At 32.6% G+C, this 72089-nt stretch overlaps 1 protein-coding gene across 1 annotated transcript; it reads right to left on the bottom strand.

Moving 5' to 3' along the window:
• Positions 1 to 14393: 14393 nt before the first annotated feature.
• LOC142317645 (calaxin-like) lies at positions 14394 to 71143 on the bottom strand. Its single transcript, XM_075354201.1, has 4 exons — positions 70857 to 71143; positions 40561 to 40684; positions 28304 to 28557; positions 14394 to 14613 (listed from the first exon to the last, which is right to left on the bottom strand). Exons 1-4 carry the CDS (start codon positions 71141 to 71143, stop codon positions 14394 to 14396), a joined length of 885 nt encoding a protein of 294 aa, XP_075210316.1.
• Between the last annotated feature and the right edge of the window lie 946 nt (positions 71144 to 72089).

Below are 72089 nucleotides of genomic sequence, written 5' to 3'. Positions count from 1 at the left end.
AAAAGTTAAAAGCAACAAATAAAATATACAATCATACATAAAATTTAAAAAAAATGATGAAATTAACTGCACATTAATTATTAATTAAAGTAGTAAATGAATGATAGAACTGTCCCAATACTTGCCTGGATGTATCAAGGGAAACCATTGTTAAAAACTTTAAAGCTCCAAATAAAATATACAAACATAAAATTTTAAAAAATAAGGTAATTAAGCGTACATTAATAATTAAATTAGTAAATGAGTGACAGGACTGTCCCAATATTTGCCTGGATGGATCAAGGGAAACCATTGTTAAAAACTTAAAAGCACTAAATAAAATATACAATTAAAGATAAAATTAAAAAAATAAATAATGTAATTAAGTGCACAAATAGTATAAACTTCTTCTACACATACAGAGTGTTCGAAAATGCTGAGCTGGCAATACTTTTTCGGATTCTACTTGTAAAACTAAACAAAAAAAAAATACTTAAGAAAAATAGCAAATCTCCTTCGTTCTCCCCTGTCCGCCAATTTTGTTATTTTTATATAAAAATTTATATCTCGGTAAGAGTTCGCAGATATTTCTTCCGCTCAAAAAACAAGTATTTTTGTAATATAATTAAAACTGCTTTTATCAAATTGATACTGATATCAAAATGGTAAGATACTACATTTCTATTATCAAAATCTGTTATTTAGAATTTTCTTTAGAAAAAAGATACATGTTTAATATATGCAATAGACTATAGATATACAATAACAGATAATAAACTATGTTTAAGCGTTCCATATAATAAGAAAAAATTGTTACCGGCCCGATTTCATTTATATGTAATACATATCACATTTACAGAAATAATACAATTCTTATGATTATTCGGTGTTTAATAAAGAAATCAGGCCGGTAACAATTTTTTCTATTTTTTTCTTATTATATGGAACGCTTAAACATTGTTTATTATTTATTATTGCATATCTATTGTCTATTATACATATTTAAGTTTTTTAAAAATAAAATTCTAAATTAAAAACAGGTTTTGATAATAGAAATGTAATGTCTTAAATTTTTTTGATATCATAATCGTTTTTAACAGATTTATTTATATTACAGAAATTTTTGTTTTTTGAGGGGAAGAAATGATATCGAGATCTACTGTACGGTTTACAACTTCATTGTAATTTTTTGGGATTAAATTATTACCAATTTATTAATGTCATAACATTAAAAAAAAAAGGATTTAGGACAGTTATAATTATTAGAACGCTCGTAGTAGTATTTATAACATGTTTTCTTCTTGTCTGCTTTATTCAAAACATGTACTATAATGTAAATAAATTTTGAATGAATATTTTTTATGAAATTTAAAATCATTTTTTTAATCTTATTAATGTTTGTTAAAGTAATAATACAGAAGTATTATTTTATAAATTATCTATATAGTTATTAAAAAATAAATTTAATTTCAAAATAATTTTTTTTTTTTGTAAATTGACTGGTTTCATGCAGCTCTCCAAAATTCCCTATCTGGTATCAGTCGTTTCATTTCAGTATACCCCATACATCCTACATCCTTAAAAATTTGTTTTAGATATTCCAAACGTTGCCTGCCTGCACAATTTTTTCCTTCTACCTGTCACTCTAATGTCAAAGCGCCTATTTCAGGATGCATTAATATGTGGCCTATAAGTCTTGTCTCTTCTTTTAATTATATTTTTCCAAACGCTTCTTTCTTCATCAATTTGCCGTAACACCACTTTGCTTGTCATTTTATCCACCCATCTGATTTTTAACATTTTACTATAGCACCGCATTTCAAAAGCTTCTAATCTTTTCTTCTCAGGTACTCCGATCGTCCAAGTTTCACTTCCATATAAAGCGACGCTCCAAACATATACTTTCAAAAATGTTGTCCTGAACTTTAAAATAATTTTTGATAAAAACAAATAATATTTCTGACTGAAGGCTTGTTTCGCCCGTACTATTCGGAATTTTATATCGCTCCTGCTTCGTCCATCCTCAGTAATTCTACTTCTTAAATAACAAAATTCTTCTACCTCCGTAATCTTTTCTCTTCCTATTTTTAAATTCAGTGGTCCACATTCGTTATTTCTACTACATTTCATTACTTTCGTTTTGTTCTTGTTTATTTTCATGCGGTAGTTCTTGCGTAGGACTTCATCTATGCCATTCATTGTTTCTTCTAAATCTTTTTCACTCTCAGCTAGATTTACTATATGATCAGCAAATCGTAGCATCTTTATCTTTTCACCTTGTACTGTTACTCCGGATCTAAGTTGTTCTTTAACATCATTAATTGCTAGTTCTATGTAAATCAAAATAATTAATACATTTAAAAAGAAGCGAATTAATTTTTTTTTAATTTTGAAAAAGGTTCAATAATAATTAAAGTAAATAGAATTAAAAGAGAGTTTACAAAACATGATGTTGTAAGTCGTGGTATAATATAATAAAATAACATTTTTTACTTTTTATTTTTTATGTTAGAATATAGATTGCTGTTGTGAAACAAACAACGTATAATTTCTGATATGAAAAAACGATTTGAATTTGTAGAATTCACGTAATTTTACGGGGTAATGGTGATGTAATTTTATACAGGTAAATCCTTTTATTATATATACTTACAGCGTATTATCCTGCAATAAAATCTAATCATTAAAAAGATAATTTTAATGCTGGCAATTTTCTTCTATTCTTTTTGTTTGCAAGCCTTTTTGATTGCAGCATACTTACGTTCATTTTTTTTCTTGTTTTCTTAACGAGATTTTTTAATGTTAATTATTTAAAAGAATATAATATTTTCAGTTTCTTCTTATTTTTTTACTTATTTCTTAAAATAAAAAAGATATTTAACATTTTCAATATTGGAGAGATACAATTAAAGAAACGCAAAACATTTTTATGATCAAAAATAAAAAAGTAAATGTAAAAATATAAAAAAAGAACACATTACGCTCCACATGCATCCCTAGACTTTACTTAACCTTTATTGTTTGTAAAATTTGATTTTACGTAATCAAAATTATGTTTATATATATATATATATATATATATATATATATATATATATATATATATATATACAGTCAAAAGTTTGTCTGTTTGTTCCGGCATCACAAGAGAATCAACCAAACGATTGTTTTCAAATTTTCAGGATACATTGATGTTACCCCAGAGAACATTTTAAACCATAAATCGAGACTCTAGCCTTCATTAGGGCAGGGGCAAATCTAAAAAATTGAATTTGGGGGTGCCATTGGGAACAAGGTGTCATATTTCCGTACTCCCTTTTAATTAGGTTGGGTATATAATATTTCATACACTTTTATTGGATACATACTAATTCTGATTGATTTTTAATTAGGATCATTAGTTTAACCGATCATTTCTGTTGCTGTAAAAGTTATCGATTTTAGCATACCGATCGATAACGCGATCTATATCAGTTTTCATGTCATTATGTAACTATATTAGAGCAAGTGACGTCAGCCTCTCTTAATTACCTATTAAGATAATTTGATGTGGAAACCACATGACTAGTTGTACGCCTATTAAATTACATATACACATTTTTAAAAGTACATAAAATTTTATTTCATTAATAACTTCAGATGTTTTTTCATATTTTTTTTATTGTTATTATTTATTGTAGAATTTTTTCCAATCAGATATTAATCTATATAAATAAAAATGTAAATGTTCGTTTGTTCAAAATCTTAAATCTCCGAAAGTTCTTCACCGATTGCTTTGAAATTTTGACAAAAAGTTTCATTCGTGTTTTTATATACCTACTATTTATATACCTAAGATGTCCACTTTTGACAGGTAAAAACATGCTTTATTTAAAAAAAAAAAAAACAGCGCTATCTGTTGGATGTAAAAGCAACACATGCTATACAAAATATTTTACAATTCCATTTCATTGTTTTCGATATGTGTGTCCGCTATAAACTAAAAAACGACTGGACCGATTTACACGTGGGGAAAAATCGGGAAAGGTATAAGGGAAGAAGGGTAAAATGGTAAAACAAGGAATTACGGGGAAAAGGAAATCAAAAGGGGAAAGGAGAAAAAATAAAAGGGGGAAGGAATGGGAAAGGAATGGGAAAGGAGGGTGAAAGGAGGATAATGGAGAAAAAGGAAGTGGTAGGGAAAGGAGAAAGGGGAAAGGGAATATGCAAAAATGAAAGTGGAAAAAGGAAAATTGGAAACGGAATACGGTGGAAAGGGGGAAATGTGAGGGGAAAAGGGAGAAAGGGGAAAAGAGAGGAATGGAAAAAGGGAAAGATTAAATTTTGTGAAGTTCCGTTATGTTCATTTTGTTAATGTTTTATCAAACTTTCAATTGTGTTCATTTAATCTATATATATATATATATATTCATACCTAGCAATAGCAAAGTATTTCCGGGCCTGCTAGTTATTAAACAATCAATATATTTAAATTTAAAAAAAGGAAATGAAGTCGAATTTGAACCGATGTGCTTCCCCTTCTAAGATCCAAATATTTCATTAATTAACATTTTATTTGGCTATAACTCTGGAACAAATGAAAATTATATATCGCTGAAAAGCTCTCAATGAGGGCTTATTGCTGCAGTTAAGAAAAAGTCCAAAATCCTTATGTTTTGGATTTTGGGCTTTTTTGGATACTTTTGGTCCTGTCGATTCCAATCAAAAGGTGAGGTGCAAAACTAGATGTTACAACAGTCCTAAATCCAAGAGTTCAATATCCTACAGCTAATCGTTTTTGAGATATGAGAGATAAGTATGTAGATACGTACGTATAGACGTCACGCCGAGACTAATCAGGTATGGTTAAAATGGGTATTTCCGTTGAAATCTGAAAACAGAAATTTTTCGCGATCACTTCCTTTACTTTGAACAACGAATTAAAAAAATATATATTCACGTTAATTACAGGATTGCATCTTTCAGCTGGTTATTTTGACAATACAACATTAGTAAAATGTTTCAATTCTTTTCAACAGGGTTTTCAAAATACAAGGCCTTCGGGTCTTTGGGGAACCCTGGCCACCCTGGATCCATCCCAGCTTGGGGGTTAGGTTGTTAATTAAAGAAAAAAAATTAATCCTTTAACTTCATTATTATATTTCTTTCACCATGGCGACAGAAATAAATATGAATCTTTGTCATCAAAGGTGTATGTACTTTAGTTACCATAATTACTATTATTCCATCTTTTGTAATTTAGTTCCTTTTTCAGGTTTCTAGTTATTTATCATTATTATTCTCACAACCATGAGGGTAATCGGCCTCCGTGACGCGAATAGTAGCGTCTAGGCTTTTCATACGGAAGTCCCGGGTTCGAATCCCAGTCAGGCATGGCATTTTCACACACGCTGCAAATAATTCATCTTAATCCTCTGAAGAATGCCTAACGGTGGATCCGGAGGTTAAATAAAAAAAAAAAAAAAACCATGAGGGTAATTAACACTGGGGATGACCAGGGGCTGGAGCCCTATGGCTAGACAAGAAGGGCGATCGAAGCGAGATCTGCGGGCCGTGGGGTAGGTCCTGTGTCCCTTGGTGAGCGAAGCAAGTCCTGACCGGGTATTACAGTCATAAAATTATTATTTATGTAAGATACCAGGATCATTTAATAACAAAAGACATGAGTTTTTTTTGCAGAAAAAACGGTTTAACTAATCAATGTCACAATCTTTCACTTTTTAACTTAATCATCACAAAAATTAATATACATGGGTATGTCAATTATTATCGGCAGTGTGGTTATAAATTTTATTACAATACAAATAGGAAACTTACATGTACATCATTTTTCAACATAGTCCCCTTGCATATCAACGCACTTCGTCCATCGTTGCACAAGCTTCCTGATGCACTCATAAAATAAGGTTTTCGGTTGAGCTGCGAGCCAGGAATGCACAGCTTCTTTCATGTTTCATCCGAGGTAAATTGACGGTCCCTTAATGCCTCTTTGAGTGAACCAAACAAGTGGTAGTCAGAAGGAGCAAGATCAGGACTATACGGAGGATGAGCCGGTTCTTCAAAGTCGAGTTTCTGGAGCGTTTCAGCAGTATGTGGCCGGGCACTGTCGTGCAACAACACAACACCTTTCGACAGCAGTCCTCGGCGTTTGCTTCGAATTGGAGGCTTCAACTTGGCAGTAAGCATTTCACTGTAACGCGCACTGTTTATTGTCGTGCCCCTTTCCTCATAATGTTCCAGTACTGGGCCTTGTGAGTCCCAAAACCCATAAGCATCAGTTTTCCTGCGGACGGTTGGGTCTTGAACCTTTTTTTGCAGGGCTAATTTGAATGTTTCCATTCCATACTCTGCTGTTTACTCTCGTTTACGGCTTGTAATGATGGATCTATGTTTCTTATTATCTTACAAGTGAAAGGTCGGTAGGTGGGTGGAATAAATTGAAAAATAAATGAATTATATTGACGGAGGAAATGAATTAGAAAATGGTGTTGTAGAGGAAGAAGAGGAAGTCGAATAGGATAAAAGTGGAGATAAAATACTGAGTTTTGAATTTAAGAGAGCATTAAAGATTTGAATGGCAGAAAGGCTCCTGGAATAGATGGAATACCTGAAGAATTTCTGCGCAGTGCAGATGAGGAAGCGATTGATAGATTATACAAACAGGTGTGTAATATTTACGAAAAAGGGGAAGTTCCGTCAGACTTCAGAAAGAGTGTTGTAGTCATGATACCAAAGAAAGCAGGAGTAAATAAATGTGAAGAATACATGACAATTAGCTTAACTAGCCATGCATAAAAAATATTAACTAGAATTCTGTACAGAAGAATTGAGAGGAGAGTGCAAGAAGTGTTAGGAGAAGACCAATTTGGTTTCAGGAAAAGTAGAGGTACAAGGGAAGAAATTTTAGGGCTCAGATTAATAGTTGAAGGAAGATTAAAGAAAAACAAACATACTTGTCATTTATAGACCTAAAAAAGGCATTCGATAACGAAGTCTGGAAAAATGTTAAGTATTTTAAAAAATTAGGGTTCAACTAGAGATAGAAAAACAATTTCTAACATTCACAGGAACCAAACAGTAACAGTAATAATTGAAGAACATAACTAAGAAGCCGTAATAAAAAAGGGAGTCCGACAAGGATATTTCCTACCCCTCGTTACTTTTTAATCTTTACATAAAGCTAGCAGTTAATGACGTTAAAGAACAATTTAGATCCCTAGTAACAGTACAAGGTGAAAAGATAAAGAAGCTACAATTTGCTGATGATATAGTAATTCTAGCCGAGAGTAAAAAAGATTTAGAAGGACCAATGAACGGTATGGATGATCTCCTACGCAATAACTACCGCATGAAAATAAACAAGAACAAAACGTAAGTAATGAAATATACTAGAAATAACGAAGATGGACCACTGAATGTAAAAATATTGAATTACGTGTATACATCATTAAAATTCAAGAAAAATCATGTTTTACATGATTTTTCTTGAAGTGAGTATTTTTACTCACTTCAATACTTCACTTTAAAAATTTGCACAATCTACATTTTTTAATTACACTTTAAAACGTTATTTTAATAAATAATAATATAATATTCTCAATAAGCGCGGAATTCTAAACGCGTTCGCAGCGCTTCCTACCGGATCCAATTGTGAACTTTAACCATCCCAAGATCAACAAAAACACATAAATAAATAAATTAATTAAAAAAACATTTTCTATCGGATAAAATTGTGAATCTAAACCATTCAACATAATCACGCACACAAAATTTCATCAAAATCAGTCCAGCCGTTTAGGAGGAGTTCAGTCACATACATACGCACAGAAGAAATATATGTATGTAAAGATAGATCTTAAAAATGATATAGCCATTACCTTCAAGAGCAGTAAACATCCCATGCCAAACTTAAAAGTTAAAATTATGAGTTGTTTTACAAGTTATTATGAGAAATGGTTTATAATGAAATATCTTCAGTTGAATATTTCTTTTCATATTTGCTTGGCAAGCCTATGAAATGCAGGTTGTATTCATCTTTACAAGTGACATCTTTACTCTCAGAAAAAGCAATTATGATTAATATCTCCTGAATTTTTGTTTGTTTTATAAGGTAAGATGTATAAAATAAACCAGGAGAGATAAATTTGTAAGATAACAGGTTAATGTGGCCCCTTTTTATAAATAAAGAATGCAGTATATGCATTATGTCTACTCATTAGGATATAAATGATTTGATATACAAGTTAAAAATTAGAATTAAATTGTTAAATCATTTTATTCAAAAATAAATTAATTTTCATTTATGATTTAAGTTAATAAATGATTACAACAATGGAAAAAGATCTGCAAACTATAATTAGGTTATTTAGTAAGCTACTGACAACGTCTTCATAATTTATCAGTAATTATTATAGTGTTTTTTTCTTCTACGGGTAACCATGTTTGATTTTAATTCAGAATATTTTTTTTTAAATTTATTTTTTAAAAAATATTAATTTTTTTAACGTACTTTTCTCTCGATTTTCCTTGATTGAGATTGTCCTTGATTGATTTAGTCCGATGACTTTTTCAATTCCGTTTTATAAGTTATACTTATGATCATGAAGTATCATTAAGTTAACTCTAGTAAATATCCCCCGAGAGAAAAAGACGAGTCCCGGTGGAGATGCCCCACTCGGGGTGTACACGTTAGAGGCATTGACATAAAGACCGATCCCGACTTCCGGAGTGGCGACCCAGGGATAGCATAGCCGGACCTTGTGTATCCTACTCTGAGTTTCTGAGGTGGGCGCAGAGTGAGACCGACTGGCGGGCCGAGATGTGGAGGCCCGTTTGAGTAAAGGACACTCCCCTGGGCTGTCCTTAACTGCAGGATCCGGCCCGCAGGAGAAAAAAAAACTAGTAAATATAGATATATGATTCCGCTATAAAATTTTGAGTATAGATAAACCTCGAATTTAACCGAGTTAAATTGTTTAAGGGATATTCATCCTTCATGAATCACGAAAATTTCCCGGGACTTTCATAACCTATTCTACTCGTGAAAATAATAGAAAAAGTTCAGATAAACATAGGTTCTAAAATGCTTCGTTTTGTAAGTTACGGCTAGTGAAAGATTTTGCTTGGATTTCAGCTACCCCGGTGAAATGAGGTCTTACTGAATTTTTTAGGTCTTAAGGGGAAAAAATTGGGATTTCTAGTGATTTATGAAATGAAGAATTGAGTAAAATAAATCCCGTAACCGTATCTGAAGTAGTTTTTGAGAAATCTCGGGTTAAACCCAATAGATAGGGATAAAAAACCGTATTTTTTATATTTGAAGTACAATAAATTTGTTAAATGGGTAATAAACACGTAAAACCATTATAGAAAACTTGTAGAAAATTGAATTCTAAACAAAATTATATAAGTTGAATAAAACAAAGAAAAGTTATAAAAATTCGAATTTATTTAGAAACAATATTCGACAGTTTTATAAACACGTACCATTTCATAATAAATGTTCAAAAATGAGCTCACCATTTTCACTACATTTCTTAGCACGCTTCTATACTGCTTTTGTTGCTCTTTTTACTTTTCCAGGGCTTAAGTTGCTCATCCGCATCCATAATGTGGACAATTAATTCCTCACAAGAATATATTTTTGTTTTGTATAAAATATTTTCATCTATTTCCAGACGAAAAAACCTAAAAATTTTAGAACTGACGATCTTGATAACCAGGAATATGGACTTCCACGACCGATCCTTTTCTCAGATAAAAGATGATTTAAGTAACTGGAAACCGTACAAGTGACACAGTGAAGCTCGCCATCGTGCTGGAATAATACTTTGCGTCTCAACTCGACAGGAACATCTTCGATTACCTTCAGCAATATTTTTTAAAGAAAATGCAAGTAGACATCATTTAAGCAGCCAGGTAATATGAACGGTCCATACAGATAATTGTGAAAAGGGTCATAAAATACATTGACGCTAAATCTATGTTGAAAATTGCCTTTCACCGTTTCATGAAGATTTACTTCTGTCCAGGTATGCTGATTGAATTAGTTGTTGACGCTACCTCGATTGAAATTTTCCTCGTCGGTAAACAAAACATACTTGTAGAGTTATTCCACCAGTTGTAGAATTTCAAGCGAAGCAGAAAATCTCCTGGGTGTATTAACGCCTAGACTGCGTTGAACTGCATCGATAATAATTTCATCAATAACAGCGTCGTATTGGTTAGTAGCTGGTACGAATATTAGGTCGTGAATCTGTTTCCCGAAGATTGCGTAAAGTGGCGTTAATTGTTTTGTTTTCGGAATCCTGCAATTCTGAAAAGGTATTTCGTATTCTACTAAACCAGCTGTACCGTTACCATTTCATACCCCCAAAATGAATATTATATCATCGTATTCCTCTCTTCTAAATAAAATCAGTTTTATTTCAACAGTAAATCGATCACGTTAAAACTAAAATTCACAGAAAACCTTCGCTAACGACAGCATTTGAACTATGCTGTCGTTACCTAATATACTAAATGTGCCTTACAGAATGATTTAAACACTAATGCAGTATTTCGCATTGTTGATCTGTTGTTATTTTATTGCCAACTTTGAAATAATAATTTTTCAATAATTTATTTGTTTTGCCATAATAAAAATATTATTAAGTATTTTTATTTATTTATTTTGATTATATAATTGTTGTGTAATTTCAACTTTTTTTACACTAAATTTTGTTTTTACAAATTTTTTAAATCACTAAAAAGAATTTGGTAATTGTTTTCATTAAATAAGTACTTTTCTGACAAATGTAGGAGAGGTTATCTCTAAAATAAAGACCGTTTAATTGTAAAAAAATTTATTCTAAAAACTTTATAAATATTTTTAATTTCTCTTAAACTACATACCTTATACTACTTCTCTATATAATCGCCACGATAATTAAGACATTCATCGTAGCGATCCACCAGCTTCAATATATCCTCGTATTCTTCTGCCGCCAGTCCATTTAACCACTGATTAACAGTATTTTTGAATTCATTGTCACCCGCGAATTGCTTATCACTTAAAAATTCTTTCAATTTCCCCAACAAATTGTAAACAGAAGGAGCTAAGTCCGGACTGTATGGTGGTGATCGTAAATTCCCATTCAAATGTTCTCAAAAAAATCACGTGTCAGATCCGTAACATTTTGACGTGCATTATCGTTCAGCAGGACGACGCCGTCAGTCAGCCGCCCACGTCGCCGATTTTAAATGGCGCACCGTAATTTACGTAGAGTTTCGCAGTAGGCTTCTGCATTTATAGTCGTTCCACACGGCTTGAAATCAATCAGCAGTATGCCAAACCGATCTCAAAAGACTGCGGCTATTAGTTTGCGTCCAAATGGCTACGGCTTGATCTTTGTTGGTCTGGTTGGTGATTGACGATGACGCCGTTCACTTGGCTGCCGTTTTCTCTCTGGTTTGTCATAAGAAATCTGTGTTTCATCGCCGGTAACAATTGAATTAAGGAACTCATCCCCTTCCTCTGTGAAGCGCGTCAATAATTCCAAAGCACATCCAATTCGGATTTTTTTTGGTGATATTCCATTAAGACATCGGCACTCAACGTGCACTGAAACCTAAATGGTCATGAACAATTCAACCGATAACAGCTCTTGAAAAATCAGGAAAAAGAAGGGCCAGGTCGGAAATCGTTGAGCGACAATTTTTTCTTATTTCGTCATCGATGCGTTTCGACAAGTCCTAGGTGATTATTGAGGGTCTCCCCGAACGTTATTCATCATGCACATTAATTCTGTTATTTCTAAACCTTTCACACCATTTCCGGGCGTTTCTTTCATTCATTACATTATCGCCGTACACAGCAACCGATTGCCTATGAATTTCAGCCGGCTTAACGTTTTGATGGTTTAAGAAACTTATGACTCCACGTATTTCACAATCGACGAAAACATCGATTTTCCTATAACATAATAACTCAAAGTAATCAAAGATACTACAATGCGAAAACTTACAGACAACAATGCAGTGTGTACATTACTAGCGTGGTCATGAACGACACAGGTTCGCCAACTTTAAGGAGAGATATTTCCCAACGGTCTTTACTTTAGAGATATCTTTCGTACTAATGTACTGTTTCAAATAAAATAAAATTTTTATCTAACTTTCTTTGTTTTATTTAACTTATCTCATGCCACTTTGTGGACGATCATAATTCAAATGTTTAAGTGGACTGTATAGGTGTGGTAATTAATCACTGGATGCGTGAATCAACTGATAATTTATTTAAAAACAATACACTATTAAACATAAAAACATACTACTAATGACAACACAAAGCTATTACAGGTATGCATTACAACTTTGATATGACCCGTTAAAGGGAAAGGCGACGTCCATCCGATGCGTACACTACGACCACCTCTTGCCGAGTGTTTAATTCGCCAGCCGCTCGCAATAGAGCGCGCTGAACATCAATCACTTTGTTCAGAATGTTTCGTTTAAAAGTTTTATGTATTTAGTACTTATTGAACCAAGTTATTGTACGTCAAACATAAAAAACAGGGGGTTTTACCACAATTTGTTAGTTTTCACTCCAGATTTCTCAAAAACTACTGCAGATACGATTCTGGGATATATTTTGTTCAATTTTTAAGTGAAAAACCATAAGAAATCACAAATTTTTCCCTTTAATTAACATTCTAAAAATTTCTATACATTCCACCGGGATAGCTGAAATCCGAGCGAAATCTTTCATTAGCCGTTACTCGCAAACGAAGCATTTTAGAACATATGTTATATGAACCTTTTCCATTATTTTCATGAGTAGAGTAGGTTATGAAAGGCCCGGGAGAACTTCCTGATACACTCTGTATAATTATTATAGTCATAAAAACAAATTTGAAATCAATTTGAAAATTCTACCAACCTTTATTATTTTACGATCACCCCCATTTTCTTTTGTTTTCTTTTTTAAGTACATTATTCTATTTTTCATTATTAAGATATAAAACAAAAACCAACTTTATGGAAATACAAGGGTAAGTCAATATTATCCACAATTTAGTTATATTATTGTTTATGTTGATAGTACTGTCATGTTGCGTAGATGACGCATGCGTGGTTTAATTGTTGTTAAGTCTGTGAAGGTTTGATGCTGCTAGGTTAGTTCCATTATAGTTGTCCTGCCGTTAACCATGGCTGCTCCGCTTTCTGTTCGCACCAAAGAAGAGCAACGTTCAGCGACCCATTTTTTGTGGTCGGAAGGTGTATCAGGGGCCGAAATTCATCGAAGACTTTCGGTACAGTACGGGAACAGTATGTTGCCGCAACGGAGTGTCTACGAACGGAATGAAAAATTCCAAAACGTCGCACAAGTGGTACGCACGATGAAGGAGCCGGATGGCCGTTAACCGCCACATATGAGGAAAACATTGATCGTGCACGTGACATGGTTTTCTTAGACAAACGATAGACAGATGAAGTGATTTTCTTAGACAGACGAAGTGGCACATCGTGTGCGAATTAGTCACCATTCTGCCTACGAAATCACTCACAACAGACTTGGGTTTCATAAAGTCTGTGCAAGATGGTTCCCAAAACGACTCACACAGTTGCATAAACAAACGCGCTTGGACATCTGCCAAAAACAGTTGGATCGCTACGGTAACGAACAGGACATCTTAGACAGAACTATCATCACTATCATTACCGGTGACGAAACAGAGATGCATCATTACAAGCTGGAGAGTAAACGGCAGAGTATGGAATGGAAACATCCAAATTCGCCCTGCAAACAAAGGTTCAAGACCCAACCTTCCGCAGGAAAACTGACGCTTACGGTTTTTTGGGACTCACAAGGTCCAGTACTGGAACATTTTGAGGAAAGGGGCACGACCATAAACAGTGCGCGTTACAGTGAGATACTTACTGCCAAGCTGAAGCCTGCAATTCGAAGAAAACGCCGACTGCTGTCGAAAAATGTTGTGTTGTTGCACGACAACGCCCGTCCACATACTGCTGCCCACACTGCTGAAACGCTCCAGAAACTCGACTTTGAAGTACCGGCTCATCCTCCGTATAGTCCTGATCTTGCCCCTTCTGACTACCACTTGTTTGGTCCACTATAAGAGGCATTAAGGGGCCATCGATTTACCTCGGATGAAACGGTGAAACAAGCTGTGCATTCCTGGCTCACAGCTCAACCGAAAACCTTATTTTATGAGGGCATCAGGAAGCTTGTACAACGATGGACCAAGTGCGTTGAAATGCAAGGGGACTATGTTGAAAAATGATGAACATGTAAGTTTCCTATTTGTACTGCAATAAAATGAATAACTACATTGTGGATAATAATTGACTTACCCTCGTAATATTATAATTAGTTATATCAATAATAATATATACTCTGTTGTTAAATAATATCACAACAGTGTAGATAAAAATGTTTGACAAGAATTATCTGTCGGAAGACATTGTCCAAAAGCCTCCATTAATAACGGTTCTGAAGAAACGGCTTCATGGAAATCTCGTGCAGATATTTTACCATCTCGATCACAGTCCATTTTTCTTAAAGCTAATTCAACTAAATCTCGAACACCCTCGTCTGGATCTTCTTCTTGTGGAGGCTTCACTAAACTGTTTCTACAAAATATAAATACAAAACAGAATTAATATTTGTACGTGTATATAATTTTTCAAATATAAATTTGAATAAATAACTATTGAAACATATTTACTGGTGTTATATTATAAAAAAAATATTCTGATGTGTACACCACGTGACTTCCTTGAACGTCTATTCAATTACATATACACATATTTTTTTTTTTTTAATGAAAAGTACATAAAATTTTGTTTCAATAACTTTTGCTGTTTTTTCATAATTTTTCTTAAATTGATATTATTGAATTCTCTTTCGTAATTTTTTTTTTTACAATTAAAGGTGAATAATCTTTAAAAATAAAATTGTAAATGTTCGTTTGTTTAAAATCTTAAATCTCCGAACGTTTTTCACCGATTGCTTAGAAATTATGACATAACGTTGCATTCGAATACGCGCGTGTTTTTGTATACCTACTATTTATATAAATTATCATATTTATATAACACTTGACATTTGTAGACCTAGAAAAGGCATTCGATAACGCAGACTGGAATAAAATGTTCAGCATTTTAAAAAAAATTAGGGTTCAAATACAGAGATAGAAGAACGATTGCTAACATTTATAGGAACCAAACAGCAACAGTAATAATTGAAGAACATAAGAAAGAAGCCGTAATAAGAAAGGGAGTCCGACAAGGATGTTCCCTATCCCCGTTACTTTTTAATCTTTACATAGAACTAGCAGTTAATAACGTTAAAGAACTATTTAGATCCGGAGTAATAGTACAAGGGGAAAAGATAATGATGCTACGATCTGCTGATGATGAAGTAATTCTAAGAGTAAAATAGATTTAAAAGAAACAATGAACGGCATGGAAGAAGTCCTACGTAAGAACTACCTCATGAAAATAAACAAGAACAAAACGAAAGTAATGAAATGTAGTAGAAATAATGAAAATGGACCACTGAATATGAAAATAGGAAGAGAAAATATTATGGAGGTAGAAAATTTTGTTATTTGGGAAGTGCAATTATTAAAGATGGATGAAGCAGGAGCGATATAAAATTCCGAATAGCACAGGCGAAACGAGCCTTCAGTCAGTAAGATAATTTGTTTACATCAAAAATTAATTTAAACTTCAGGAAAATATTTTTGAAGGTATATATTTGGACCGTAGCTTTATATGGAAGTGAAACTTGGACGATCGGAGTACCTGAGAAGAAAAGATTAGAAGGTTTTGAAATGAAGTGCTATAGGAGAATGTTAAAAATCAGATGGGTGAACAAACGAAGAGGTGTTGCGGCAAATCGATGAAAAAATAAGCACTTATTTTTCGATCACTATTTGGTGATCATACTCTTTATTAGCGGTTCTCTGATTTCGTTGAAGGATTTCCATTGATCAGACATAATTAGTGGATGATTAGGGCATGAATGAAGTTCTACGCAAGAACTACCGCATGAAAATAAACAAGAATAAAACGAAAGTAATGAAATGTAGTAGAAATAATGAAGATGGACCACTGAATGTAAAAGTAGGAGGAGAAAAGATTATGGAGGTAGAAGAATTTTGTTATTTACGAAGTAGAATTACTAAAGATGGACGAAGCTGGAGCGATATAAAATAACGAATAGCACAGGCGAAACGAGCCTTCAGTCAGAAATATAATTTGTTTACTTCAAAAATTAATTTAAAAGTCAAGAAAACATTTTTGAAAGTATATGTTTGGAAAGTATCTTTAATTGGAGTGAAACTTGGACATTGGAGTACCTGAGAAGAAAAGATTAGAAACTTTTGAAATGTGGTGCTATAGGAGAATGTAAAAAAACAGATGGATGGATAAAGTGACAAATGAAGAGGTGTTGCGGTAAATTTATAAAGAAAGAAGCATTTTAAAAAATATAGTTAAAAGAAGAGACAAACTTATAGGCCATATATTAAGGCATACTGGAATAATCGCCTTAATATTGGAGGGACAGGTAGAAGGGAAAAATTGTACGAGCAGACAATGTTTGGAATATCTAAAAAATATTGTTAGGGATGTAGGACGTAGGAAATATATCGAAATGAAACGACTAGCACTAGATAGGAAATCTTGGAGAGCTGCATCAAACCAATCAAATGACTGAAGACAAAAGAAAACTATTTACATACCTAAGATGTCACACCTGTGACAGGTAAATCATGCTTTTAAAAAAAAAAACAGTGATATCTGTTTCTAGGTAAAAGCAAAAACATTATACAAAATATTTTACGATTCAATTTCAGTGTTTCCGATATGTGTGTCCGCTATAGACTAAAAAAACTACTGGACCGATTTACGCGCGTGGAAAAAAGGTGAAGGAAAAATCGGAAAAGAGAAAAATTAAAAAACGTAAAAGGGAAGAAGGGAAAAATGAAAAAATGGGGAAACTGGAAAAATGAAAAACGGGAAAAGGAAATGGAAAGGGAAAAGGGGAAAGGATAAACAAGAAATGTGGTAAAAGGGAAAAGAGAAATGGGAAGCAAGGAAAAGGAGAGGAAATGGGGAAAAGGGTGAAAGGGAAAGGCGTAGCGGAAAGGGAATATAAAATTGGAAAAGGAGGAAAAGAGTAAGAGGGAAAGGGAATAAAGAGTAAAAGGGAAAAAGCGAAAGGTTAAATTTTGTGAAGTTCCGTAATGTTCATTTTGTTAATGTTTTATTAAGCTTTCAATTGTGGTCATTTAATATATATATATATATATATACTCAAATCTAGGAATAGCGAAGCATTACCGGGTCTGCTAGTTATTAATAAATCAATATATTAAAATAAAAGAAGGAGGTGAAAACTGATTCGAAGCGATGTGCCTTCACCTTATAAGAACCAAATATTTAATTAATTGAAATTTCACTTGGCTATAACTCTGGAACCAATGAAAGTAAGTACCACTTATGATATCCTTGAAAAGCTCTCAATGATGGCTTATTACTGCAGTTAAAAAAAAAAGTCCAATATCCAGATATTTTGGGATTTTGGGCTTTTTTTAACACTTTTGGTTAAGTCGATTTCAGACAAACGGGGAGGTGCACAACTAGATGTTACAAGAGTCCTAAATCAAAAATTTCAAAATCCTTCAGCTAACAGTTTTTGAGTTATGCGAGATACATACGTACGTACGTACAGACCTCACGACAAAACTAATCAAAATGGATTCAGGGATAGTCAAAATGTATAATTCCATTGAAATCTGAAAACCGAAATTTTTCGAGATCACAATACTTCCTTTACTTTGAACAAGGAAGTAAAAATTCTTACTTCATCCTAAACTATACTTGAGAAGGAGAAAACTGAATCTCACCTAATCAGTAGAAGTTTTTTTATTACATACCATGGTGATACCATTAGATAATATTGTACATCCTGGTATATTTCACAAAGAAATTTCCAGTAACGCAGAAAAACTTCTAATAACTATTTTAATATTTAAACTTATTAAAATTTTGTTTAAAATTATAAGGAAATTATTCGTTGAGAAAATTACTTAGCTTTCCTTCTTCAGTGGAGACAATGGGTAGCTCTGTTTTTAATAATGCTCGCCTTTTGAAAATTAATAAACCCATCTAATATATAATTAAATGATATCTATTATCTATATCTGATGCATAATCGTGTGTTGTTATTTTCTAAAATGCGGTTACCTGTTGAAGAACGTGTATTCATGATAGAAACTTATTTAGAGATGAAATATCATGTTGTGTATCAGCGAAAGTTCAGGGAGATATTTTAAAAGGATGTACTATTGAAAAATGTTATTTAGAAGTTAAAAAATTTCGGTTTTAGACCAGAAACGTGTCCGACACAGGTCACTTTTTATCATGCAGGTCGTACAGGACATTAAAGCGGAAGTCACAAGATCTCCTCAAATATTTGCAGAGACTAAGCCGGGAAAAGAACATTTCACTATGTTCAGCTCACGTTACAATGAGAAGATTCCTGAAATTTTATCCGTATTGAATGTAGGATTACCATTAGCTAACTAATAATGTTGATTATGTTAAAAGGATTTTCTTCTGTTAATGGCTCAAGAATTTCATTAGAGAGAACATTGGAATTTTAGATCAAGTATTTTTCACAGATGAAGCTTGCTTTCACCTTGGTGGGTAAGTTAATAGTTAGAACTATTTTTATACCTGGGGTTCTGAAAACTCGCACATTTTCTTTGAATCTTTCCTATACCCACAAAAACCAGGAATATGGTCTGAGGTTTCAAGTCTACGAATAATAGGATCCTTTTTTTTAATAAAAAACTGTGGATGCTGCTGTCTGCCAAGAAATTATCCAACAGTTCATAGCCTTACTGCAAGAGGATGAGCGAGTCCTACTGTTTGCAACAGGACAGCGCCACTTCCCATACACCTCGCTTTACTATGGAGATGCTACAGGATTTTTTCGGTAGAAGAATCATTTCTAAAGGATTATGTCCGCCTTGATCCTCTGATTTGACTATTCCAACTTCTTTCTGTGGGGGTTACTATTTGTTATTATTATTTATTATTGTTCTAAATAAATTATATAATTGATTTTTGCACAGTATTTCCGTGTTTATTTATTACAAATATTTTATAAACAATGACATAAAATGTACATAGTATTTGTTTAATCTTTAAAGCTCTTCTGCTGCAGATCAAAATAGTAGATAATATGGCAGATAAATGATTTTAATTACACAATACAATCTGCGTTATATACAACGTGTTCGTATGAAGGTTAGCAAGCTTGAAAAATGACTATGAACTGGTTTTCTGTATTACATATAATGTACACGTGATTGTACCGGATGTCCACAAAAGAAATCCGTCTATTTTAATTAAATTTACTTTATTATATTTATAATTACAGATGTATATATTTTATTTTATTACACTACAAATTTAAGGTTTTTTTTTTTAACCGATAATTTGCCTCATTTCACAATCTGTCGAACATATCTGCAAGAATGGCTTTCACGGTGATGTTACTCTTTGGCTCAGGTGGTAAAATGACTGAATTTTTTCTTGGTATATAATCTCTTTTACGTAGTTCCAAAAGAAAATATCCATTGATATCAAACTGGTATTTCACGGTGGCCAACCGATTTTTACGTATCTGGCCTTCTGAAAACTTGTCAATGAGAGCAGTTCCCATTAATTGTACATTACACAGAACCAATCCTGTTGGAAAATTAGGTCCACTATATTTTCGATCTTCGGAAATACAAAGTTCTTTTAGCATGTCCGAATACACGTAACAAAAGATGTAAAAGGGAGAAAAGGAAAAATCGGAAAAGGGAAATCGATAAAGGTAAAAAGAGAAGAAAGGGAAAATGGAAAAAAGAAAAAAGAAAAAAGAGGAAAACGGGAAAAATATGTCCCAAATATTCGATTATGCATGATCCCAAACCAGATATTCACTTTCGATCAGTTGCTGACGAATTCCATAATTTTCTGTGGGTATTTTGAGCTCCAAAGTCGTTAAATCTGGTGATTTACAACGCTATAAACATGGAATGTTGTTTCATTAGAAAATAAATTACATTACAGGTCGATCAGCAAAAATGAAGTCTATCATGATAATTACAAACTGAACTTTTTACAGCTTATCGTTAGGATTAATTCCATGCAATAATTGTGGTTAAACGTTTCCAATCGCTTGCGAATAACATCATGGAACGAGTACTTTTAGGAAGTTTTATTCGACGACTAAGATTATGAAGTGAACGTTTTGGATTTCGTTGGAAAGAAAATTGAATTTTTTTCTGTGTTTTGGGCATTTGTTTTAGGCTTACATGTGAGTATCAAAACGATTTCGGTTTCTATAAACTGTTCACACTACTTACGAATTTTTACTTTCTTGTACGAAGTAAAGGACTGAAAAAATTTCGGTTTTCAGATTTCAACGGAAATATCCATTTTGACCATCTCTGAATCCATTTTGACTAGTTTCAGCGTGACTTCTGTACGTACGTACGTATGTATCTCGCATAACTCAAAATTATTAACCGTAGGATGTTGAAATTTTAGATTTAGGACTGTTGTAACATCTAGTTTTGCACCTCTTTTTTTAATTGTAATTGACTGAACCAAAAGTGTCCAATAATCCCCAAAATTTTGATTTTGGACTTTTTTTTAACTGCAGTAATACGCCCTCTTTGAGAGCTTTTTAACGATAAGTGGTACTTATCTTCATTGGCTCCAGAGTTATAGATAAATAAAATTTTAATTAATGAAATATTTGGATCTTTCAAGGAAAAGCACATCGGTTCGAATCAGACTTCATCTCTTTTTTTTTAATTTATTTTTTTTAACTGTTATTTAAATATATTTATTTATTAATAATTATTAACCCGTGATTGTAAAAAATGTTTACAATACATAATTATTCAATAATAACAATAAAAAACAATTATGAAAAAAATCAGTGAAATAAGATTTAATGTACTTTTAAAAATGTGTATATATAGATTTGGTGAAACATCTGATTATTTAATATTAATTGAAAATTCTAATTTAGAATCGTATTATTTTTGGATTTTCTATTTTAATTTCTGTTCAGTTTAATTTAATAATTCATGAATTTCTACTTAATTTTATCTACATTAAAGTTAACTACAGACTGACTGAAAAATATACCCTGACAAGAAAAATATACATTGAGGCATACATGCCCGATCTTTAATATATTGCAAAAAATTCTTATCTTTTAGTTCATTACTCCTCTGATATTGTCGGACAATATTCTCCCTAAGTCGAAGTTTATCATCATTTCATTTATGTTGCCAATCATTTAATCGTCTTTGGTTTGATATAATTCTTCTGATCTTAATTTGTGTACACGTTCTCTAGTTTTCAAATTTTCTTTCTCTTTATATTCATCACCCTCTTTATTTTTTGATTCTTTCCTTGACCTTAACTTTTTCTTCCTGTTTATATTTATCATCTTCTCTCAATCTTTATGAACTTTCTCTCGTTTTAACATTTCTTCATTAATTTATTTTTGGTTTGCAACATTTTCTTTCTCTTTTTCTTTTTTTGAATTTTAATATATTGATTTATTAATAATTATTAACCTGTGATTGTAAAAAATTTTTTTCAATAGATAATAATTCAATAATAATAAAAAAAAATATGAAAAACATCAGTAGTTATTAGTGAAATAACATTTTATGTACTTTTAAAAATGTGTATATGTAATTTAATAGGCGTACAAGGAAGTCATGTGGTGTCCACATCAGATTTTTTCTTTTGTTACTCTCGATGAATTTTTACGATACACGAGAGTATAATTTCTTAGTATCAGTGACTGTCACTGATTTTGTTTTTCTGAACCGGTACACGCAATGTGCTTTCTCTTGTGCCGACACCATGATACTGAAATCCGGACCCATAACAGCTTGGCCTGTGCAACAGTCTAATGTGGCTCCTATCTAATAAAAAATATATAAACTAAAATTTAATTGTTGTCGTTTCAAGATTTTCCATAAAGCATTGTTGAGTTCTGCAAAATAAATACTATATTTGTTCTTGAACCCCGGAAATCTTTTTCGAAAAATTTTCATTTTCTTCCGAGATAAAAAACAAAATAAATGACGTATACATGATAATTCATTGGATGGTAAAGTTATGTCTTTATATGACACGAGTAAACTGTCGTTACCAGAGAGATTTTTCTTTCCTTAATACTGCAGGGTATCGCCACGATCATAATAAATAATATCATGTATTAGGGTTATTATTTGTCGGATAGTTTGCAAAATAATTATAATTTATTTTCATTACTAACAAGGATAATGTGTAAGTATATATTACCTTGAAAAAAATTGTACCAATTTGTATTCAATAAAACTACATTTCTTAGGATTTTTATTTATTTTATAAGGAAAAAGCTTAATTAAAGAGAGAAAATGTTATAAATAATAGATATTAAAAGTTATGCTATAAAAGACATGACATACGTCACTGGAAAAAGGAGTAATTGAATATATGTGCAAGGAAAACAAGTCTATTAGGGTCAGATATTTAGGTATTATCTCAATATATTGCATAATTCAACAAATCATAAATCTACGGAGAATATTATGTTGCAAAAATACATCCTTGTAAGATATATATATATATATATATATACATACGGATTGTTTTTAAAATAGTGAGGGTGGCTGTATTTTTCGGATTCGACTTGTAAAACTAAGCAAAAAATATCCTTACGAAAAATGGCAATTTCTCCTTCTTTCTCACCCTGTCCGCCATTTTGTTATTTTTATATAAAAATTTATATCTCAAGTTTGGACAGAGGAATCACATTAATATATGGTAAGAATCTTGGTAATAAACTTTTAAAATTAGCAAAAAATCGACCATTCCTGAGATGTGTGGTTAATTGAAACCCAACCACCAAAAAAACACCGGCATCCACGATCTATTATTCAAATCCGTATAAAAGTAACTGCTTTTACTAGGATTTGAACGCTGGAACTCTCGACTTCGAAATCAGCTGATTGTGAAGACGGGTTTCACTCTAGATCTACATGGTGGGTTAGCGTTTTTCAACCTGAGGTCACGACCCCCAGGGGCGTCATAGTAATATGAAAGGGGGTCGCGAAATTAGCCTACAACTTTACATGTAAACAACAATGAAATGATTTTATGATAAAAAAATAATGTTTTTTAAATATGTTACTAAAGAAAATAAATTAATGAGATTTTTTATATTTGGTTTTCATTTAAAAGTTTCTCTATACATCGATCTATGTTGGAAAAACACAAAAGCAACTTGTTTTCAAGTGATAAAAGACGATTCCTACATTTAGTTTTTAGCGCAGTCATAAACAAAAAACCAGTTTTACAGAGGTAAGACTTGGCGAAAGGGATTAATATTTTCAATGCTTTTGCAACTAAATTTCTTTATTCACTTCGACGATCAAGCTAAAACTTATTTAAATCTTCATATGTGAATTTTAGTTCTAAAGTTTTGTCGACAGACATATCGATGAAATGTTCATGAATCTGAACTGGCAACTTAGCAGCTGCTACAGCATTTTCACTAAACGGATCAGTACCCATCCCTTTGAGAAATCATTTTTATATTCCGAGAAATACTACTTCAACAGAAAATTTTAGCTCATGAAAATGCATCTTTATGCTATATAAACAGTAAATGAAAACATACCAAAATTTTTGCTTTGAAGGCGAATAATCCAGATATAATAATTTATCCTTTTTAATGGAAGTATGAACTTTGTCTGTCATTAATAAAATGTTTTTATCACATTCTTGTAAATTCACTTTTAATTCGTTTAAATGCGAAAATACATCAACTAAGTAAGCCAACAGCAATATATACTCATTATTCTGTAAAAATATTGAGAATGGCATTTATTTATCCTATAAAAATACTATTAATTCATCTCGCAATTTTAAGTTGAGCAAACAACCTATTCTGTAATTGTCAAATTGTAATAAAATGAACCATTTTACACATTTAAACAAAGAATATGTTTGAGATTTTCCGAATTATTTTTTTTGGTAACACCATATCTCTGAAGGAAGCAGGCGTTCATTACGCCTTTCGTATAAGATGATCTTTTAATATTTTCAAAAATTAACTGTTCCTTCCTTTAATCGCCTTTGCATTATCACCATACGTATTGCCCAACGTATGTTATAGCTTTTTTTTTGTGTTCAGTCATTTGACTAGTTTGATGTAGCTCTCCAGCATTCCCTACCTATTATCATAGATCACCTATATATCATTTCGGTATACCCCCTACATTCTACATCCCTAACAATTTGTTTTACATATTCTAAACTTTGCCTGCCTGTACAATTTTTCCCAACTATCTGTCTCTCCCATATTAAAGCCCCCCGGATGCCTTAATATGTGGCCTGTCTGTCTCTTCTTTTAACTATATTTTTCCATATGCTTCTTTCTTCATCGATTTGCGGAAACACCTCTTCATTTGTCCATCTTTAGTAATCCTACTTTCCAAATAACGAAATTCTTCTACCTCCGTAATCTTTTCTCTTCCTATTTATATATTCAGTGGTCCACCTTCGTTATTTCTACTACATTTCATTACTTTCGTTTTGTTCTTGTTTATTTTCATGCGGTAGTTCTTGAGTAGGATTTCATCCATGCCGTTTGTTATTTCTTCTAAATCTTTTTCACTCTCGGCTAGAATTACTATATCATCAGCAAATCGTAGCATCTTAACTTTTCACGTTGTACTGTTACTCAGGATCTAAATTGTTCTTTAATATCATTAACTGCTAGTTCTATGTAATGATTAAAAAGTAACGGGGATAGGGAACATCCTTGTCGGACTTATTTTTTTATTACGGCTTCTTTCTTATGTTCTTCAATTATTACTGTTGCTGTTTGGTTCCTGTAAATGTTAGCAATTGTTCTTCTATCTCTGTGTTTGAACCCTAATTATTTTAAAATGCTGAACATTGTTTTAGTAGCTTCATAAAAAAACATCAAAAAGACATTCTTCTGATGCAAGATCAGGTATTGATTTGCAAAATTTATTGACCTCTTTCTATTACATTCATATTTCACAAAATATAAAAACTGAGAAATGTTTGCCACATCTGTTGATTCATCAGATTGAATATTAAAAATTCACTTGAACTCACTTGCTAAATTATCTGATCGCCATTATCGCTAGCCATGTAATCGATTCGCCTTGACACTGTGTCGTTAGAAAGCGGAATGTTTTTGCTTCTTCCCCGCCTATTGAAGCACTGACCATATCAACTGCACCGGGCAATATGAGGTTTACTGAGATTGTGTGAGGTTTGGACATCTTACCTACTTTTAATGTTACGAGATAATACGCTTCAAGTGTACTTTAATCAGTGTGACTTGATTTACAAATAGAAGCTTGCTGCTGATTTCTCAAAGTATGTTATTTTCTTTCGAAAAATATCAAGGGTTGGCTTTTACGTTTCGGATGTTTAGATTCCAAGTGTGGAATTAACTTTAATGCCTTCGTGCTTTCGTTGCAGAGGACGTGAAAGCAAACAACCCAATGTGGATTTCGATTCAATTAGGTAAAACCATAATTAAATAACTATCATTCTACAATCTTGTCTTTTGACGTGAAACATCTTTAAAATCACACCGAAAAATACGGGAACAGAAATTTGTAGCGTAAAAAAAAGATTTATATCGTCCTGCCTTAATAACTCCGTAACTATTAGTCTCAGAACGTACATGCGGTATTATTTTATAACTTACATGGTCAAATCCCCAATACGACTTTGAATTTTTGTCACTGCGAACGGGTGGGCGGGGAGTGGTCATAGCGTAGATCGGCCAAAACTGATGCTCTCGCTCATTATCATTCAGTGTAGCTCACGACTTTTACGTGATAGCGCGGTGATTCGCGTGTTTATGTTTAGAGTTTGTCAATATAGATCAATTTAAGTAATAATTACTGTATTTTGGATGATATTTATATGTAAAAAATTAAAGAAACGTATAAAAAAGTATAAAAATTCAATACGTCAGCCTTAGCCCGCGCAAAAGCCAACTGGAAATATAAATTACGCGTATCGTTGGAAAGGGGTGGTCATGGAGCACGCGCAGGTACCCCAATGTTTGGTGTCAAGCGAGCGAGACTGTTTAGGCAACGTCGCAAAGCTGGCTCAGCACACTCAGTGAACGACGCCGACGGCGCGATCACCTCTACCGCTGCTTTACCCAAACTGATGGACATAACGAGTGAAGATAACGCCTATACATCTGTTGAAAACGTCCACGGGCTGATGGATATTAACCTCAGTCGAATTGATGCGATGCAGGATCATTGTCATGCAGCGGACAAACGCTTCAAAACGGTATTTAAAAACAATCCATTTGGTATATCTTGCACGTTTGTGATTGACTTTGGTTCGAAAAAGATTTAAATCAGGCGAAAGCTTGAAAAAAGCTCCAAGGTCTATAACGCTTCACGTTAAACCAACGGCATTTCGACTCGACACAGCCCCACCCGATTTTTTTACCAATCTATGCACTGATTGTAGATGACTCACTTTTTCACAACTTTTTCCACTTTGCATAAGAATTTAATTAACGACTAAGGAAAGATCCCTGTACAAGTTTATACGGGATCTGGGGGATAGTATGCCTCGAGTTCGTTTGTAAGGACAACGGGTGTCCAGGTGCTCACCAACCATGTTAATTTGAACCAATATCTGTTTCGGTTCCGCCTGGCAGCTGATGAGCTGCACGTCTGCGGGGAGGTCCGGTCAAATGAACACCTGATGTTTAACTGCACTGCTCTTTGGGGAGGGGGGCAGAGACCAGGCCACCCTGGAACTTAGAGGTCAAGGGTGGCCCCCCTTGACTAGAGCCTTGACTAGTCGGCCAACTTGGTGGCCGAGTCAATATGGCGAGAGCCGCATTGTCGGACCGGATGAGAGTTCCTTGATGCAGTTGCTTTGTTCAACTGATATCAGTAGTTTATTTAAGGGAAAGAATCCTACCGCACTGCTGTGGGAAGCTAACCTAGAGATATATGGCTGACCACAAGTCAATTAAGGCTTCAAGCGCTTTAACAGGTGGACAGGTACTTGCTGGGATTCAGCGACCTAGACGTGGCCGCGAATTGCTGTCTAGACGAAGTAAATTTTGATTTATGGATGTCACATATATTTTAGTAGTTGACGGGGTGCACCTACCCATTTTAGTAAATATATAACAAGTGAGCGGTTGGGACACGTAAGCCGGTGGTGTATGACACCACGCTTAGTCCGCTCACATTGTTAAGTAAGCTCTAGGAGCTATTTAGGACACTGGTCGCTAAAGTGTTTCGAGGCTCAATAGCCGTTTGTGGTAGAAAAATTCGGTCTTATGTTTTAGGGCGACCGAATGAGGTAATGGGGGAAGAAATGCCAAGCAAACCAATAAGAATCTAATTTAAAAAAAGCAAAGTAACCTCGTTTGTCCGCACATTAAAAACCGAAACCTCAATTATTCTTATTTTCAATGAAACTACACTTTTACAAATTTAAATATAGGCACCAAATGCACGCTTCGCATTCAAAACTGAACTGACGTTCTGCAATCGCTTTCGCCTCTTTTATACTACTGAGAGCATGACTTGATAAAACGTATCATATGCATGTTCGAACATGACGCTCTTAGAGCAAATATTATGCAAGCAGGCGAAATTACAAGAAGCATGTACACATCAAGTTGGAACCTATTAATTTTTCTTTTTTGTATACTTCATATATGTATGTATACCCATCGCTATCAACACAACTTAATAGTTTTAACTACGTTTCATTGGGTTGGGAGATCGTGAAATATTAATATAATATTTTTACTTTGTGGGTGTCGTGAGGGGTATAAAGATTGATAATCACTGTTTAGGCATATTATTTGATTGTATTTACTTTATATATTTAACGTTAGTTAGACGAGGTTAGAGAGCGAAACGAGCGAAGGTTATGTTTGATTAGATTATGTTGATGTACATACGATTCGTATTCGATACCGTGTACTGACGAATCATACGTACCTATCCATCATACCTACCATACATAACCTATCCATACATAACCTATCCATCTACGCTCGCTTAGTTCGTTAATCTCGTCTAATTAACATTAAATATACAAATTATAGTTATAATTATATTTTTTGGGCTGTGTTATTCCAAAAATTACCCATAAGTCATACATCTAAATTATATATTTAAGAAAATAATTGATTTACTTAAGTAAATGGAACATTTCTTCACGTGTTATGTATCCATCATTATTGAGATCATATACAAAGAAAGCAAAAGAAGTTCTTTCTTCAAATGTTCCACGAAGAAAAGTTGATAAACCGATTATCCAATCTTCTAAACGAATTACACCAAAATTATTTTTATCGAATGCACAAAATATTCTATCCATTAAAACCTCTTCGGTAATAACATCGAATGTATTATGAAGAAGTTCTCTGAAAACGATTCGATCCACACCCTGAAATAAATAAAAAATTTTATAATAACAAATAAACATAAAAAGTAACATTAAAAAAAATAAATTAAAAATTAACGCATAATAAAACGAGAATTATTTGAAGAGTTCAAATATACACGGGATTTTTTTTTGTCTACGTAACCTTTTTAAATATACTTGTGTTCTATAATAAATATTTTGATTTTTCCGATCTTCGTTGCGGACCGGTAGCATCCCGGCCTTTCATCCAAAGAACCAGGATTCAAATCCAGATCAGGATTGGCGTTTTTATACGCTAGAAAATTCAATTACCCACGCAAAAATTTCAAGCTTATGTAGCGAAATCATCAGGACGAAAAAAAATTTGAATATTGACATTGATTTTGACAAACTTTTATCCAATGAATGAATATCTGATCAAGAAATCTGATTTGAACACCACATGACTTCCTAGTACACATATTAAATTACATATACATATTTTTTTTAATTGAAAAGTACGTAAATGTTTATTTCATTAACAACTTTACATATTTTTCAATTTTTTATTTATTTAAAAGCTTTTATTTAACTAGCTTTAGGAATAGTCAAATCATGCAACTGCTATATCTTTTTATCTATCGTATGAAAATCAATGAAATTTGGTACACGTATGTAACTTAGATGACAATACAGCACTACGGTGTCGGAATTTGATATGACCCACCCCCACGCACCCACGCACTACCCCTACGCTAAATTCTTGCATTTAGTTGAAAATTTTCATCTCTCATAAACTATCGTATGAAAATGATTGAAATTTGGTACACGTATGTAACTTCGATGTGTAAAAATAAATATTTTTACTTTTTTTTTAATCTTAAAAAAAAATACAAAAATATATTTATTACACATACAAAATTATTTTTTAAAAAAGCTTTTATTTAACTAATATTAATATTAACATTAATAAAAAAAGGAAAGGAATTTTTTTGTATTTTTTTATTATTGTATTATTATTTATTGTAAAACTTTTTTTACCAGAGGTTAATAATTATTAATAAATCAATATATTTAAATTAAAAAAAAAGGAAATGAAATCTGATTCGAACCGATGTTTGTTCCCCTTGTAAAATCCAAATATCTCATTAATTAATATTTCTTTCTGTTAAATTTTATAAATTGAAGTAGCGTGATTTTATTTAAGAACATGTTCAAATATTTTATTATTTAATAATTTTAATGCAGTAAATAATAATTTTGCTAAAGAAACGATAAAATAAAATATGCGAAACTTATGAAATTTCATAAGATTGGAAAACAAGAAAGAAATTATAAAATTCTGATGTGGACACTACATGACTTCCGAGTAAGCCTATAAAATTACACATTCACATTCTTTTAAAGTGAAAAGCACATAAAATTTTATTTCATTAATAACTTCTAATATTTTTTCTTTTTTTTTATTCTTATTACTGAATTATTATTTATCGTAAAAATGTTTTTACAATCAGAGGTTAATAATTTATTAATAAATCAATATATTTCAATTAAAAAAAGGAGATAAAGTCGGATTCGAACCGATGGGCGTTCTCCTTGTAAGATCAAAATATTTCATTAATTAAAATTCTATTTGGCTATACCACTTGTGATATATCGTTGAAAAGCTCTCAATGAGGGCTTATTACTGCAGTTAAGAAAAATCTAAAATCTAAATTCTTTTTAAATTTCGGGCTTTTTTGACACTTATGGTTCAGTCGATTGAAATCAAAAAAGGAGATGCACAACTAGATGTTACAACAGTCCTAAATCCAAAATATCAACATCCTATGTTCGTTTTTGAGTTATACAAGATACATACGTACGTACAGACGTCACGCCGAAACTAGTCAAAATTGGTTCAGGGTTGGTCAGAATGGATATTTCCGTTGAGATCTGAAAACCGAAATTTTTCGCGATCACAACACTTCCTTTACTTCGTACAAGGAAGTAAAATCAAACGCACAAAATACGGAAACATAAGGAGAGCTGAAAAATTCAAATACTCGGGGAATAATAGACAAATGGGAGGATCAGACAAGACATCCATCATGGAAAGAATAGATAAACATCAGTAAGCAAACTTACATGATTGCAGTATAACAAGCGAAGTATTTCGAGTCAGGCAAAATTCTGTCAGTTCTGCTACTGGAGGTACAGTACACCTCAGAGACTACCACAATTGGAGCATCAGAATAGAATGAAAAGTACTTAGAAAAATCTTTGGAGCAGTACATAAAGATGGCATACGAATGAAGATATCAACCATAATCAGAAAACGTAGACTTACATTTTACTACCACATATAGCGAATGAACAGTAACAGACTCACGAAGAGAATGTGTAGTGAACTGCTCAATCAGGAAAACTAACTAGCATCACAAAATAGAAGAGGACCATCATGAAACACGAGCAAGGATCAAGAAGGAAATGATGGGAGAAAGAAAAAATGTTAGAAACAAAATTATGAGCAAGAAATTTGTAGTGAAGGAAAAGAAGAAAACAGGAGTAAAGTGACTAGAAGAAAGGAAACAGGAATACAGTCAAAGAATGAAGAGATTTTGGGAAGATAAAAATAAGTTGAAAATAACTTAGGATCGCATAATCATGAAACATTCAAGTTCAAGCACACTGTCCTTAAGAGCAAAAATCGATAATAATAAAAATGTTTTGTTATAAACAGGTTTACGGATAGATTCACTTGAATTGTGTTGTAACTTCAATTATATTTTTGTATAAAATGAGAAAGTTATTACAGCTATCTATGATTAAATAATTTAAATGAATGTCATAATACCTAGTGGAAATAATTACAGTATACTGTAAAAAAAGAAATACTTAATAGAAGAAACTATGTATTTGCTTTTTATATAAAATCTATTGTAGAACCAGATATGTCGCTATGAATAAGACTTTTTTATATCGAGAATGGAATTTCAAGCAATAATGAAATAAGATAAATTAAAAAACTTCCAAGCAAAATAATTTTTTTTTTGCAGAAAAGTATGATTTAAAGTCATGTTTTTTTAATTTAAAAAAGATGACAACAAATTCCGGTAAAAAATGAATATATATATATATATATATATATATATATATATATATATATATATATATATATATATATATATTTAGACCTTGTACAAAGTAAAGGAAGTATTGTGATCACGAAAAATTTCGGTTTCGTATTTCAACGCAAATGTCCATTTTGACCATCCCTGAATCCATTTTGACTAGTTTCGGCGTGACCTCTGTTCGTACGACGTGTGCATCTCGTATAACTCAAAAATTATTAGCCTTAGGATGTTGAAATTTTCGATTTAAGATTGTTGTGACATCTACTTGTGTACCTCCCCTTTTGATTGAAATCGACTGGATCCAGAAGTGTCCAAAAAAGTCCAAAATCTAAAAATTTTGGATTTTGGAGTTTTTCTTAATTGTAGTAATAAGCCCTCTTTGAGAACTTTTCAACGACATATCAGAAGAGTTATTTTCATTGGTTCCATAGTTATAGCCAAATAAAATTTTAATTAATGACATATTTGGATCTTATAAGGTGAAGGCACACCGGTTCGAATCAAACTTCATCTACTTTCTTTTAACTTTTTTTTTTAATTTAAATATACTGATTTATTAATAATTAACCTGTGATTGTAAAAAAAAACTACAATTAATAATAATTCAATAATTACAATAAAAAATGAAAAAATATCAGGTTTTACTGAAATAAAGTTTTATGTATATTTCATTTTAAAACAATTTGTAAATATAATTTAATAGGCGTACAAGGAAGTCATGAGTTGCCCAGATCAAGTTTTTTATTATCTACATTCAATAAGATATCTCTTACAGTATTAGGTAAATTTCATAAGAAAGCTATCTATTGTAATGCATAAATGATTTGACTTCCGAAATATATCGACATATGTTCGCGTTTCACTTCCCCGAGACCGCAAAACCACTGTCAGCTCAAAAGTTTATATTTTTTTTTGTGTTCAGTCATTTGACTGGTTTGATGCAACTCTCCAAGATTCTCTATCTAGAGCTAGTCGTTCCATTTCAGTATACCCCCTACATCCTACATCCCTAACATTCTTCTACCTCCATAATCTTTCTCTTCCTATTTTCACATTCAGTGGTTCATCTTCGTTTTTTCTAGTACTTTCATTACTTTCGTTTTGTTCTTGTTTGTTTTTAATGCGGTAGTTCTTGCGTAGGACTTCATCCATGCCGTTCATTGTTTCTTGTAAATCTTTTTTACTCTTCGCTAGAATTACTAAATTATCAGAAAATCGTAGCATCTTTATCTTTTCACCTTGTACTGTTACTCCGAATCTAAATTGTTCTTTAACATCATTTACTGCTAGTTCCATGTAAAGATTAAAAAGTAACGGGGATAGGGAACATCCTTGTCGGACTCCCTTTCTTATTACGGCTTCTTTCTTATGTTCTTCAATTATTACTGTTGCTGTTTGGTTCCTGTACATGTTAGCAATTGTTCTTCTATCTCTGTATTTGAACCCTAATTTTTTTAAAATGCTGAACATTTTATTCCAGTCTACGTTATCGAATGCCTTTTATAGGTCTATAAATGCCATGTATGTTGGTTTATTTTTCTTTAATCTTCCTTCTACTATTAATCTGAGCGCTTAAATTGCTTCCCTTGTACTGAAACCAAATTGGTCCTCTCCTAACACTTCTTCCAGTCTCCTCTCAATTTTTCTGTACAAATTCTAATTAAATGTTTTGATGCATGACTAGTTAAGATAATTTTTCTGTATTCTTCACATCTGCTCCTACATTTGGTAGGAAGTATTTGGTATTTGGTATCATGACTATAACACTCTTTTTGAAGTCTGACGGAACTTTCCCTTTTTCATAAATATTACACACCAGTTTGTATAATCTATCAGTCGCTTCCAAACCTGCACTGGGCAGTAATTCTGCAGGTATTTCGTCTATTTAAGGAGCCTTTATGCCATTCAAATCTTTTAATGCTTTCTTAAATTCAGATTTCAGTAATCTTTCTTCCCTTTCATCCTCTTCGACTTCCTCTTCTTCCTCTGTAACACCATTTTCTAATTCATTTCCTCCCTATAACTCTTCATATTCCACCCACCTATCGACCTTTCCTTTCGTACTATAAATCGGAATACCATCTTTGTTTAACACACGATTAGATTGTAATTTATTTACCCAAAAATTTTCCTTAACTTTCCTGTATGCTCCGTTATTTTACCAATGTTCATTTTTCTTTCTACTTCTGAAAACCTTTCTTTAATCCACTCTTCTTTCGCTAGTTTGCACTTCCTTTTTATAGTATTTCTTAATTGTCGATAGTTTATTTTACCTTTTTCATCACTAGCATTTTTATATTTTCTACATTCATTCATCAGCTGCAATATATCCTCTGAAATCCAAGGTTTTCTACTAGTTCTCTTTATTCCGCCTAAGTTTGCTTCTGCTGATTTAAGAATTTCCTTTTTAACATTCTCCCATTCTTCTTCTACATTTTCTACCTTATCTTTTTTACTCAGACCTCTTGCGATGTCCTCCTCAAAAATCTTCTTTACCTCCTCTTCTTCAATCTTCTCTAAATTCCACCGATTCATCTGACACCTTTTCTTCAGAATTTTAAACCCCAATCTGCATTTCGCTATTACTAAATTATGGTCGCTATCAATGTCTGCCTCAGGGTAAGCTTTGCACTCGACGAGCTGATTTCTAAATCTATGCTTTACCATGATATAATCTATTAGATACCTTGCTGTATCAACTGGCTTTTTCCATGTGTATATCTATATATGTAAAAATGTTAAGTTCGTTTGTGTACGGTTTCAAAAACTCAAAATGTTCTGCACCGATTGAGCTGAAATTTTAGCACGATATATAACCCGCATCAAAGATTGTTTTCATCTATTTTTAATAAATCTATCTATCTATTTTTAATTTGTACATTTTTAATTTGGAAATGTAAACAAAGGAAAACCAATCAGATCAATGCAAGATGGCCGCTGTCAAACACAACGACCAAATTTCTTTGAATTATATTTAACAGCTAAAACATCTGTATTTTATTAAACAAACAAAAAACACGATAAAAAAAAATTTAGCACGATATATAACCCGCATCAAAGATTGTTTCATCTATTTTTAATAAATGTATCTATCTATTTTTAATTTGTACAGTTTTTTAATAAATAAGAGGCTAATAAATCAGATGGAAATGTAAACAAAGGAAAACCAATCAGATCAATGCAAGATGGCCGATGTCAAACACAACGACCAATCACAAAGAGCCCGTATGGCCGTTGCCAATGTAAACAAAATCACAACTGATTAAGTAACAAATTTCTTTGAATTATATTTATCAGCTAAAACATCTGTATTTTATTAAAAAAAAAAACAAAAAAAACACCAAAACAAAAAGAAAAGCCACCAAGAAGGATGACTTATAGTAAATAAATTAAAACACCCAACTTTCTTTTAGCCCAGATAGACTTAAGACTATGCAAACAAAAAAAGTCGAAATAACCAAATACACAGAAAATAATATCCCTACATAATGACCAAAAAATCCTTTGTTAGGTTATTTTTTTACATATATATGACCAAACAATCGTTTTTTGGACATTTAGCGTTTTTTGCTATGTAAAAGCAAAGAACAAAATTCACAAATAGTAACACTGAAACCACACAACTAAGTATTCGTTTTTTTTTTGTTTTTTCTAACCTCCGAAACCACCGTTATGCATTGCTTCAGATGATATGAATGATTTATAGCGTATGAAAATGCCATGCCTGACCGGGATTCCAACTCGGAACTACCGGATTAAAGTCCGAGACGTTACCACTCGCGCCAAGGAGGCCGGCAAACATATTCGTTAGGAGCCGAATAAAAGCACGACTTACCAATATGGCGTTGTGTGTCAAACCAATTTTATACGAACTATAATTACTTTTAATACGCGAAACTCTTTGCAATGATTGAACATTAATTTAAACCTCTTCAAAAATTATTGCTTTTGAACTAAGCCACATTTTGATATCATTGTTTTTCCATAACACGCTGGAATTCTTTTCGTTCAATGATAAGAAGCGTTGTCGAAGACAATAACCGAATTCTTTTCCAAAGGACATAATACACCGCTATACTATTTCTAAATAATTCAAATTCGTGTAATTTTTTTATGAATCGCGTTTTTATCAAAATCTCACCTTTTTCTCAATTGACCTGCGGGATTTTGTTTTCTTTGGAGACCGTAATTCATTAGTAGATTCATACTCGAGAATCACGTTGTACACAAAGCAGCACAACTACTACTTACGTTAGCAGTTTATTAACATCTGACATCAACGCCGTTTGATTATTCTGTAATTTGTAAGCATTACTCTGCTTTTGTAAGCATTTAAAATGATGTGTTTTTTCGCACGACTTAAGGTATTTTTTTTGCAGCCCACAAATCTTTATATATAAAATTGTTAAGTTTGTTTGTGTACGCTTCAAAAACTCAAAATATTCTGCACCGATTGAGCTCAAATTTTAGCACGATATATAACCCGCATCAAAGATTGTTTTCATCTATTTTTCGCATCAGTCACATACCCGTGACCGCGAGAAAACAGTTTTTTTAACGGTCAGCTGTGTACCAGTGACCGCGCCATCTGCCGGAAGCGAGGGGAACACTCGCCATACTAGCTAACGACAACCGCAGTCACATGTGAAACAATACCTGTTCCCAATTACATTGTTTATTAACAAAAAAAAAAAAACGTATCCACTTGCATCTGATTCAGATTATTATACAATCTGAATTAAATATTCACTTTAATCGAGGTTCTTTTGTGTGATCGTGTCGTGATTGAGCTGCGTCTTTCACCAAGCTTTGAATTTATTAGAAAACGACCAACAGTGGGATATATGTATTAATGACGCGTGCAACACTGCACATCCAAACTAAATTCGCGCATTATTCGCAATTATATTGACCGCTTGCTTCCCTTCATCTCCCACAGAGTTACGGGAAAGATATCGATCGCATATGGCTGAGGATATTTTGCATAGAGTACGCCTAGAAAATACCAATATGACCATGGAATTTACAGAAGGCATTTACAACGAAGCATTGATAAATATTGAAGACAAGTGCTTAGCTATTGCAAATAAAGTTCTTAGTCAATTGGGAATGCCAGCACCCACCTGAGCTGCGATTGCTTCATTTGATGTGGATTTACGCCGTGAACAGAGTTACAACATTGGTGATCTTCAGTCATATGTCCAATCAAACATTCCCAAATTAACGCGTGAACAGAAAGGCATTTATGATCGCATAATGCAAACGATAAATGACGGAGTTGGGGGGACCTTCTTCTTGGATGCGCCAGGAGGAACTGGGAAAACATTCCTCATTAGATTAATTCTAGCAACGGTTCGTTAAAAAAATGAAAATTATCCTGTTGCGGAATATTAATCAGCCAAAACTCTGCAACGGCACGCGACTTGCAGTTAAGAAATTGATGAATAACGTAGTGGAAGCAACGATTTTAACGGGGCCTTTCAAAGGTGAAGATGTCCTCATTCCTCGAATACCCATAATCCCGACCGATACACCATTTTAATTTTAAAGATTGCAATTCCCAATTCCATTGGCATTTGCAATCACAATCAATAAAGCTCAAGGTCAATCTTTAGAATTGTGTGGTTTAGATTTAGTTGCGGATTGCTTCTCACATGGGCAACTGTATGTTGCGTGTCCCAAGTCGGCAAAACCGGTTAGCCTTTATATCTACGCAGACAGTGGAAAAACAAAAAATATTGAATATCCACAAGGATTGCAAAATTAAACTTCTATGAAACGTATGCTTTGTTTTGTTTCTCATTTCTCATCCATGCAACCACAATGTGCCACACCGAAGTGTGGCGGGTAGAGCTAGTATATATATATTTTACTTTCTTGCGGACCCGATAACTACCGTAATTTTGCGCCAATCACCTTTGTTGCTTAAAAATAACTCGTCTCAAAATCTCGGTCGAGTCGTTAACGGCCAAAATCGAAACATAGGGGTAGAAATGGGAGGGGAGCTTTTTAGAAAATACAAAATATTGCTATAACTTTCTTATTAAGTAAAATATAGAATTTATTTGAAGTTCCTACTATTTTTTTGGATAACGGCCTAACACTTATTTAAGTAAAGTTTTTCGATATCACCAACCACTGACCCAGGGGATTGAAAAAATAGTGTAGGGGGTGGAGAACTCTGAGAAGATGGGAAGGCAACCGAAACAAGCTCTGCGGGTATCTAGGGCGCTGGTCCCAGCACCCTAGAATCCCAGAACAAATCCAGAACAAATTAAACATTTCAAACTACTGATCAGGTATTTAAAATTATCTAGTTAAAAAGCTAATTTGATTTTTGCAGATTTCAAAAACCTTATTATTCTCCCACCCCTCTCTGATAAATTCACTTTTCCAAATTCATAAGAATTTTGAGAAAATAATAAAATCTAGAAAATAATTAAACATATACAACCTCTAAATTTATAGAAAATCTTTTTCAAAATGAAACTGGAGTTAGACAAAAAAGGAAAATCCCTGAACATTTCATTTTAATTGTGTTTTAGAGAAAGTTACTGGGGAATGAAAAAAGCTTGACGAAAAATATATATCAATAAATATATAAAACTTGGATGAACTAAAGAATCTACAGACTGTCAAGGTAGTGAGATGCTTTAGTTATAATAGATTCAGACAAAAATGAATGCTAAAATCAGGTTAGATATCTCAAAGAAAGTTTAGAAAAAGTAAGTAAAAAACTTTTCAAGTCCTAATAAAGGCAGTTACTTGTATACGGACTTGAATACTAGACCGTGGATACCGGTGTTCTTTGGTAGTTGAGTTTCAATTAAACACACATCTCAGGAATGATCGAACTGAGACTGTACAAGACTACACTTCATTTACACTCATACATATCGTCCTCATTCATTTCTGAAGTAATACATGAACGGTAATTCCCGGAAGCTAAACAGGAAAAAAGTTTAAAAACTTAATTTGAGAAAAAAATATTATATCGAATAATAAAAATGTACCATTCTTACTCAAAATAATTTACAGAAACATTAAGGAAACCGATAATTTAAATATTTTGGAAAAACATCTCAAAAATGAAAAAGACAGTTAAAGTAGGAACAAAAAAAATGGAAAAAAGCTTTTATGAAAATAAGGAACTGTATAACAAAAAAATTTTATCTAAAAACATTAAATTAAGACACTAAAACGTAGTAGTATAACCAAAAGATTTTCTTGTGGCTTAGAAACATTATTTTTAATGGGAGTTAAAGGAAAATAGAAGATTTAAAATATAAAGATTCTAAGGAAAATAATGGCTCCAAATTTTGTCCAAAAAAATAAAAAATAAATAACAGATGAGATTACGAAGAAAGGGAATACCTTTTCTTTTTCTCTTTTTCAGAGAATGGGTGAATAAAGATTTAATAAAAATATTTAATAAAACTAAAAAAATTACCAACAAAGACAAATGATTGAGAAAGATAAAGTAGCAGAAGTGTAGAAGAAATAGGAATTAAAAAAAAAAAATGTAATATTTGATAGAAACATCTTCAGAAGAAAAATTAAAGAATTTAAAGGTTTTCTGAAAGAAAGACTCCCAAAGAACATCTAAAGGGAATAGATAAACAAAAAAAAGGAAAAAGACCTTTTCCAAAACGTATGAGAGAACAGTGGAGAAAAATTAAGAGTTTTATAATATAAAAGTAAATAGTAAATAGTAAATAATTATATAATAATTTCCACTTACCAACAATTTTTATTATTATGACCGAGCGCTTTCGGATATTAATGCATCATTACGAACATTTATGTGTTATGGATTATTTCCTTCACAAATTAATATATTAAATGAATTTTTAATTTTAAAAAACAAAAATTATAAATACAACAATTGATCGTCAAAAGGTAAAAATAATATCCACGTCGTCCGTCATGTCAGTATAAAGCTCTCAACTGTTATGTAATTCTTAGGTTGGTTATATCGATTCAAACTAATAAACATAACAACTGGGAGCTTCATACTTCTTTCTTTTTCCTGTTTAGCCTCCGGAAATTACCGTTCAGGTACTATTTCAGAGGATGATATGTATGAGTGCAAATGAAGTGTAGTCTTTACAGTCTCAGTTCGACCATTTTTGAGATCTGTGGTTAATTGAAACCCAACCACCAAAGTACACCAGTATCCACGATCTAGTATTTAAATCCGTATAAAAGTAACTGCCTTTACTAGGACTGGAACTCTCGACTTACAAATCAGCTGATTTGGGAAGATGCGTTCACCACTAGACCAACCCGGTGGGTGGGTGAGAGCTTCATACTGATATGACGGACAACGTCGAAATAATTTTTACATTTTTACGATCAATTGTTTCATTTATATTTTTTGTTTTAAAATTCAAAATTCATTTAATATATTAATTTTTAAAGGAAATAATTATAATGTGTAACACGTAAATGTTCCTGATGATGGGTTAGTATCCGAAAGCGCTCAGACATAATTATAAAACTACTTGGTAAGTAGAAATTATTATATAATTGATTTATATAAATATCAACGGGCCATGATTAATAATAAAATTAAAGAGAGGAAAATGAAAAATAAATTATTATATTTTCATGGTCCATACCTAGGTGGCAAAAAAATATACTGCTGCAGATTGCGCAGTAGTTTTGAGGCATTAAAATCCATTAGTAATTTTGTTACCAGTTAGATAATTTACGAAGAAACTGTTTTAGAATCTTTGTATGCAATTTTTATTTTTCCTTTTAATTTTTAAAATCAGTATCGTTCATAAATACACCTGAATCAATGTATTTTGTTTTCCTCTGAAATAAGTTAAACTAAATTCCCTTTCATTCCGAATGTTCTGGATTCTAATCCCCGTTAGGTTTAGAATATATAAACAAAGTATTTAAACAAAATTATACTACATACCTCTCCACTTGATTGAACAGGTGTTATTCCAGCTACAGGTGCAACTGGAGCAGCAACGGGAATTACAGTATTAGCAGAGTTCACGAGACGTTTGTATAATTTACACAGTGCATCGACCTCCAACCTGTTAAAAAGAATTAAATTGATAATTTTAAAACGCCGGAAGGGTTGCATAAATTTCCAGGCTTTGTCCTTGTTAGTTTTTTTTCAAGTTCGCCATAGGGTATACATTAACCATATAATAATAATAATAATTTTATTTATTTATTTAGTTGAATTGCAATCGTAATAAAATTGCCTCTAAGCTCTACTGAGGAATTACATACAAAACTATTTCTATTTAATCTATAATATTAATTATAATACAGTATTTTATAATATACAATAATATATTAAGTAGTATTTACATATTTTCTTATTAGAATAAAATTTCTCTTAAGTTGATTTTGTCTTTACAAAGAAAATTATTTCAATTTTAGTATCAAAAATGAACATGAATATAAACTAACTTCGCATAAAAATCAAAACTCAGTATTCTGACAGATTGAACAAAGATTTTAGTGAAACTTTTGGCTAATGCCAGAAAGTGATGTCTCAGTTCAGTCATTAATCTAGAAAAACCTTTATAGATCTCAAATAAATCGGTAGTTCATAAAGATAAGAAGAAACAAAAAACTTGGGTGTTGACATGCATAACACGTGAAATATCGCGGCACATTAAAAAATATACTTGTTTCTCTTAATTCATAATTCGTTGTTACATATTTTTTATAAGTGTCAACAAAATAGTTCTTCAAAAGTACGAGGTAAGTCAATTATTATCCGCAATTTAGTTATATTTTTATTTATGTTGGGTAGTACGGTCGTGTTGCTTAGATGACGCATTCGTGGTTTAATTGTTGTTATGTCTGTTCGGGTTTGATGCTGCTAGGTTAGTTCCATTACCGCTGCCCTGCCGTTAACCATGGCTATTCCGCTTTCTGTTTGCATCAAAGAAGAGCAACGTTCAGAGATCCGTTTTTTGTGGTCGGAAGGTGTATTAAAGGCCGAAATTCATCGAAAACTTCCGGTACAGTACGAGAACAGTGTGTTGCCGCAATGGAGTGTCTACGTGCGGATTGAAAAATTAAAAAACGGTAGCACAAGTGTTACGCACAACGAAGGAGTTGGACGACCGTTTACCGCCACAAATGAGGAACAGTGAGCGTGAGGTGACATGGTTTTCTTAGAGAGACGAGTAACTATCGATGAAGTGGCACATCGTCTGCAAATTAGTCACGGATCTGCCTACAAAAACACTCACAACAGACTTAGGTTTCATAAAGTCTGTGCAAGATGGGCCCCAAAATAACTCACACAGTCGCATAAACAAACGCGCTTGGATATCTGCCAAAATATTTGGATCGCTATGGTAACGAATCATCTTCTTAGACATCATCGGGACATTAGACCGTAACGGGACATCTTCTTAGACCGAATCATCACCGGTGACGAAACACGGATCCATCACTACGAGCTGGAGAGTAAACGGCAGAGTATGGAATGGAAACATCCAAATTCGCCCTTCATAAAAAAGTTCAAGACCCAACCATCCGCAGGAAAACTGACGCTTACGTTTTTTTTGGAACTCACAAGGCCCAGTACTGGAACATTATGAGGAAAGGGGCACGACAATAAAAAGTGCGCGTTGCAGTGAGATGCTTACTGTCAAGTTGAAGCCTGCGATTCGAAGCAAAGGCCGAAGACTGCTGTCGAAAGGTGTTGTGTTGTTGCACGACAATGCCCGTCCACATACTGCTGCCCACACTGCTGAAACGCTCCAGAAACTCAACTTTGAAGTACCGGCTCATTCTCCGTATAGTCCTGATCTTGCCCCTTCTGACTACCACTTGTTTAGTCCACTCAAAGAGGCATTAAGGGGCCATCGATTTACCTCGGACGAAACAGTGAAAGAAGCGGTGCATTCCTGACTCGCAGCTCAACCGAAAACCTTCTTGTGTGAGGACAACAGGAAGTTTGTGCAACGATGAACCAAGTGCGTTGAAATGCAAGGGGACTATGTTGAAAAATGATGAACATGTAAGTTACCTATTTGTATTGCAATAAAATTTATAACTACATTGTGGATAATAATTGACTTACCCTCGTACAATATACATCAAAAAATTATGTAATTTCATAATTCCCATACTAGCCATATCAGTATGTTCAATTAAAACTTCAAAAATTATAATTACAAGTAATTCGACCGAATTCAAAATATACTGTGGTAGAAAACCATATGATGTAAGACCATATCTCATAATTGATTCAACTAATACAAAATAGAGAATCCTTTTTACTGTGAAAGAAAATATATCAGCAACCTGATTAGTCTTTACACAAAAAAATCAACATCAGTTGACCATTTCATATTATGATCCATCAAACCAAGATACCTGACTGTATGTTGAATCTTCTCAGAAGAACAGTAATAACAATATTTGCAAAACAAAGTTGCAAAATCACATCGCCACCCCCAAAAAATTCTGTTGAAGACGTTAACTATGTGGTGACGTCACAGGTGAGCAGTAGAATTAAACAAGTAAATAATATTTAAATGGTTAAAAAGTAACTCTGGCTGGGTCTCGAACTAGATCGCGTGGTTGACTTGGTACCTGATGCGTTAAGCCTCGCGGCTACATCATTTTCCGAATGTACAAGCGAAATTTGTTCTATGTAAGTTGTGAGATTACATTATTTTAGTTAGTGCTGACCATCGCCGCTAGTATCGAAACACCCGCGCGAATTAAATATGGTATGCGCGCGGGCTTTAGCTGAAAATATATCCCCTTCATCTTTTAAGTTGAAATTTTAATGGTATCAATGCCCCATATATAAAAGTAATCTGGCCAAGTTTAATAACAATCGGTTCAGTAGTTCTGGAGATATAAGATGATTTAGAGGCCAACATCGAACACGCGCGCGCGCGTAATACGAACATTAATATCCGGAAAACTTGCATTAGGTTTTTTGGGTTCCTTAGATGAAAAAGTCAAGAGCCGGTGAAAACCGCATATGCCCACAGTGGACGGATTACAATAATTTCCTTTCTAGAGTTATAACACCGATATAGCGCTATCTAGATGGGAAAGTAAAAAAAAAATATACATATACACTTCACCGATCTTCATGGCATAGCGGAAATGATTATGCCTATATACCATAGGTTTGGGTTCAAGTCCCGATCAGGCATGGCATTTTAGTTAGATTTTATGACAAAGCTACCTATTGTAATGGGTACCATGATTCGATTTCCGGAAAATTTTGACATATCTTTGCGTTTCACATCCCTCAGATCCCAAAACCACCGTCAGCTCAAACGTTTATATATATATATTTCACTTTCTTGTGGACACGGTAATTGCCTCAATTTTGCCCCAATCACTTTCAAATTGATGCATAAAATATAAAACCCCAAAATCTCTGTTGAGTTTGTTAATGGGCAAAATCGGACCATAGGGGTAAAAATGGAGGGGGAACTTTTTCAAAAAAACAAAATATCGCTATAACTTTCTTATTAAGTAAAAAATCGAATTCGTTTAAAAATTCTATTATTCTTTGGATAAGGGCCTAAAACTTATCTAGGTAAAGGTTTTTGATATCACCAACCATTGACCCAGGAGGTAGAAAAATGGGGTTTCGAAGGCAAAAAAAATCATATCTCCCTTAATAGGCAGAGTATCGAATCGGTTTAAAGTGCTCGTTATTTCTCTAAACATTACCGAAAACGTTTGTCTGAAACATTTTTGGTATGACCAACCCTTACAGCAAGGGATGACCAAAATATTGCTGGAATTGTAAGAAGGTGGGGCTTGTATGCTAAACATGTGAAACTTTTTTCACATGCAATGTCGCATTGAGTTAATTTGAAGTTTTTCTTAACTTTTAAGGTACAAATCTTTTTTATCCCCCTTCTTAGCACGGGTAAAATGTACCTCCGCCTTTTTGGCATAGTGAAAGGGATTTTTTTTACACGCTACAAAATTCATTATCATCAATCTTATTAACTCTTGTATACTGTCAGGGTGTTGCTGGTATTGTATGAATAATAAAAAAAAATATTTTAAATATTTAATTAAACTTGGATAATTAAATTGTAATATTTTTCATTGATGAATTTTCATGAATTAAATGATGTATAATGAATGGTTAGTAAAATAAATAATATTCTAAAATCGGTTTAATTTGTAACAAATATTATAAGGTCAAAGTGAAGGTTATAAAACAAATATACTACAAACTGGAACGCCAGCTATCGATTATATTGAATAAGGAAGGCATATCGAAACAAATAATTTATCATGTTACTGAATGTAGCAATAATTCACTTTTACTAGTCTCTCTATCTTTTCCGATAAGTTTTAAACTTAATAATTTGCTTCATAATAACTGTAAAATATTTTAATTTGTTTATTTTATTCGCCAATCTCTTTTTCTGTTAACCTGGGTAATTTAGTTTTAATACTGTAAAAAGTAATTAATATGATAATAACATTTGTGTCAAAGAATGATTATTTGAGCGAACAAAAATTTTAAATAACTTTGACTTCTTTATTGTAGGTTTAAACGTAATCGGATAACGGGGATGGGGCTGACTTGCATGTAACCTCAAAAATTATTGTTTTTATTCGTTATGGATTATTTTTACCTCGTTAATATTTCTCGCAATAATAACATTATTAAATTATTAAAAAAATTAGGTTCGATTTAATAAACAATATTTTTAAACACAAAAGAAACAACAAATAAGTATTAAAAGTTAAAAAAATCCTTTCGGCACGCCGGAAGGCGGAGTAGATTACACCGGTGCTAAGTAGGGGAAAAAAAAGATTTCCACCTTAAATTTAAGAAAAACTTCAGATTTACTCAATATGACAATGGTTGAATGTGAAAAAGATTTCACATATTTAGCATACGACAAGCCTTCTTACAATTTTGGTCATCCCATGCCGTAAGGGTTCGCCATATCAAAAATTATTTCAGACAAAAGTTTTATGTAATGTTTAGAGGACTAATTACCACTTTAACCCGATTCTATACTGTGTCTGTGATAGGAGATATGATTTTTTTTTTGTCTTAGAAACCCCATTTTTTCACCCCGCTGGGCCAGTGTTTGGTCATATAAAAAAACTTTACTTAGATAGATTTTAGGCCCGTATCCAAACAATAGTAGGAAGATTAAGTGAATTCGATATTTTACTTAATAAGAAAGTTATAGCAATATTTTGTTTTTTCTAAAAAGCCTCCCCATTTCCACCCGCAAGGTCCGATTTTGGCCGTCAATAAACTGGACCGACATTTTGGGACAAGTTATTTTTAAGAAACAATTTAAAAGTGACTGGCTGGAAATTACGGCAGTTAACGAATCCAAAAGAAAATGAAATATATATATCTATATAAATAAAAATGTAATTGTTCGTTTGTTCAAAATCTTAAATCTCCGAAAGTTCTTCACCAATTGCTTTGAAATTTTGACACAACGTTGCATTCCAATACGCGCGTGTTTTTCATATACCTACTATTTATATACCTAAGATGTCACACCTGTGACAGGTTTAAAACATGTTTTTTTTTTTTTTAAATTCAGCGCTATCTGTTGGACGTAAACGCAACACACGCTATACTAAATATTTTACGATTCCATATCAGTGTCTCCGATATGTATGTCCGCTGTAAACTAAAAAACTACTGGCCAGATTTACGCGGGGGAAAAAGGAAGAAAGGTAAAAATCAAAAAATGGAAAAATCGGAAAAGAAAAAATCTCAAAAAGAAAAAGGGAAGAAGGGGAAAATGGGAAAAAGCGGAAAATAGAGAAAAGAAAATTGAAAGGGGAAAGTGGAAGGGGAAGGAAAAAAGGGAAATAAGGAAAAATAAAAGGGACAAGGATATGGAAAGGGGATGATAGGGTAAATGAGGAAAAGTGAAAGGGAATGTGGTAATGTGAAAATGGGAAAAGGAAAATGATGAAAGGTGAAAAAGAAAAGGGTATGTGGGTGAAAGAGTAAAAGGGAAAAAGGGAAAGGTTACATTTTGTGAAGTTCCGTAATGCTCGGTTTGTTAATGTTTTATCAAACTTTCAATAGTGTTCATTTAATCTATATATATACGCAAATCTAGCAATAGCGAAGCATTACCGGGTCTGCTAGTATATATATATATATATATATATATATAAAAACTTTTTAGCTGACGGTAGTTTTGGGGTCTGACGGATGTGAAAATCATGATACCCATTACAATAGATAGCTTTCTTATGAAATCTACCTAAAAACACGACTGTCGAAAAAACACTGCTCTTTTGTTCTGGTTTGGTTCAATCGTGATTCCATCGTGATTTTATACCACAATAGCAAATACCTGGTTTGAATTTTGAAAATCGGAAGGTTAAACGCGAAGATATAACAACATTTCCGTGACATATTAGATCGAGAGTGTAACTGATTCATTCAATAGTTAGTCTTCATTCTATTAACAAATACCCCGTTTTAATTTTGAAAATCTGATGATTTTTTGCAGAGATATTATAAGAGTATCCCATTGCACTTCCCAGAACAGCGCCTCAGGTGCACCCCGTTTGTTACCGGTTAATGGTGATGGTTGATCTAGCCTCGCACGAGATGCTCTCATTACCTTACCATTAGCATCACACGCAGTCCTCCACAAGAAGCCCATTATTATTAAACAGAAATTTATTTAATATTATTTTATTTAACATAAATTTAATTCTATTATTTTTGTAATACTACTATTCATTCGATTGATTCGAATCATTCAGTTTTTGGATTCTTATTTATGTGAATTTCTATGGCGTCACCGACATAAGGGTTAGGGACATTGCTGAATTTGTTCGAATAACTGTGCCTAAATATACCTTCCAGTATTCAGAACTTATGCCGTTGGATCATTAATATCTTACAATAAATATATTGTTAGTGCGATCAATTATATTTTTATTATATGGAATGATACAGATTTAGATACGTTTCATTTATTTTGATATTGTATTATTAGTAAAATATTTCACATTGTTGAGGTTAATTATGATGTATATGTAGATTATTTATATTTTAAGAAATATTATATTAAAGTAGTTTATTTAGATTCACATTTAAGTTACATCTTTTACTGAATTGAATTGACTATTAATACATTTTTAACTGAACTGAATTAATTAACAACAGTATTATAAAGACAAAATATACAGAATGTTTCTAAAATGGTGAGCTGGCTGTACTTTTTCGGATTCTACTTGTAAAACTAAACAAAAAATTCCCTTAGAAAAATGGCAAATTCTTCTTCGTTCTCCCACTGTCCGCCACTTTGTTAGTATTATATAAAAATTTATATCTAAAGTTCAGATCGATGAATCACATTAATATTTGGTAAGCGGATAAAACTAATATTTACGGAGATATAACGGATTGAAAAATAAACATGGCCGCCACTTTATAATTTCAAAAGATAATTTAATTCCTGATATTTTGGTAATTTTAAAACTATATTACCACGACGCTTACCAAATATTAATTTGATTCGTCTATTCAAACTTGAGATATAAATTTTTATGTAAAAATAACAAAATGGTGGACAGGATGAGAAAGAAGGAGAAATTGTCATTTTTCCTAAGGATATTCTTTGTTTAATTTTACAAGTTGAATCCGAAAAAGTACAGCCAGCCCACCATTTTAGAAACACTCTGTATATTATAAAACAGCTGTTGAATCAATTATATTAACATATATATATGCCTTACATAAGTAAGAAGAAAAGAGTTGCACAGTTTGTTTATTATTAATAAGGAGGACATGAAACTGAACAAATTTACTTCAACAACATATTAGTGAGTTTCATCCTGTAGTATAATTATCGTTTAGTAAAATAAGTATTATACTGCGTTTATGAAAGTATTTGTAATTATAATTTATAATAAATTTTATATTTAAAAATATATGAATTTTTAATTATACTCTCGTTTCACCAGAATAATTGTATCTAATAATTTAAATACATGAATTTTTAATGAATTATGATATTGTAAATTATTAGAAGTATATATCGTTAAAAAAAAAGTAGAAGAAAGGGTTGGGGGTAAGTTCCGAAAGAGTGCCCTATTTTTTGTAAACCTAGGTATTACCAAATCCCATTAAAGGCATAAAAATGGGTCATTTAATTTATTTTTTATTTGTGAGTTTATTATTTTTTTTTTTTTATTTTGGTTGCTATAGGCCAACCCAAAATTAAAAAAGACAAAGGTTAAAATGAAACGTTTACGATTGTGATCAATGGCGGCTCGCGGCACTGTGAACTGCAGCACCCCCAATTTCCACTTGATTATACCATTTAATAAAACGTGTCCTTTTTTCCTTAATTCTGTCTCTATACTTGTACAATATATAATCGTTAACCTTAATATCAGTAACCATCCCCCAGTTTATGAAAAAGAAAAAAGTCTTTGTATCGAACTGCGCTTCACAGTTCCAGCGGCGTTTTTTTACTCCACGTGTGTATGGAACGTTTCTTGTAGTTCCCTTATCTAGTTTAGTCGTTGGAAGGAATATGAAAGCGGTTTAGTTGTTTTTCAGTAGTGATCAGAAGATGGCGGAAAGCAAAGGCTCTTTGATCGCCAAATCTGTTCAAAAACACGCTGGAAGGGCGCAAAAGAAAAAGTAATAATTAAAAACGATTTATGTATTTCTTTCTGTGTACATAGAAATTTAAATTAAGCACCGTTGAACTATAGTGTTTATAAGTGGACATTTTATTAACTTATTATCTAATAATACTAAAAAATATTATATGTATTGACATTATATTATTCAGTAGCAGACCCGGTAATGCTTAGCAATTTCTAGATTGAGTATATATATATATAGATTAAATGAACACAATTGAAAGTTTGATAAAATATTAACAAAATAAACATTACGGAACATCACAAAATTTAACCTTCCCCTTTTTCCCTTTTATCCTTTCTATCTTTTACCTTTTTCCCCTTTTCCTCTTTTCCATCTCCCCATTTCATTTCCCCCTTTTCCTTCACCCTTCCTATTTTTCCCCTTTTCCCATTTTCATTTTTACCATATCTCCTTCCCCAAATTCCGTTTTCCCTTTCTCCATTTTCCCTTTTTTCCTCCCATTTCCTTTCCCTCCCCTATTTCTCTTTCCCTTATTTTCCTTTCCCCTCCATCTTTCCCTCTTCCTCTTTCCCCTCTCCCCTTTTTTCTCCTTTCCCCTTTCCATTTCCTATCTTCGTTTTTCCTTTTCCCCTTTTCCTCTTTTTATTTTTTAATTTTCCCTTCTTCCTTTTTACCTTCTTCCCTTTTACCTTTTTAGATTTTTCACCTTTGCGATTTTACTCGCTTTCTCTTTTCCGGATTTTCACTTTCTCCCTTTTTCTCTCGCGTAAATCTGTCCAGTAGTTTTTTAGTTTACAGCGGACAGAAATATCGGAAAAACTGAAATGGAATCGTAAAATATTTAGTATAGCGTGTGTTGCGTCCAACAGATAACGCTGTTTTTTAAAAAAAAACATGTTTTCATCTGTCACAGGTGTGACATCTTAGGTATATAAATAGTAGGTATATAAAAACACGCGCGTATTCGAATGTAATGTTGTGTCAACATTTCAAAATAATCGGTGAAGAACTTTTGGAGATTTAAAATTTTGAAAAAAACGAACATTAATATTTTTATTTATATAGATTCGGTCAAACCGAAAACGGTTTTTAAGCACATTGTACTTAATTCGTGTACCACATTCTTGAATGTGATGAATGTAGAATTAGATTATTTTCCTGCTTCCAGCTATTCTATTTCATTTTTTCAGTTCTTTTATTTTACAGAAAACTTTAACCATGGCCTTGAAAAGTTCCAGAAAAAAGTTTTCTGGAGCAGCAACCCCACTAATTTTAGCTACGAGCCGCCACTGGTTGTGAGATATAACTTTAAAGGGTCATTCTGACCCCCTAGAGGAAAGAAACCTTGTGATGATTCCGGGTTCCAGTTGCTACATCATCCTTCCGTTTCTAGCCCTGATGGGCTTTATCGGAGATCGTCTTATCAATCCTCAGACACTGTTTACATATCATAGTCATCAATTTGACTTTTATCAAGATACCATCGATGTAAATGTCTCGGTAGAGGTTTTCATCAGTGATTTTAACTCAGTTTTTGCCTTTGTATAGGCTTCTTCTAACATCTTCACACTTCTGAGCTACTTCGTAACCCTCACAATTGTTTGACGATGTTCGCGGAAGCGCGATCCCCGCGCCACACTCTAACACCGCAGAAGACTAATTACAGATAAACAAATTATAACAAACTAGACTAATCAGCAACTTTTAATTAATTTTAATATAATATCAAAGAACTTTCTCTCAACATTCAGAAAATTATTGATCTCAACAGCGATAGTTTTGATCTGCAACCACCCTAGGTACAGTTTTTAAAAAATACATAAAGAAACAAAATGAGAACTCCTTCCATAATTGTCCAATAATTGCAAAGAGATTCCAATGACCTTAAGTAATAAACCTCCGATCTGGACCGCTATCAAGACGAGATCACAGGTGAATGATAAACAAAAACATTTTTTACAAAAGACTCGGACTACGACAACTCTAACCAAAATGAAGATCATTAGATCATTTTTTCAAAACTAATTTCAAAGATGGTGAACAATACCGCAAGCAGTTGTTTCATACTGGAACAGAACGTCTTTAGTTTGGAGCTAGTCTCTAGTTTAGTTTGATAAATTAAATCTTTCTATGTTTAACAGTTGAAATGGTTATTTAAGGTTTGACATAACTTACGATCATTCCGTACACTGAACTGATGTTTTCTGAAATGACTGACTACAAATATAATCACTATTATTTTTACTTTACCGTCTAGATGGCGTTATACCAGCGTTAAGTAAAAGTATTTTAATTGGTTCAGTTTGGGCATATGCGGTATTCACCGGATCTTGACGTTTTGACACCTAAAAAACAGAAAAAACCGGATGGAAATTTTCTAGATGTTAATGTTCGTATGTATGTGTGTTCGGTGTTAGCCTCTAAATCACCTTATATCTCCAGAACTACTGGACCGATTTTGACCAAATACGGTCAGATTATTTCTATATATGGGGCATTGATGCTCATTAAATTTTCAACTTAAAAGATCAATGGGGTGAGGTTGTAGATCAAGTTCATCAGACCTCAGTACTCGAGATTTCTTCTAATTAAGGTCTTATTTTTCTTAGGAACATTAGTAAACAATTAAAAAATGATAATATTTGAAAAAAACAAAATTTTCAAACCGCACCCCCACTCCAAAAATGCTCTAAATTAGTGGCTATGTGGGTATACTGCGTTAACAGTATCCCTTGTCACAAGAGGCTCTAATATAGCACTGACGTACAGCTGTACAAAAATATCATATTTTAATAAAATTATACACATTTTAAAATAAGTTGTGTGTATATGTGATTAAGCTGTGCAAGAGAAAAAAAAACTGCGTGACGGAAAAGTCCTACAACTGTGTTGTCAGCTGTTTTTTTTTTACCGATCTGTATTTATTCGAGTACCCCCAGCTCTTTTTTCTTGGAATTGAAGAGAAAAAATAAGGACGCGGGGCTTACTTGAAACATAGCCTTTAGCTAGGATACTTTATGTAAAGTAAACGTTTTCTTAGAAGTACCTAAATTCAATCACGTACATATAGTTACATTAGGCTTTCGTTTATCAATACCGCCACTTAATACCTAATGCCACTTATACAGAATACATCCTTAATTATTATCATCCTGTTCATATTATTGATAGGAACGAAGTTACAGTATTTTTAGAAAACTGATTCATTCTGTATAAGCTGCATCCGGTTCTAATGACACTACAGTTACAGTATCGGTTACCCATCGTCCTCTTGTCTGTTCGCCATAGTCATTGTACTGTTTGTAGATGTGGACAGTTATGTGCATTTAATCTGTTTAGTTTATCTTGTAAAGTTTAATATGGTGATTTATTTTAATTACTGCATTAAAATGAGTACAAAAGGACAGCGTCTACGATCTTTACATTAAATGAAAAACTGCACGTTAGAAGAGGCTGAAAAATTTGGAAATCGGCGGCAGGAAGAAAATTTGACGTAGATGAAAGCTGCATTCGAGACTGGCGTAAGAAGAAACAACTTCTGGTGAAAGGCGCTGGTAATAAAAGGGCTTTTCATGGCTTAAACCCAAAATACACAGACATAGAAAAAAAATTGTACGACTTTGTTATGGAAAAAAGGAAATACGGTTATGCTGTCACGACAGAAATGTGTCGATCATATGCACGTGAAATCGCTAAATCATTGAATAAAGTTGATTTTAAAGCAAGCCGTGGATGGATAACACGATTTTTTACACGAAATGATTTGTCAATAAGACGAAAGACGACCATTTTCAACTTCCAGACGCTTATGAACCAAAAATATTACATTTTCACAAATACATAATAAATCTTACAAAAGATAAAGGCTATTTGCCTTCTCAAATAGGAAACGCTGATCAAACCCCCGTATATTTTGAAATGCCGTTTGACAAAACCGTAAACAAAAAAGGTGAAAAAAATGTTTAAAAAACTGATTCGCACTGGTGGTAATGAAAAACAAAGGTGTAATGTTACGCTTTGCATTACTTCTGACGGATCAAAATTACCTCCGTACATTGTTTTTAAAAGAAAAGCTCTTCCTACCGAACAGGTAAATGGAGTTATACATATAACAGGTCTTGTTCGGTGGCGGGGGGTTCTCGAATAAATACGGTAATTTCCCGTTATAGCAGTTACAGGAGCATATATCGCCATACACAGGCAAGTAAAATAAGAATTATGAATAATATTGCAAATGGTCATTGTACACGTTCAATCTTCGATAAAAATTGGAGAGTTACATAATTTTTTCGGTTATTATTGATATTGTAATACGTTTTAAAAGAAGATATAATATAAATCCACGAATAATTTAAGTTATTCATTTATTTTACACTGAGGTTCCTTTCTTTTCCTGTTTAGCTTTCCTGTTTCCGGGAATTATCGTTCAGATATTATTTCAGAGGATGATATGTATGAGTGTAAATGAAGTGTAGTCTTGTAAGTCGCAATTCGACCATTCCTGAGATGTGTAGTTAATTGAAACCCAACCACCAAAGAACACCGGTATCCACGAACTATTATTCAAATCCGTATAAAAGTAACTGCCTTTACTAGGACTTGAACTCTGGAACTCTCAACTTCCAAATCAGCTAATTTGGGAAGACGCCTTCACCTTCAGACTAACCCGGTGGGTTACACAGCGGATCCGGTTAAATATTCTACAACTAATATCATATTTAAGTCGTTAATTTTAATTATATTAATATCGTTTAAAATATTATTATTTGTTTGCTATGAAAGAGTGGAGGATTCAACAACTATAGTCATTAGCCTGGTGGAAAATAATAACGTATGAATAAATACCATGTCTGACCGGGATTCAAACCTGGGATCTCCGCACGAAATGCGAGACACTACAAACTCAGCCAAGGAGGTAGTCAAAAAACAAATTAAAAAATTTTATTTAAACAAATTTTGCACTTAACAATAATATTTTATAGTTTTTTTAACATAAGTCAGCGTTTCTCAATTTTACAGTATTTGTGACCCAATTTTCAATTATATTTTCATCTCGCCCCCTCTCATACAATAACATTGTATACAATAATAACACATCTTTGAGTATTTTGACGGTGCAACAATACGATGTTAATTACAAACGTTACAAATTACCAAGAATAAGTACATTTATTGATATTTAGCAACACCGATCCGCTGCATTGACAAAACCAGAATCGATGCCTCTCTACAGCTCTCATGGTTCATCATATCGGACATTCTCGCGGCTTCGCGAGAAGTTCCAATTTGTCTCGAAGATTCTGGAACGTCGGTGAAAACGTGTATAAATAGTGCACCTCGTTCGATTCCAGCCAGCATCAGTCGTGTCGATCCTTCTATCGCTATCGAATCAATCGGAAATGTGTATGTTGTAATTTTCCTGTTACTTGTGATTCAAGGTATTAAATATTCATGGCAGTAGATTTATACAGAATCACGGATAAATTTTTAAGCGTGCTTAAGCGAGTATTAGACGACAGTGAAGCATCGAAAAGTGCACTGACAAGCATGACACCAAAAATAAAATCAAGAAAATATTCTCAAGAATACTTACATTTTGGGTTTACCAGTATTGAAGTAAATGAAGAAGAAAGGTCCCTGTGTGTGGGCTCAAAACTGTTGGCAGCAGACACCATGAAACCAAATAAACTTAAATGACATTTGGAAACGCTTCATAGCGAGTACGTTTAAAAATCGCAACAATTCTTCGAATTAAAATTAAAATCATATGGAAAGCAAACAACATTTTAAAAAAAACTTTGTGAATGAGAAAGCTTTACTTGCTTCTTATAAAGTTTCATATAAAATAGCCAGATGTAAAAAAAACCTCACACCATTAGTGAAGAGCTTATTTTGCTAGCTGCTGTTGAGATTGTAGAAACTGTTTATGGAGATAATTTTGACAAAAAATTGCAGTCCATATCTCTATCAAATGGCACTGTTCCCCATCGAATCGGTGATGTAGTTGAAGATGTTAAAGTTGCCTGCCAAATTGTTTTTAATTCATGATGAGATAACAGATAGCAATAAAAATGCTCATTTCATTGCCAATGTTCAATTTTTTGATGATGATGGTATATCAACAGTAGAAAAACTACTTTTCTGCAAACCAACATAACTCAAAGCAACAGCACTCGCATTGTTTACTATCTGCATATAATCTACATATAAAAATCTACATATATAAAAATGAATGTTGTTTGTTTGTCCCGTACGGCACCCTATACCATTGATCCAATTGCAATGAAACTTCGGTGAGTTATTGTGCGTGGAAGGTTTCTGAATTAGTTTGGTCCCGCTAAGTGACGCTGCTGTGTCATTTATTTGCCTCCATATTAAGTATGGACTTCTGCTATGTTGTTTATAAGGAACTTGTGAAGTCTTGTCATTTAATTATGTCTAGTTGTAAGTTTTTATCCCTTTTGCCATTTTCTGTTGTTATGCTGTAGGATTTTACGTCCATCATGACTGATTAGATTTCAAAAATTATGACGCCTTGAAATGATAGGAGTACGGGCTAGGAGTATTCTGGGAAACACATGTTTGTATAAATGAGTGTATTATATGGAAAAAAAAAAGGTCGCGAGGGTTGAATCGTGGATACGTATAGGGACAAGAGAGGTAGCCTCAATGCTGGTTTTTATGTGCAAGAGTGGTTGAACTGGGGCGCTCCGATGAAGCATTGGCGACGCTCAAGGTATGTGAGGTGGTGGGCGCACGATTCGGGAGGGTATGCGTGGGATGCATACCCCGACTCTGATTAGGATTTAGGAACGGAAAGGGTAACCTTTCTGGGGAGGGACGTCGTGGCAATCAGAAGTAGTGGTCATGATGTCTCAATGAACAAGGAGGGACCCCGACGGGTAGGACAGCGATTAGATGCATGCACAGAATGGTTAATCTGCAGCCACGTCACTCAGGGCCGACCGAGGCAGCGTCTTCTAGGAGATTACCGGTTGCCCCTGAGTAGTTAAAAAGGTCCGAAAAAAGAAGTGACGCTGCGGTCAAGATATTTTGAAAAATTGTATGTATGGTACGATTTGGCTCATATTCAGAAAGACAGTTACGTGAAAAGAAAAATGTTTACAAAAACTATACCCGCTAGGTGGCATCGCTGCCGAGATATTTACGAAACAAATATACAAACAGACTTTCTTCTTCTATATATATATATATATATATATATATACATATAAAAAAGATTCTAATTTGTGTCCACAATGTTCGTATATGTGTCTACTATAGATTAAATAACTACTGGACCGATTTACGCACGGGTTTTTGCAAAATGGTCTGCGTGTTCCGGAGAAGGTTTAAAGTTATTGAAATCCTCGAATGACCAGTAGAAAGATAGTTAGGGGTATTTTGAACCGACTACTGTGTTTAAATAGTAATTTGAATTAAATCCGATAGGTAGTGCTGTTTGTAAAGTTCGTAATGTTCAGTTTTTTAATGTTTTATCAAACTTTCAATTGTGTTCATTTAATCTATATATATATATATATATATATATATATATATATACACACACACGAGTATATAGATTATATTAGTGATTTTATAAACGAATTTTTCTCTTTGAATTTTATACAGGGGTGGATGATGAGTTTTCTGCACTGATAACAAGAGAATTTTGTATATTATTACCAATTTTGTGAAACCGGATTTTCTGCGGTGATCTCTTTGAAGATAAAATATAAATCTCAGCTCAATATAGAAAAAGAACTCGGTATCTATTTCTATTATTAACCGTTACTTCGAAAAAAGTTGCTCTCCAAGATAGGCCCAAGGGAGTCACACTAACAATTATTAAACTTGTTTTTAATTTAATATTGATAAATTAATTATATAAATACAATATGCAGTACTAATACAATTCTGATATCTATACTGATCAATTCGGAATGCTGAAACTTTTGGAAAGTAAGCGGGTGGCATGTCAAATCTATTCTACAACCATCTCTCCAAATACTGTCACCACCACTTAAATCGGACATAACCTCCTGTATGGTGACCTTCGATGTTCTCCGCCGGCTGGATCTCCGACCCGCAACTGGAGAAAAAGTGTATCATATCAGTGTAAATGTGTATTTTAATATTTATTATGTCAGCATGTGTTTTGTTTTGCTTTCCTTTCAGAAAATTTATAATTTACTTCCTTGTAGTAAAGGGAGTATTGTAATCGAGAAAGATTTAGGTTTTCAGATTTCAACGGAAATATCCATTTTGACCATCCCTGAATCCATTTTGACTAGTTTCGGCGTGACGTCTGTACGTACGTATGTGCAAATATATATCTCATAACTCAAAAACTAATGCCGTAGGATGTTGAAATTTTGGATTTAGGACTGTTGTAAAAACATGTAGTTGTGCACCTCCCCTTTTGATTGCAATCGGTTGGACCAAAACTGTTAAAAAAAGCCGAAATCCTAAACATATGGATTTTAGAATTTTTCTTAACTGCAGTAATAAGTCTTCATTGAGAGCTTTTTAACGATATATCATGAGGTACTTATTTTCATTGGTTCCAGAGTTATAGCCAAACAAAACTTTAATTAATGAAATATTTGACCTTACAAGAGGAAGGCACTCCTTCGAATCAGGCTTCATCTTCTTTTTTTCTTTCTTTTTATGTTGGTTCAAATCCAACTTCATATATATATATTTGTTTACTTTTTTTTACTTTAAATATACTGATTTATTAATAATTATTAACCTCTAATTGTAGCGACGAGTCAATGTGGCGAGAGCCGCATTGTCGGACCGTGTGGGAGTTCCTTGATTCCGTTGCTTTATTCAACCGAGGAGTCTTTTCCCCTTAGACCTAAGGGGAAAAGACTCCTACCGCAGTGCTGCGGGAAGCTAACCTAGAGATATATATGGCTGACCACCAGCCAATTAAGGCTCTAAGCGCTTATGGTAGGCAGGTACTTGCTGGCATTCAGCGACCTAGGCGTGGCAGCGAATTGCTGCCTAAACGAAATAAATTTTATTGTGGAAGTCATATATATTTTTAATAGTTGACGGAGTGCGCCTAACCATTTTAGCAAATGTATGACAAATGAGCGGTTGGGACACGTAAGCCGATGGTGTATGGCACCACGCTTAGTCCGCTCACATTGTTAGGTAAGCTCTATGAGCTATTTAGGAACTGGTCGCTAACGCAGTAGCCGTTTGTAGCACAGACATTTGGTCGTTTGCTATAGTGTGACCGAATGGGGTGGTGGCGGGAGAAATGTCAAGCAAACAAAAAAAACCTCTGAATGTAAAAAAAATTACAATAAATAATAATTAAATAATAACAATAAAAAAATATGAAAAAATCAGAAATTATTAATAAATTAAATTTATGTACTTTTCATTTTAATTCAAAACTTTGATAGAGGTTAATAATTATTAATAAATCAATATATTTAAATTTAAAAAAAAGTCAAAAAAATATATATGTACGTGAAGTCGGATTCGAATCGATGTGTCCATGGTTACGGATTTGACACTTTCTCACTTAACACCATATAACTACTTGTGCGACGTGAAACAAAATTAATATATAAACTAATATAAATGAGCTAATACAGACACCACAAAAAATGTGATACATGTGGTATCCACCACAATGCAATTGCGTAACTGTCCACTTTATGAAAGAATTTGAGGATTGTATCAAATGAAATACGTTTAAATGAAATACAGCAAAAAATCTGTATATGTAATTAAATAGGCTTAAAATGAAGTCATGTGGTGTCCACATCAGATTTTTTTTTTTAATAATATTTTCTTTGCGATTTGCTCGCGCCCCCAAGTTAGTGTTTTCACGCCTCCCTAAGGGTACGTGCCCCACAGATTTATGAACACTGACTTAAATTTTACTATATATAAATTTATGTTTCATTATAAATAGTTGATAAAACTAGTATTAAATTCATATTACTCCGAATAAGTTATTTTAATGTTATAATTTTGTGGTAAGTTATCCTTGACGTGAGGTATATTATTATTATTAGTATTAAAATAAATTGTCTAGTTGCGAAATTGGCTTTCATAATAACACGATTCTTTATTCAGAAGTAGTGAATTATATTTCAATTTCTTCAGTTCTAAAATAACATTTTCAATTACGTAGAAACTTAATGGACATAGAGTATATTACATTTAAATATTATACTTAAAATACCCTGCTTTATTAAAAATAAAGAGTATTTCTAAAGAAATATTACTCAAGCATTTTTATCATCATATTTTCTTACATGGTTGCTATTTCAGACTATTCTGACAAATTTTATATTTTCTGATATTAATATGTCTTATAAGCTGTTATAAAAGAACAGATGCATGCATGGCAGCTCGCATATAGGCACTATGGAACTGCAGCATCCTCTATTTCCACGTGATATTATCGATAACATTTAATGAGTCCTTTTTTCTTCAATTCATTCTTAATACTTGTATAATATATAATCCTTAGTCAGTAGCCATCCTCCAGTTTATGAAAAAGATACAAAAAACTTTTATGGAACTGTTTGCTTCACAGTTCTAGTGGTGTGGTGTTTGGCTGTGCATATGCACACGTAGGAAGGTGCATGCGAGGCTGCGAGGGACAGAAAGCACAGTATCTCTCGCAGTCCCGACCCTGGCATACTGGAGGAAGGTAGTTTTTTTTACTCCGCGTGTGTATGGAACTTTCCTTGTTCTTCCCTTTTCTAGTTTAGTCAGTGGAAGGAATATGAAAGCGGTTTAGTTATTTTTTCAGTAGTGATCAGAAGGTGACGGAAAACAAGGGTTCTTTGATCGCCAAATCTGTCCAAAAACACGCTGGCAGGGCAAATAAGAAGGTAATTAGTAAAAATTAATTATGTATTTGTTTCTGTGTACATAGAAATTTAAATTAAGTACCGTTGGACTATAGTGTTTTTAAGCTTACATTTCATTAAGTAGTTATCTAATAATACTAAAAAATATTAACTGTATTGTCATTTTATTATTTATTCGATTAAAACGAATATGGCGGCTTATGTGCTTATAAACCGTGTGATAAAGTGAATTCCTGAATGTGATAAAGTGAAGAATTAGATTATTGTCCTGCTTCCAGCTATTCTATTTGATTAATTTGTTTTTTCTGTTCTTTTATTTTATAGAAAACTTTAACCATGGCCCTGAAAAGAGTTAGAAAAAAAAAGTTTCTGGCGAAGCACTCGCCCTCTTTTTAGCTGCGAGCCGCCACTGGTGTTTATATATCTTATTACAACCTTCGTATAGTCTCTTCCAACCACGATTACATACCTACCATAACTTATAGCCTTTACTATGAAACTAACCTATTCGCGGAAGCGCGATTCTCTCGCCTTCCTCTAACACTGAAGGTTTCACACAAAAACTCATTCTATATCTAATTTCAATTATACTGTTTAGATAATTACCTGATTGAATCTTTAAACACAAAAATACTATCTTCATACCAACAAAACAACTTTTTATCACAACAACGGCAACTTTGTCCTACATTTCAATTTACTCAAACTCCTTTTGATTTACTTAAAAATCAAAAAAAAATTCACAAATTTAATAAGCTTCAAGTGATATCCTACCCTATTTCTCTCTGCTCTGATCCGCTTTCAGGAGCGAAGTCAATACCTACACACCCTCTCACACCACATAGTTTTCCACCCATCATTCTCATCCTAACAGCGAATATCTCAGGTAACCGGGGCTCGATGCCAAAAGGCCTATCTTCGCAAAGTAAACAACAGATGAGCCCTAGCCACCCGGATTGTTGTTCTACCTCTACATCTATAATAGCATCAGACCCCCTCAGTTATCTCCCATACTGCTATGAATTTCAGAAAGCCTGTAACTATGGTCCATTCCTTTACCGTTTTCCAATTAACTCGAGATCAAGACCAGAATTGAACCTCGCAAGCTCTCTAAATGAAGAGATACACTCATATCTCGTATAATGTAGATCTTTTTTTTAAACACTGCAGAATACTATACAAACAATGATGGAGGGATCCAGAATGAAATTAAAATGTAGATCCAAAAAAATTATGAACAAATAATTCAAAAAAGAAGATGGAAAAATGCATTTTTTGCAGGTTTTCTTAAGGATTTTGAAAAATATTGGATTTATCAGTACATTTTAGAGGAGAAAACAAAATGTTTACTTCCTTGTACGAAGTATTATGATCGCGAAAAATTTTGGTTTTCAGATTTCAACAGAAATATCCATTTTGACGATCCCTGAATCCATTTTGACTAGTTTCTGCGTAACTTCTGTACGTACGTATGTGTCTCGCATAACTCAAAAACGATTAGCCGTAGAATGTTGAAATTTTGGATTTAGGACTGTTGTAACATCTAATTCTGCACCTCTCATTTTTATTGCAATCGACTGAACCAAAAGTGTCTAAAAAAAGCTAAAATATACAAAATTTGGATTTTGTACTTTTTCTTTATTGCAATAAGCCCTATTTGAGAGCTTTTGAACAATGTATGTAAATAGTACATATTTTCATTGATTCCAGTGTTATCCAAATAGGATTTTAATTAATGAAATATTTGGATCTTACATGGAGAAGGCACATCGGTTCGAAACCGACTTCATTTCCTATTTTTTTAACTTTTTTTTAAATTTAAATATGTTGATTTATTAATCATTATTAACCCCTGATTGTAAAAAAATTTACAATAAATAATAATTCAATAATAACAACAAAAAAAGTAAAAATATGAAAAAAAAAACAGAAGTTTTTAGTGAAATAAAATTGTATGTAGTTTTCATTTTAATTTAACAATTTTACAGAGGTTAATAGTTATTATAGGTTAATATATCAATATATATAAATTAAAAAAATATTAAAACAAAAATATATGAATATGAAGTCAGATTCGAACCGATATGTCTATGGTTACGGATCTGACACGTTCTCACTTACACCACATAACTACTACATAAGGGGTGGGGTGCTCTGGCGTCCCACCTTCAATGATTGAACGGGGACTCCTGGGGTCCTTAGGTGGGGAAAAGAATGACCGAATTTCCCATATATAGAAGTAATCTGAAAAAGTTTGATGAAAATCAATCCAGTCGTTCTGGAGATATAAGGTGATTTAAATGCCGACACCGAACATACACACACGTACATACGAACATTAACCTAAGGAAAATTTCTATCTGATCTTTTGGGTTCCTTAGGTGTCAAAACGTAAAGACCCGGTGAAAACCACATATACCCAAATTAGACCGATTACAATACTTTCCCTTCTAAAGATATAGCTCTGCAATAGCGCTATCTAGACGAGAAAGTAAAAAGTTATTAAACGACTGCGCAGTTCGTGAACTTCCAAAAAACTGCCTCAGCATTTGTTTGGTTAGTTGAAAGAAAAGTCATAGTAAAATCATGATCAGATCAGCAGCATAAAAAAACAATTAATCTTCTAAAATATACAAAATGAATTTTGTTTGTCCCGTTTGTTTTGCTACACCATTCTTCTAATTGCGATAAAACTTGGTAAATTTTTGTGCAAACGCCCGCGAAGGTTTCTGAATTAGTTTGGACCCGCTAGGTGACGCTGGTGTTGAGATATTTCGAAAAAATGTATTTACGGCCAGATGTGGCTCATATTCAGATTATATATTAGTTACGTGAAAAAAAAAAATTTGCAAAAACTATACCCGCTAGATGGCGCCGGTGTCGAGATATTTTACGAAACAAATAAACAAATATCCAGTCATTCTTCTGCTATGTATATAAACGGCAATGTCCGTATGTGTGTCTGGTATAAACCAAAAAACTAATGGACTGATTTACGCGCAGGTTTCTGTAAAATCCGCATTGTCCGGAGAAGTTTTAAAGCTATTGAAATCCACGATCTGACCAGTAGAGTGAAGGTTACGGATATTTTGAACCGACTACTGCGTTTAGAGAGTAGTTTGGATTAAATCCTATAGGTGGTGCTGTTTTGACAATTGAATTAAATTACATTCTGGCTTTAATAAAGTGAAAGATTAAATTTTGTGAAGTTCCGTAAGGTTTTGTAAGTTTCTTAATGTTCAGTATTAATTGCAATGATTTTGCAGTCATATATCTTTTCGTTAAAAAGTTATTTTCTACCGACTGGTGTGTTTAGAGAGTGATTTAAATTAAATCCGATAGGTAGTGCTGTTGTTTTGCCAATTGGATTTATTTACATTATTACTTATACAAAGTGAAAGGCTAAATTTTGTGAAATTCCGTAATGTTCAGTTTTTTAATGTTTTATCAAACTTTCAAATGTGTTCATTTAATCTATATATATACATGTATATGTACTCAAATCTAGCAATAGCGAAGCATTACCGGGTCTGCTAGGTTAATTATGAAATAAAAAACAGATGCAATTAAAATCCATATTAATTATAATAATTAATAAACTATAATTAAACAGACAAAGAAGTATCAAGCGAAATACATGAAAATACCAAATACAAAAAAATAGTTTGTAATTTAGAACGCATTAATGAAAATTATCTCTTACTATATTTATGTACAGGATTTTTTTTTTCAGTTTTAATTATTATCAATTAAAAATTCATGGATACAATAGCATTCATGGATTCAATAGCATTTTTTCTGTAAAAAAAAGTTTTTTTTATTGTATTTTAAATAAACTGTTGAGAAGACTAGCGGTTAATACGTCGTAGCATATCAGTTGTTAAACTGATATAACAGTCGAAAGTTCTGAAATTAAAATCCTACTAAAAGTTAATTGCATTTATATGGAGCTGAATATTAGACAGTTGTTACCGAAGTACTTTGGTAATAAGGGTTCAATTAACCACACGTCTCAGGAATTGTCGGCCTGAGTCTGTATAAGACTACACCTCATTTACATGTCTCAGATGTTATCATCATTACACCGTTTGGCGGCGGGGGGGTGCTTATTTTCACTACCGCCAGTTGAAATAAAATTTTTTCATAATATTTTCATAAAACATTATGAAAATAAAATTTATATTTATTCTTTTCAAATATATTTTTCTAATTCTATAGACAAAAAAAGGATTTTTCAAGTATTTATATGGAAGAATCAAGTAAAAAAAATGCAAACATATTTACAAAATAATGAGTTAAATAAAACATTTATAAATACATATTAATTGTATTAAATCTATTAAAATATATTTGAAAAAGATTTTTGCCAATTATATTGAAAAAATTAAATTTTGATTAAACAATATAATTTAGACATTTAGAATAACATTTAGGCTTAATCATATACAACAACAAAAATAATAACCAAGAAAATAAGGGTAAAAATTGTGAACGTTTTTTTTCCAAAATTTGTTAAAAAAAGATTCTGATTTTAAATAAATTGATTTGAACATGTTTGGATATTTGTGTAATTTATTTTAAAAATACAATGAAATTAATTCATAGTCCTATTAAAATGTTGTGAATAACAGAAATTATTCATAAAAAAACAATTATTATTTTAAAACAATTATTTTTAAATAAATGAGATAGCTTATCCGTTAAAGTAACTCTATAAAAATAGATTTTTAATTTATTAAATATTGGTTTACATGAATCGTATTTTCCGTAATAAAAACATTTTTTAAAGCATTTTATTTGAAAAAAAATCCTTTGGAACTGTTTAAAATAGGATCAATATATTTAAATATATTGGCTCAGTTTTAAAGTATATTCCAGTTTTAGTATATTTAAAATGGTATAATAGATTTTTAATAATTATTATAGGTCAAATACAATCTGATTTTCTTCAAAACGAAATATTTCTTATAATTTCATAAAACTTTATTCTTTAATGAGACGCTTAAAATACAAAATTAATATGCATCGGCCCGCGTTCATCTGTAGAGCAATGGCAGCGTCTCAATTCTATTTTTATATGTATAACATTCGAGGCGTACGCAAAGTGTTTTTTTTTTTTTTTTTACACAATTCATTATTAATGATAGGAACTTCATTATTTTCATATTAATATGTTTTGTTTAAATATTCTTAAATAACACTTTTTTTCTATTTTATTTTATTTATTTATTTTATTTTTGTAGCGAAAATAATACTTTCTGTATTAAAATTATTAGAAAAATATATATAATTAACTAGCAGACTCGGCAATGATTCGCTATTGCTAGATTTGTGTACATATATAGATTAAATGATTACAATTGAAAATTTGATAAAATATTAAAAAAAAACTGAACATTACGGAATTTCACAAAATTTAATCTTTTACTTTATAAAAGTCAAGATGTAAATAAATCCAGTTGGCAAAACAACAGCACTACCTACCGGATTTAATTCAAACCAATCTAAACACAGTAGTCCGAGGGAAATAACTTTTTACCCAATGAGACATGGCTGCAAAATTATCACAATTAATACTGAACATTAAGAAACTTACAAAACATTACAGAACTTCACAAAATTTAATCTTTCACTTTATAAAAGCCAGAATTTAATTTAATTCAATTGTCAAAACAGCACTACCTATCGGATTTAATTCAAACTACTCTCTAAACACAGTAGTCGGTTCAAAATACACGTAACTTTTTTCTACTGGTCAGATAGAGGATTTCAATAGCTTTATACCTTCTCCGGAAAACGCGGACCATTTTAGAGAAACCCGCGCGTAAATCGGTCCAGTAGTGTTTTTGTCTATAACGGACACACATATGAACATTGCTTATTATATATATATATATATATATATATATATAGAAGAAGAAAGTCTGTTTGGATAGTTTGTTGTTTCGTAAACATCTCGACACCGGCGCCACTTCGCGGGTACAGTTTTTGCAAAAATGTTTCTTTCCACGTAATTAATATACTCGTCGTGTATTCTGAATATGAGCCAAATCGGTCCATAAATACATTTTTCTAAATTTCTCGACACCCAGCGCCACCTATCAGGTCCTAACTAATTCAGAAACCTTCGAGAGGGTGCGCATAACTCACCAAAGTTTCAACATAATCGGATGAATAGGTATAGGAACGCTTATGGGACAAATAAACAAACATTCATTTTTTCTTCCTTGTACAGAGTGATTTTTTAGTCCTGTTACCCAATTGTTAATGTCTGGTAATTTTTTTTCTAAGAAAGGAAAATTTTGTTTTGTGACACGAAGATGGTAGCGCTACTCAACCGATATAGATACGGCAGTGCGAGTTAATTCTCCTTGAGCCGTGTAAACATTTGTGCCGTTTCCGGTCGTGTTACGAACAGAATGACTTTTACCATAGAACAACAAGTTTTCCTTCTTGAACAATATTTTGCTACGAAATCGTACGCGAGTGTAAAAGAATCAATTCAAATTAAATTTGTTGGTGTTCCTCCGCCAGAAAAAATGTCAATTTCTAGGCTAATGCTTGCGACAGAAAACGTAGCGGTCGACCGACTCGCTTGACAGATGACGTTTTAGAGAATGTGGAAACAAGATTACTCAATTCTCCACGGAAAATTTTACGAAAACTTTCCACGCAAATCGGTTTGTCATATTCGAGTGTTCAGAAAGCCGCTAAAAAATTGCAATTGTATCCGTATCGCGTACGATTAGTTCAAGAGCTTCCGCCTCCAGATTTAAATAAGCGATTGCAATATTGCCGTTGGTTTAGGTCTCTCGTAAACGATAATGGAATCGCATTTTTAAACACAGTGTTCTTTATCGATGTAGCTTGGATCCATCTCGATGGTTATGTGAACAGTCAAAACTGTCGAATTTGGGCGGTTGAAAATCATAACGGTTTACACGACAAATCTTTGCACCTGAAAAATTGATGTGTGGTGTGCGATATCTCGTCATCGTGTAGTCGAAACCATATTCTTCGAACAGACAGTAAATGGTGAAGTATACAAGAATATTGTGCGCCAATTTGTTTCCCTCCTGGAACCTCAAGAACGGTATTGCTGGTTTCAGTAAGTCGGCGCTACATGCCACACGTCTCGAGAAACCGTGGATTTTCTGCAAGAGTTCTTTGATGACTGAATAATAAGAAGGGCTTATGGCCTCCAAGGTCCCCAGACCTCACATCTTCTGACTACTTTTTGTGGGGCTATATTAAGTCCGAGGCCTTCAAAAACAATCCTCACACTATTGATGAACTTCAAAGTCAATATTACAGACTTAATCACGAATATTTCCAATTCAAACTCTTAAAAAGGTTTCTGCTAATATGCTGAAAAGAGTCCGTGCGTGTATAACCGCAAGGGGTCGGCATTTTGAGCATATTATTTAAAAATTATGTAAGTAATAGCTTTTTATTAAATCTCTTTTGTAAGTAATAAATACATTTTTTTATTCCACCTAAATTTCTCTTTCTAAAATTACATTTAAAATTGGGTAACAGGACTAAAAAATCACTCTGTACTAGTACAAGGAAGTATTATTACGCGAAAAATTATGGTTTTCAGATTTCAACGTAAATAACTGTTTTGACCATCCCTGAATCAATTTTGACTAGTTTCGGCGTGACACTAGATGTTGATGTTCGGCGTGATGTTGAAATTATGGATTTAGGACTGCTGTAACATCTAGCTATGCTCTTCCCCTTTTAATTGCAATCTACTGTTCCAAAATCCAAAAAAATTTTAATTTTGGACAATTTTTTAACTGTAATGGTAAGCCCTTATTGAGAGCTTATCAACAATATATCATAAGTAGTACTTATTTTCATTGGTTCCAGAGTTATAGCCAAATGAAATTTTAATGAATGAATTATTTCGATCTTACAAGAAGATTTCCATTTTTTTTAACTTTTTTTTTTATTATTTAAATATATTGATTTATTTATTAATTACATTAACCTGTGATATAAAAAAAAATACAATAAATAACAATTCAATAATAACATTTTTTTTTTAAAAAGTAATAAAAATAAAAAATATATGCAATTTAATATTCGTATAAGGAAGTCATGTGATGTCCACGTCAGATTTTTATATATATGAAAGATAAAATGAAATTTCCGTGGCGGAGTGATAGCGTCTTGGCCTTTAATTCGGAGGTACCGGGTTCGAATCCCACCCAAGCAATAGCATTTTTCATATGCTTCGTATTCCCGTTTACAAGTATCAAGCTTAAATGGGGCATTAATCTCTCAAAAAAAGAAGTTACTTTTTCGTTTTACATCCCCCACTTTTTCGCATTTTTTAATAAAAATTTATTTAATGTAGCATGTTTCATAATAATTGATGAAACATTAGAGAAAACACACTAACATGCAGTTTTATAACGGTCATTTTAAGCATATTAACATATTAGTCAAAGTTAGCGAGGATAGGATAATGTCAAGTGAAGTTATAACGGACTGGAAAATATAAAATTAAATAAATGGAAACTGTTTAAATTCTAATTGAATTATTGAAATAAGAAATTCAATAATTATTACAATTATTTATTTTTTTAACCTCCGGGACCACCATTAGGTATTGCTTCAGAGGATAAGATGAATGACAAGTAGCGTATGAAAATTCCATGCTTGACCGGGATTCGAACTCGGGACCTGCGGATAAAAGACCGAGACACTACCACTCGCGCCACGTAGGCCAGCAATTATTTATTACTTAAATAATCCAAACATTACGGTTAATTAGTTAAGGTTAGCGAGCGAAGCGAGTGTAGATTGAGTTTGGTTAGATTTACTCGTGTAAGCGATAATGCTTATATTACCTTCCCGTCTAGATAGCGTTATAGCAGAGCTATAGTTCCAGAAGGGACATTATTGCAATCGGTCCAAATCGGGAATATGCGATTTTCACCGGATCTTGACGTTGATCAGAAAATCGGATATAAATTATCCGGATGTTCATATGTATGTGTGTTGTGTCGGTCTGTAGATCACATTATATCTCTAGAACTGCTGGGCCGATTTTAACCAAATTTGGTCAGATTATTTCTATATACGGGGCATTTATGCCAATAAATTTTCAACTTAGAAGGTCAAGGGATCAAGGTCACCCTCAGTATCTGGAAATTTTAACGTCATATTTTTCTTAGACACATTTATTAACTTTTAAAAATAACAATATTGGCAAAATCGCATTCCCGACCCGAAAAATGCTCTAAATTACTGCTATGTTATTACGTCATAGGTGAGCAGTAGAATTAAATAAATGAATAATATTTAAAGTGTAAAAAAGTAACTCGGTCCGGCTGGGTCTCGAACTCGATCACTCGACTGACTCGGTACCTGCTGCTTTAAGCCTCGCGACTATACACCAGTGCGCAAAAATTATTTTATGTATGTTGTGAAATAACATCAATTTAATTAGTGCTGACCGTCGCCGGTAGTACCACCACACCCGAGCGAATTAAATACGGTATGCGCGCCCGGTTTAGTTAGTATCATTGAATTAAATTAACGAAAGAATATGATATTTAAATAAAATGATAAATATTTTAAATTAAGTTGTGTGTGTAAGCCAAACAACCCACAGTTGTAGAGCTTTCAGGGAACGCACCTTTAGCCGTGTAGCGGTAAATTCCTGCAACTGTGTTGTTTTTTTTTCTAGTATGTAAAATATAAAGAATGTTTAAAATGACTGGTATAAAACAGCATGTTATTTTTATTTCTCTATGTATTATTGGCTTATTTTTATTGAATCAGAGTTACTACGGCATTTCGCTAATGTTTTATTCATCAATTATTATAAAACATGCTGTATTAAGTAATTTTTATGTGAAAAAATGTGGGAAAAGTGGGGGGCGTAAAACGATATAGTATCCGAAAAAAATATCAACTTATCAACATGTTTTTAAAATAAATTATTTATTTAATTACTTTCTTGTACGAAGTAAAGGAAGTACTGTGATCGCGAAAAATTTCGGTTTTCAGATTTCAATGGAAATATCCATTATGACCATCCCTGAATCCATTTAAGCTATTTTTGGCATGACGTCTGTACGTACGTAGGTATGTATCTCGCATAACTCTAAAACTATTAGCCGCAGGATGTTGAAATTTTGGAATTAGGAGTCTTCTAACATCTAGGTGTCCACCTCCCCTTTTGATTGCAATCGACTGGACCAAAAGTGTCAAAGAAAGCACAAAATCCAAAAAATTTCGATTTTGGTTTTTTTTTTAACTGCAGTAATAAGCCCTCATTGAGAGCATTTCAACGATATATCATAAGTGGTACTTATTTTCATTGGTTCCAGAGTTATAACACAATAAAATTGTAATTTATGAAATATTTGGATCTTACGAGAAGAAGGCCCATCGGTTAAAATACGACTTTATACTTTTTTTTTTTTAATTTAAATATATTGATTTATTAATAATTATTAACCTCTTATTGCAAAAATATTTTTAAAATAGATAATAATTGAATAATAACAATAAAGAAAAAAAAAATGAAAAAATATCAGAAGTTATTAATGAAATAAACTTTTATATGCTTTTCATTTTGAAAAAATGAGTATATGTAATTTAATAGTATACAAGGAAGTCATGTAGGTCCACATAAATCTCATTTTTTTATTTAAAAAAAAAATATATATATAAAATTGATTAAAAATAGAACAATATTACATTGTTTGTTATTCAATCAAATAGAATATAGAAACGTAACCTTACCTTGTAAAATGTGTTTGTCTCCTAAGCGATTCCATCAGTTTTGTGTTTGATGTTTTAACATGAGTTACTTTTGTAGTTGATCGTCCTGCCGGTTTGTTGTCTTCTGTCATCCTGCCGCTACCGGTACCTTGGTTACGATTATCCTGTCGACGACGCCTGCCACGAGTTCGCGCATTGTTAGCTGAAGTTTGTGGCGTCTCTTCGACCCTTTCTTCTCTCTGTTTTCTTGCTAATGACGCCCTTCTACCGCTCGAAAGAAATAAAGATACGCTTTTCATCAACGCCATCTGTAAAAAAAAACGTAGAATTTTAAAAAAAATATATGAGTAAATTAATTGGTATGAAAACATCAAAAATATTAATGAATTAAAAAATAAATATAAATATTTTTTAAAAATTCAAAAAAACGAAGATATTTATTTGTTTAATAACTATACAGAGTGTTTCTAAAATGGTTGGTTGGCTATATTATTTCGAATTCTACCTGAAAAACTAGACAAAAAATAATTTAAAGAAAAATGGCAATTTCTCCTTTGATCTCCATTGTCAGTCATTTTGTTATTTTTATATAAAAATGTATATCTCAAGTTCGGATAGACGAATCAAATTAATATTTGGTAAGCGTCTTGGTAATAAAGTTGCAAAATTAACAAAAAATCAGGGATTAAATACCTTCACAAATTATAAAATGGCGGTCATTTATATTTTTCAATCCGTTATGTAGCCATAAATATTAGTTTTATAAAAATTTACGTTATTTTCTAAAATATAAGCCTTTTATTTTGAACGAAATGACATTTTATTTTTTTTAAATCGGTTAAAAAATAGCCGAGTTATGGCAGAAAATTTATGTTGTAATTTTGTGTCTGTTTTCATGTCCCCCACATTACATTCAATTCGATTAAATATTAATTAGTTTATTATTTATTGTTAATTCTAGTACGTATGAAACTAAGTAATAATTTTCTCACAATAATAGACCTTATAATTAAAAAAATAAAACAACTACCTGATAATCTTACGTTAATTGTTGTAGAACATTAGATAATTTTTTTTCTTATTCAGTCATTTGACAGGTCTGATGAAGCTCTCCAAAAATCCCTATATAGGGCTAGTCGTTTCATTCCGGTATACTCCCTACATCCTACATCCCTAACAATTTGTTTTACATATTCCAAACGTTGCCTGCCTACACAATTTTTTTCTTCTACTTGTCGCTACAACATTAAAGCG

The sequence above is a fragment of the Lycorma delicatula genome, chromosome 1, assembly GCF_047948215.1.
Source record: "Lycorma delicatula isolate Av1 chromosome 1, ASM4794821v1, whole genome shotgun sequence".
NCBI classification, from domain to species: Eukaryota; Metazoa; Arthropoda; class Insecta; order Hemiptera; family Fulgoridae; genus Lycorma; species Lycorma delicatula.
The sequence above is the reverse complement of the archived record's forward strand: the minus strand, read 5'-3'. Positions and strand labels throughout refer to the sequence as shown.

Excerpts from the sequence above, each read along its gene's own strand:
- LOC142317645 (XM_075354201.1), bottom strand. The coding sequence starts at position 71,143 with ATGGCGTTGATGAAAAGCGTATCTTTATTTCTTTCGAGCGGTAGAAGG. Across the intron at positions 40,685-70,856 it reads AGACAAACACATTTTACAAG|GTTGGAGGTCGATGCACTGT; the intron begins GTAAGGTTACGT and ends TCTTTTTAACAG. Across the intron at positions 14,614-28,303 it reads GAAATGTTCCATTTACTTAA|AAACAGTTTAGTGAAGCCTC; the intron begins GTAAATCAATTA and ends TATATTTTGTAG.